The sequence below is a fragment of the Saccopteryx leptura genome, chromosome 9 (genome assembly GCF_036850995.1).
Source record: "Saccopteryx leptura isolate mSacLep1 chromosome 9, mSacLep1_pri_phased_curated, whole genome shotgun sequence".
Classification (NCBI taxonomy): domain Eukaryota; kingdom Metazoa; phylum Chordata; class Mammalia; order Chiroptera; family Emballonuridae; genus Saccopteryx; species Saccopteryx leptura.
Window position 1 is genome coordinate 72,317,154 of NC_089511.1, and position 69,807 is coordinate 72,386,960.

A 69,807-nucleotide genomic window follows, 5' to 3' on the forward strand; every position below is an offset into this window, starting at 1 on the left:
TTTTGTATTAATACCACAATATCACACGGCCTCATTCATTTCTGATGCACAGTAGGTCTGTTAATTGAAGGAAGCACACTGTTCCGTGAGCCTCACCATGAAACGGGCATGCCGCCACACCTTGCCCTGAGAGCACCGACACTGAGCCTGCCTGTGAGGGGGTGGGGAGGGGAAGGCATCACAGGGAGGGTTTTGAGAACCAGACAGATCTGTTCCCCCCCCCCAACTCCAGCTCAGCTTCCCCTAAGCCCAGCTTTCTCACAGCTGTAAAGGGGTGCAATGCTCTGCTACTCCACCCTCAGGGCATGCCATAGTTAACGAGGCTGGGTGTGAAGGGCACAACCTGAGAAAGGGTTGGATCAAAGTGACCCCCTTGGCTTGTAATTCAGACAGAAAGGTCTGACAGCTCATGGGAGGGCCTGGAGAGGTGGCGTGGTCAGAGTTCTGTGTGCAGCAGCCCAGCTGCCACCACCGTGATCACCTTCCTTCCTTCCTCCCCCCCCCCCCGACCCCCACCTCAGGGAGACGACCACAAGGAACAGCCTCAGGCCGCTGGCCTGGCACATAGAAGGCCTGGCACTATGAGCAAAAGCTGAGTGGCTGGGGCCAGCTCCGGGCTCTGGGGCAGAAAGGGGTCCCTGAGGTGACGCTGAGTGGTGGTGGGGGGAGCAGGGGGATCAAGGAGGAGTAGGGGACTGCAATCAGAGGGGGCGCTCTGCGGCAGCCCGGGGGAGAGGTGGAGGATCTGGTAGCCAGAGGTGAGGGTACGGCTGAGACCATGGGGTCCGGCTGCAAGGTAAGGAAGGGGCTCGCTCCAGCGCTGGGTGGGGGGCAACCCACTTGGCGGCCTGCACCTCATCTTCTCTATCTGTGAAACGGACGCGTGCGGTTGCCCCCACGCTGCCCCCACGCGGGAGCGCAGGGAGAAGATGAAAGAGTTGGCAAACTGGGAAGCGTCGGCGGGGGCGGGGCGGGGCGGGGCGGGGCGGGGCCGGGAGGCGGAGCCCGGCCTTGGCCCAGCCGAGCCGGAGTTGCAGTGGCCGCAGCGCCGGAGAGGCAGCGGCAGGGCAGCGGCATCGACGCGACAGTGGCGACAGTAAGTTCGGGCCGGAGGTCGGGCGTGGGCCTGGCCCCGCCGACCAACTCTTCGCGGTTCCGGTCGCCCCTAGACTTCCGTGCTTGGCGCCCCTCTACCCCCAAGGACCCTTTCGGAGACTGGTTCAGGGGAACTCAGCGCCCCCGCCCGGCCCGCCTTCTGCACACTTCCCGCTGTGTCTCCCTCCCCGGTGTCTCTCTGCTTCCTCCCTGCTGTCTTACACTCCCCTCTTCTCACTTTCCCTCTCTCTCGGTCTCTATCTTATTTCTCCCCCAGATCCTTTCTCCTCTTGCTCCTTGAGTGTTTCCTGACACTGGACTTCACCGTCTGGATGGGGGGCGGGGCGGGCACGGACAGCTCAGCTCACAGTATCCAGAAGATGGCAGAGTCTTGATCCAAACTGGGGAGCTTGAGGCTAGGAGTTTGCACAACCCCAAGGCCAGTTCTTCCCTGGCCTCTGAGTGGGCCTTGTTTCTCAGCAATGCCTCCCTGATAGGTTAGTAATATCAATAGTTTTACCAGCCCCCTATCCCCACTTCACAGTTGAGGAAAATGAGGCACAGAGGGGAGATTAATTCAGCTAGGGTCAGAAACCTTCCCAGAAGCAGCACCCAGTTCCAGATGGCAGTCTGCAGTGCCCCCAGGCCCCACAAGTTTCTGCTTCTTTGTATAGCTGCTGCCTCTTGGCCCTGTCCACCCAGTTAAGGGAGCAGGGCCCAGTGTGGCTAGCTCCTGTGGGTGCTTGAGAAACACACAACTACAGCCACCTTGTCCTGGGGACGCTGGAGCTCTTCTTTACCTTCCTTTTTCTTTCTTTTCAATCTAAAATCCAGCAGCTAGCTTTTATGAAGAGTAATGAGACTTTGCTCACTCCAATGCCCTGGCCTGTGACCCGGTTTAGAGAAAATTCCTGGCTCCTTTAGAAGCTCAGTCAAGGCTGAATGGGCCTGGACAAATAGATCCCTGGAGCTGAGAATGGGCCCACCAAGTGTGGGCCCCAATAACCCTGCAGCTGGCCCCTGCAGCCACCCTTGTCACTGGAGCATCTGGGAAGAACTACTTGCCCTTTGTCTACTGTCCTGCAGGGATCATAATTTTTAAACAATAATTTAGAAATTGTGTGTTTGTGTGCGTGTGTGCCAGCACTGTCTGGTCAGCTTGTTAGTGCTGGGTCCCCCGTGAATCAAGGCTAGGAGAAGGCTCTGCTCAACTAGGGGAGTTTAAAATAGACTTGCTGACTCGAATGCCGACATCCGGCAGTGTACTGCCTGCTTGCTCCAGGGTACATGCTGCCTCCATAGGGGAAAATACCCTCACCGCAGGAGTCCATTCATTCAATTAACATTGATGAAGGTGCCCTATAGCTGACTTCACCTCTGCTCACAGCTCACCTGAGGCCTGTCTGTACTTGGATCCTATAGACACATTGCCAACAGCCTCCTTCCAGGGAAGCCAAGGAGTACCTGGGGGCCTCAGACTGCTTGGCTGTGTGACCTCACTCTTGCCATTTGGTAGCTATGTGACCTTCCATAGATTACTCAACCTTTCTGAACCTCACTCTTCTTCTGTTAAATGGGTCTTAAAGTAGTACCAACCATGTTATTAGGCTGTTGTCAGACTCAAGTGCTAGACACAGACCTTAGCATGCATAAGTACCGGATTTAATTTTAACTATTGTGCCTGACCAGGCAGTGGTGCAGTGGGATAGAGCATCAGACTGGCATCAGATTGGGACGTAGAGGACCCAGGTTCGAAACCCTGTGGTTGCCCGGCTTGAGCACGGGCTCACCAGCTTGAGCATGGGGGTCACTGGTTTGAGCATGGGATTATAGACATGACCCCATGGTCGCTGGCTTGAGCCCAAAGGTTGCTGGCTTGAAGCCCAAGGTCGCTGGCTTGAGCAAGGGGTTACTCAGTCTGCTATAGCCCCCAGGTCAAAGCACATATGAGAAAGCAATCAATGAACAAATAAGGAGCCGCAACGAAGAAATGATGCTTCTCATCTCTCTCCCTTCCTGTCTCTCTCTCTTTCTCTCTCTCTACCTATCTATCTATCTCTATCTCTGTCACACATACAAAAAAAATTAACTATTGGGATTTCTTGCTGATTGAATGTGGGACAAATCAAATGTCTTAAATCCTCATTCTTTGAGGAAGTGATCAATCTCGTCCTTCCCAATTCCGAGGAGTGCTGTGAGGCTCTCTCGAAATAATAGATAAGGCTCTGTGCCTCTGTGACACGGCAGTCCCCTCTCACCAGGGAAGAAAGATCCCATTCTGCATGGCCTCATGCTCTGAGTTAAGGCTCAGACTCCCGTGTGAGCCAAGATACATTTATGTATTGATTTTGGGGGAGAGAAGACACGACTACAAAAGGGACTAGAGCATCCCACCCTCAGCTTTATGGAAGCATTTTCTATTTATCAAGCTGCTGCCACATTCTAGGTGCAACATTGAGCATAAAAGTAGGCATGCTATCCTGCAATCAAAGTCAGCAGCCAGCCAGCCAGCCAGGTGACAAGCTTATGATGGCAGGCAAGAGGCTGACATTTGTGCAACAGCAGCTACCGTGGGCCAGTCATTGCTAGTCAGTTAACCATTGTAAAAGGGCTTAGATTTTTTGTAAAAAAAAGAGGAAAACCTAGGTTTGCTGATGGAGGCTCAGAAGCATGGTGACTTGCCCAAGGCCATGTAGGCAATAGTTACTGGCAACCTAGAACCTTCCCTGTGTCTCAGGAGCTGCCACAGATGTCTCCTGGTGGGATGTGATTAACAGAGGTGGGAGTCCAGGCAGGAGCTGCAAACCCAGGCTTGGCCACTGACCTGTGATCTTCCACTCTATAGACCTCTGTTTTCCCACAAATGATAGGAGGGAGTAGACTGTTATTGTATGTCTCAAACTGTCTTTTGGAGGCAGCTCTGGACACTATGTGTTTTTTTAATGTTATTTAATTTGAATGCCATTATTTTTATTTATAATTTTGTTTTTGACCAGGTAATACATTTTTATAGGTCAAAATTCAAAATGCACAGAAGAGTATGAGGTAAAGTCCCCTCCTTCCCCCCACCCCCAGAGGCAGCACTATTGGAAATGGCTGTGTATCCTTCCAGAGGATATACGGACGTGTATATAGCCTCCTCCCATCCACCCAGTCTTGCTTTTGTGCACAAATAGTAGTGTAGTCTACACATCCCTGCCTCTTACTTTTCTCACATAAAATTGAAGAGTTCAGAGAGTATTCTTTGTCTGTCCAAGGGTCCTAATTCTTTCTTTTCTTTTCTTTTTTTTTTTTTTTTTTGAGAGAGAGAGAGAGAGGAAGGGAAAGAGAGAGAAGATATGAGCCAGTGCCCTCCATGCCCTTGGGGTCAAGTCCTGTCCCGGTCTTATAATGGCCCCTCTCCAGGTGGAGCTGACACCCTTGGGATCCAGCCAGTGATTTCAGGATCAAACCTGCGACCTGGGCGCTTTGAATGACACTCTATCCACTGCGCTACCAGCCAGGGCCCTGGTTCTTTTTTCATGGCTGCATAGAGATGTGAGTGCCTTGAGTACAGGTTTGCCCGTCTAGACTGATTGCCACAGGCCCCCTGTGCCACACTGTCCTACTCCCCACCTGCCACACACTTGTTTGCTACCTGTGTTGCCCTGCAGGGGGTAGGAGGTGACCCCTGGAGTCACTTACAGTTCTGACATCTTGTCTTTCTCCCTGATCCTTACACCTGGAGCTCGCTAACTATGCTTTGGTGACTCCACAGACCCCAGGCTGGGCACATGGTCAGCTTTATAGTATGAGTGAATCCTCGGCTTTAGCTTCTGATCACCTGTCCTGCCTGTTTCTTTCTCTGTTTCTATTTCAACAGTGGCCTTTGTCTCAGAGGATGACCTTCATCACAGTTCCAACTCTACCTATAGAACTGTAAGCAGCTCTCTCTGCACGGACCAGGAAGCACTGCTTGACAAACTGCTGGACCACTCAGCACCCAGACTGCAGAGGCCCGAGGACCACTTCAATGGTGCCTACCTCATCTTCTTTACCCTGGGCATTGGTGGCCTTCTGCCGTGGAACTTCTTTGTCACTGCCAAGGAGTACTGGATATTCAAACTCCACAATTGCTCCAGCCCAGACGTGGAGGAGGATCCTGAGAACTCGGACATCCTGGTAAGAGCATGTTCCTCCTGGGAGGCAGGGGGTGTACTCAGCCTGGATGGAGCGAAGGGCATCTTTACTTGGGTGCACCAGACAAGGTAGGTTGTGACATGCTGAGGAAATACGAATTAGGAAGCTCTGTGGAGTATAGGAGAAAGAATTCAATTCAGTCCTAAGACATGCTTTGTGTTGTGTATGAGGCCTTATGCTTCATGGGGCAGGAGGAGATGGAAATGCACCAGACACAGTGCCAGCTGTCACACTGCTAACTGCTTAACTTGGGAAGAAGAAGATTCTCTGCAATGTAGTATGATAAACCCAAGAATCTGGAGGCTCTGCCTCTAGGGTTTTGAGAGGGTCAATCTAATAGCATTAAGTTCAGCTGGTAGTTACAGAAAATTCCAAAAGAACAATGGCTAAACAAGATAGAAGATACTCTTTTTTTTCATGTTCAAGTTTGGAGGCAGCCTTACCCTGGTATGATGTTCCATGTTTTCAGGAACCTAGTTGTTTCACCATGTGTAGCTTCTATGTTCAAGATCCTTTCACAATCCAAGATGGCTCTTAGAACTCCAGGCATTACATCAAATTACATCAAATAGGAAGAGGAAAAGGGAGGCATAAGAAAACTCCTGGAAATAGCACTCATTGCTTTTGCTTACATAGCATTAGTCAGAACTCAGTCATGTGACCACATGAGCTGCAAAGGAGGCTGGGAAATGTAGTCCCCACACACAAAGAACCATGTACCCAGCTAAAATGGGTGATTGTATAGTTGTGGAAGACGAGGAAATGAAAACTCAGGGATAAATGGTCTCGTCACTAAGAGCGAATACTGTAAATGGGAGCAGGTGGGTTAGAAGCAGGGGGGCAGGAATTCCAGAAGGAAGAAAAAGCCTGGGCAAAGGCAGGATGGGAGAAAGTTCAGGTGTGTAGGAAGAACAGTAAAACATCTAATTTTGCTGGATGTGAGGTGCACATAAGAGAGAAATAAGGCTTGAGATGATTGGGCTTGAAGTCATTGCCTGGACCTTGAATGTCGACGTGAGGAGCCTGAACTCTGTTTGGTTGGCGGTGGCACCAAGCCCTGTCCCACCGCCACAGCTGCTCACTTTGTGGGGTGACTTCTCCCTTGGGCAGGAGGAATGTTAAAGAAAAAACTATTCTGCCACTTGAGGCTTTACTTAAGACTATTGCAATAAGGGAGAGAGATCAGGCTCAACTCTAATTACTGAAGGACAAGTGAGGATTTATAGCCAAGAAGCAGAGGGTCAGTAGATGGAAAACTACCAAGGGTCCACCAAGGGTAGGGGGATTCTTACTAAAAGCAGGCCAAGGACATACACACCAAGGTGTGGGATGAGGAACTTGATCAGATGTCAAGGGAGATGAGCTGTCAAGAGTGGGTGGGGAGATTCTCACTAAACTGACAACACTGGTTGGGCAGGCAGAAGACAGGATGGGGCCAGGGGGCCAAGGTCAGGCCTCATCAGGAAGAGGATTCAGAGGTTTGCTTAATCTTTGTCAAGAGCCCGTTTCTTTAACTGATCTAGGTCGGTGTCTCCTCTCCTTGAAAACTCATGGGTGGGAAAGCATGGACTTCTCTGAAGTCAGGCCAGGCTGGGGGTGTGCCAGCTGCCCCCCACCCCCACCCTGGGGTGCCCACGGTATGAGAAGACAGTACCCTAGCAGACCTTAGTCATACCTCTCAACTGGCCCAGGGGGCAGCTCACCTCCTGTCCTGAAAGCACCTTTGAAATCCCTGAGCTAACCCCCAGGAACTTTCCCCAGTTTGCAGGACTGAATCTGACACATGGACAGAGGTTTCCCTGCTGCCTGTTTCAAGGACTCTGCCAGGGCTTCACATCAGAACCACCCAGGGAGCTTTAAAAAATCCTAATCTGGCCTGACCAGGTGGTGGTGCAGTGGATAGAGCATCCGACTGGGATGCCGAGGACCCAGGTTCGAGACCCCGAGGTCGCCAGCTTGAGCGTGGGCTCATCTGGCTTGAGCAAAAAGCTCACCAGCTTGGACCCAGGGTTGCTGGCTTGAGCAAGGGGTTACTCAGTCTGCTGAAGGCCCGTGGTCAAGGCACATATGAGAAAGCAATCAATGAACAACTAAGGAGTCGCAACGCACAATGAAAAACTAATGAGTGATGCTTCTCATCTCTCTGTTCCTGTCTGTCTATCCCTCTCTCTGATTCTCTGTCTCTGTAAAAAAAAAAAAAAAAAAAAAAAAAAAAAAAATCCTAATCTAGGCCCCGCCTCAGAAATTATGGTTGAATTAGGTCCCCTAATTCTGACCCCTTGTGAGGGGCTGCTTCTGTTTACTGAGGAATGCATAGCTGCCTCCAGGCCCCGGAGCAGTGTCCGCTGACCCCATTTCCCTGGCTGTAGAGGTGTCCTGGGAACACAGTGTAGTTTACAGCCTCCTACGCCAGGTGTGGGCCTCGGGCCAGGCTGCCTGGAGCTTGTTAGTGAGGCAGTCTCAGGCCCCACCCCGTACTGGTTGAGTCAGGAGCAGCGTGCTGACAGCCCCCAGCTGACTGACTACAGCCGGGTTAGAGTTGGAGAAGCACTGGCGGGGTAAGGAGCCAGACAGCACGTGTTCGGACTCTGCCTCTGTCGGTTCTTGGCTCTCCAGCCTTCCTGTGCGCCTCTCCAGCCTTCCTGTGCGCCTCTCCAGCCTTCCTGTGCGCCTCGTCTTCCTAGTAGGTAACAGGAAGGTAATACAATACTAGCAGCAACTTCTTAGGGCTGTTGTGAGGATTAAGTAAATTACTCTGCACACAAAGTACTTAGAACAGGGACTGGCACTAGTGTTGTAAGTGCAGTATAAACGTTATTATCATTGGGGGAATGCAGTCCTGGTATATTTCCAGATGCCTGGCTTACTCGGGTACTTTACGATCCGCTTTTATTTACCAGTGACTCAAGCATCCCAGCTTTCAGCTGGCCTCAGTAAATTGGCCAGCCCACCTGGGCTTCTTCCAGAAGGTCCCCGTCTGTCTGGGCAGCCACCAGCCTAGGGTGGCCCCTAGGACCAGATTATTTGTGCACCTGTCCCTTCCCCCACCCAGTCCCGCCACAGCCCCTGCCCCTTGGAGCCATCTGCCTCTGGGTAGGAGGGGCTCCCCAGGTGGGTCTCTGGGAGTGGCTGTGCCCTGCCCAGTAGAGGTCTGCTGTGAGCTGTTCTCATCGTAAGGCAGTCCCTTCCCAGCTGCAGGCACTTAGCATTCCAGCCCTGCTACTGTGCTTTATGGCCTCTTCCCTGGTGCTGGCAGGTGCAGATGCAGTACCTGCGGCTGCCTGGACTCCTGGCTCTTGGCATCAGAGATGAGAGACCTGTCACCCGTCAATTCATGGGCTGGGTTAGGGAAGCTAGCATGCTGGGCGTTTCTGCATTTTGTGGACCATTTTTCTTTGCCTAATTCCCCAATCCTGCCACCCACTGCTCTCAATTCTTTCCTCCTCTCTTCCAGATTTCCCTGTGAGAGGAGGCGGGTCTGCTCTGTCACCTGAGGGCCACTTTGGGGGACTGAGGGGGGAGGCCTATGGGTCTGATTGCAGCCGCCACCTGCAACTCAATTAGCTGTGGTTCTGGATGTTGTATTTCCCAGGGATGGATACCATTGGCTGGCAAGTGTGACTCTGGGATGTGTGCACTGACTCCCTCTTCCCAAATTATGTCACTTTCAAGGTCACCTGCCATCCAGGCTCATTTCCTCCTGCCTGGAACGGTTTGGGGATGGTTTGAAAGCATCCTGCTCACCTGCCCCTTTGTCTCTCTTCTCTGGAATAAGAACTTTGGATGGACTGCCCGCAGGCCCATGGATCCAGAGCCAGAACATTAGAGCATAAACAGGGTAGAACTAACATGGAGAAACGGTGTGGGGAGCCAGGACATCCTCCACCCTCTGAGCCCTGCTCTGCCCACCGTGCTGGTAAGGGTGGTAAACATATTGTCTCTAATTAACGCTGCTTTTCAGACAAAAAGCCAGAGCTCAGAGAGATTGAGCAACCTGTCACAAGTCACATAGGAAGGGCTGTAGAGAACTTCACAGAGAATTTAGGTGGATAGATGATTACAAACTTGGTCGTGCTCAGGGGGTGGTATAGAGGGGACTGGCCTGGACACAGGGGCCCGCCCCACACCCTGGCTGCCAAACGCAGTCTTTCTTCGTATGGAGAGCCTCCTGTGACTGGCCCTCCTTTACCACTGGGAAGGAAGCCAGGTGCCTCGGCTCTGCCCCTGAATTCTGGACCCGGCATCCAAGCTTTCAGCATCCCTGACCCCTCCCCACCATCATTGCCCCTCCCCACCATCATCACCCCTCCCCCGCCCACCCCAGCTTTGTAAGCCATCCCTGATCCTGGGGTCTCTTTGCCCACCACTTGGACTCTCTCCTATCAGCCTGTATGGCCTGCCCTTGGGTAGGAACTGTGGGCTGGAATGCCTCCTTTCTGTCCCAGAGAGGAGAGTGGCTGTACCTTCTGGTCATCCCCTGTCATGAGGCCTCCATGGCCCCCTTCCAACATCCTCTTCTCGTGCACCTTGGCCTGCGAGGGCTCCTCTCTGAGGGGGCTGTGAGACATGGCCAGTCCCACTTGGTATCAGCCGGGCCAGAACCCAGGCTTGGCAATCTGCTGCTGTCCCATCCATCCCATGACGAGGGGTCCTCAACAGCCCAGTGCCACAACAGGGGGCAGATACCTCTCTTAGCCCTGGGAATCTCCATTGCAGCTATCCTCTGAGCTAGGGGCTCCCCTGGGGACCCCCAGAGCCCACTGTACTTCCCCAGTAAGGTCTCACCACACAACCCGTGGACTGAGCACTTACTATGGCGGTGCCACGGCTCTCAGAGCTTTCCCGCATTATCTCATTTAAACCCGCAGCACCCCCACGAGGCAGGAACTGTTATCCATGGTGACGGTACCCATTTCACAGTGAGGATGCCTCCTCCCCTGAACGGTTATCCCTTTGGGGATAGTGAACACAGCATTCTCACTGTACATCCCTTTGCCTCCAGAACAGCTAGCACAGTGCCCGGCACATAGGAGCACACAGTAAATATTGTTGCGTTAATTATTATATCACCCCAATCCAAGATAAGGGTGGCATGGCTCTGCAAAGGAACAGAAGAAAATCTGGGGGCCATAGTGGCTACTCTGAAAGGAATTCTGATCTTTTAGGTGGGTTGGCACAGGCATGAGGCGCAATTCCTACAATAGGGAAGGGACCCGAGTTGGGCTGGTGCAGCAAGTGGGGGCCAGGGTCCAACCCTCATTTATATATAGCACTTGGGTCCTGGTTCAACTCCTCAGCTTCCTCAGAGAAGCAGGACAGAATGACCAGGGAGCTATTATTACAAATAAGAACAGACATCCCAATTCAGGGAGGGAGGGTCAAAAGAAACCAGGATGCACTAGTTTGGAGAAGAGGAAACTGGAGGACAGATTATCAGAGGTCTTAACAATGACCTGCTGGATTTTCATAGTCCCTGCCGTGCAGCCCATGCCCACCACAGTATGTATTGAGCAGCCTACTGTGTGCCAAAGGCTTTCTTTACACAATCTCTTTTGGTCCTTACTAGGCCCCCAGAGACTGGAATTAATACTCATTTTACAGAACAGGAAACCAAAGCTCAAAAAATGTAACTCGTTCCCAGGTGCAAAGCAAGTGACAACAGGGACTCACACCAGACCACCTGCACCTTTGTTGTCCATCTCTGAATCCTGTGCTCCATGTCCGTGTTTTCACCACAGTGCACATGTCACCTAGATGAAATGTATGAGACCTACGTATCCATAATGGAAACAACAGTTTCATGAAACAGCATCTATACTTTTAAAAAATCTCTAGTTATTGCTTCTCAGCCTTTTGGCTAAGGTCAAGTGTAAAAAAATCTCTGTATTTTTCAAGAAGGAGCAAGTGATCATCTGTGCCAATCATAAGTGGCTTATAAGCCACCCAGGCTGATGATGGAGAGTCTGCCTTTGGATTTAACCTTGTGTGTTCCTTGGTGGCCTTGGGGAACAGTGCCATGGGGGGAGGGGCAGACGCCAGGCCTGTGGCTGAAGTGAGAGGGTGGGGGAGGGGACATTGGAGGCAGCAAACCCAGAAAACGGTCTCTAGAGGTTTTGCTCTAAAACTCTCCTAGAAATGAGGCAGGAGTTAACTGGGGAAGTGTGTCCAAGAAGGGTACCGATTTTCTTGTTTTGTTTTGTTAATACAAGAGAAGCAGCAGCCAGTTTGTGTGCTCACTTGACTGGTTCAGCAGAGAGGGAGAAATGGGTGCAAAGGAAGAGGAGGACAGCTGAGTGAGGTCCGTGAGCAGACAGGGCATGGGCTCAGGGCTCAGGGCTCAGGGGAGGCGCCCCAGGAAAGCGTGCAGACCGTTCATCTTCAGCAATAGGAGAGGAGGCAGCCAGAGATAAAGTGAAGTACAGTTCTCGTCCTGACCTGTTAAGTGAGTTTCATGTCCTTTCGTGGGTTGCAGTCTATAATTTGAAAAACCCTGCTCCACCTGTCTGCCTCTAACCTCACAACCAGCCATGGGGATGCATTTTGCCCTCAACTCTACAGAGCAGGAAAGTGGAAGTAACCAATAACTTGCTGGTGCCACAGAGCTATGGAGACGGGAGTTGGGGTTGCAACCCAGCGTATCCAAATCAGCATTGGATTTCCTGGGGCACGTGGCAAATACCCAGGTTCCTGGACACCTCCCTGCTGGCTGCTCCCCAGGGTAGGCCTGAGCACTGTGGCCAGCTGGCAGGAGGACAGGAATCTGGGAGGCACGTCTTCCATGCCATGTGCTGCTCCTTCAGAAGCGGGCACCATTCTGGATGTAGGTGGGTCGTGACGCTCCTAGTGTAGCTCCAAGTGGAAGAGATGCATAGACTCCATTGGGCAATCCGCTTTTTTTTTTTTTTTTTTTTGTATTTTCCTGAAGCTGGAAACGGGGAGAGACAGTCAGACAGACTCCCGCATGCGCCCGACCGGGATCCACCCGGCACGCCCACCAGGGGCGATGCTCTGCCCACCAGGGGCGATGCTCTGCCCACCAGGGGGAGATGCTCTGCCCCTCCGGGGCTTCGCTCTGCCACGACCAGAGCCACTCTAGCGCCTGGGGCAGAGGCCAAGGAGCCATCCCCAGCGCCTGGGCCATCTTTGCTCCAATGGAGCCTTGGCTGCGGGAGGGGAAGAGAGAGACAGAAAGGAAGGAAAGGGGGGGGGTGGAGAAGCAAATGGGCGCTTCTCCTGTGTGCCCTGGCCGGGAATCAAACCCGGGTCCCCCGCACGCCAGGCCTACACTCTACCGCTGAGCCAACCGGCCAGGGCGGCAATCCCCTTTTTAAGAGTGGAATTCGGAAAAATGGTGCCGAGTGAAACACCCCTCCTCCCCCACGAAAGCATGTTAAAGCAGGATTTTATCTGAGCCCTGTTGCCCACAGGGGTCCCCAAACTTTTTACACAGGGGGCCAGTTCACTGTCCCTCAGACCATTGGGGGGCCGCCACATACAGTGCTCCTCTCACTAACCACCAGTGAAAGAGGTGCCTCTTTCCGGAAGTGCGGCGGGAGCTGTATAAATGGCCTCAGGTGGCCACATGCAGCCCGCGGGCCGTAGTTTGGGGATGCCTGGTCTAGAGAATGGGGCTCCAGGCTTCCTGCACAGCGTGTAGGTGAGTGGCCACCAGGTGGGGAGGGCAGGTCCCTCCCCCCAGCTGCCCAGTGGCTTAGGCTAGTGTGGATGGCTGCTCTAAATCATTTTTAAAAATTAAAACCAAAAGCGAGTCATTGTTTTATTCCCTTGTCCACCCTCTGATTCTAAATGCAGACCCAGCCAGCATGCCATTCCCAATAAATATACCTGTGATGGCTTTTTCTTCTGTTTCTAGCTCTCACTGCGTCCTGCAGAGGGAGAGAAAAACCCAACTCGGACTGCTGTCAGTCATGCCTTTGGTGGCCTCAGACTGCTCAAATTCTTTTAATTTTCTCCCCACGTGCTCCCGGCCCAGTCTCCACCTGTGCCTCACTCCCTGGCCCTCCTGGGCTATCGATCGCTCCCTCTCTGCCTTCGATTTTATTTCTTCCCACACTTGTCCTTAGAATCCAGAGGCGATTTCCTCTACAAATTAGAACATGGCCTGGGCCTCAAGTGCTCAAGTGTCTCCTTAACATGATTGATCATTGCGATACCCAGAGAGCAGAACCAAGCTGGAGTCTGTGTCCAGCACCTTTGTTACCGGATCATTGTCTAGGAGGGGCCTGCGCACCCTTGCTGGCCTCTTGGGGGTGTTCTCTGTGTGTGTGTTTGTAGTGTGTGTGTGTGTGCATGTAAGTGTGTGCACCCAAGGCCAGTAGCAGTCAATGTGGTTTCGTGGGTTTTAACCTCCAAAGAGAAACAAAACAGGCTCCCTAAAGGGAGACGGCATGTCTGGTGAGGCTCTGTCTACACGGGACCCCAAGTTCTTGGTGGTTCTGCTGGGTTTCCTTCTGTAGAGAGCAGCTGGAGCGTCCCCAGACCACCTCGTCTCTACCCACAGGCCACAGAGTGTCGTTCCTGACCCCACGGTCAGCCTTGGGACACGGTCCACTCTCTGGGAGGCTGGACGGGTAGGTGGGGAGTTTCCTGGAAGGCCACTTCCTCCTTGCTCTGGCCTCATGGTCAGGCTGCAAAGAGGAAGGACAGGCTGGCTTGAGCGTCCGTTGTGACCGAGCCTTCGGTAGGCTTTCACTGCCCAGAGGTTGGGACCCCTGTGTGTGGGTTTAAAGGGCTCCCACTGCCTCTGACCCTTCCCTCCATCTGTTTCTGAGTCATGCTCTGCCTACTGAAGTTCCAGCCTGAGGGTGTGTAGGGGAACAGAAAGGGTAAGAACCAGAGGCCCGTTTGGCCCTTATTAGGGAGGTGGGCAAAGGTTTGATGGAGACGGGGTTGGAAGGGTGGGCAGAAATGATGTTTCTATTTTCCGTGCTCATCTGCACGGTAGAAAGAGCTGGTATTCAAGAGAGCTGGACGCTGTTTCTGACTTGGTTTCAAATTTGCTGGGTGACTGGGGGCTCCACTTCCTAATTTGAGAAACTAGATCGAGGCGGTCACACCTTTTCTGCAGTGGGTCAGATGGTAAATATTTTAGGCTTGTGGGCCACACGATCTCCTGCAGCTACCTAATTGTGCCCTTGTAGAGTGAAAGCCTCCACAGACGATTCGTGAACAAGTGGGAAGGACCATTTTCCAGGATTTACAAAGAGCAGGTGCAGATCTGGCCCCAGGGCACTGGCTGCTGATCCACGGCAGCTCTTTGCCTAGTGTTCTGAAGTCTGTGATGGAGGTACCTGTCCTGCTTCATTTCTTTTCCTAACACCTATCACGTTACCTGTTTATTTGTTTAGGCATTTGCTGACTGTCTCCTTGGCCAGAACCTCAGTTCCATGAAAGTGGGAACTTGGACTAAATCATCTGCACCTAGAATATCTTTCGAGCTCAACAGATATGTGCAGAATGGTGAGAGCATCTCTGAGTGCTTGCAGAGGGCGTGTCATGTCGGTGCTGGGCTGGCAGGGAGAGAGGGGACAGCAGGAAGACCCTCCTCCCAGGGTTGTCCGCTGTGTGTCCCATGCTCAGGGGTTTGGAATCTCACCGTGGGTCATTATTTGGCCTGGCATGCTCCGATGCCCTGGGGCAGACTTCCTCCCCTGCTCGGTCCATGGCACACCCCACTCACTCCAAGTCGGCCAGGCCTGAGTTAGGGGTTACCCGCTATAACCCTCTGTCCTCCACCCCACATTCAGCAAGTCTCGTCTATTCTGCCATGGCCCCGGCCTCAGCCTGACTGGCCACTGGCTCCCCGGGACTCCCTCCAATCAGTTTTTCATGAAGGCTGCAGAAACGATCTTTTGAGACATAAGATAGGGAGCATTTACTGTGTCAGATAAGGGCACAGGATCTGGGAACAGAGGGCTGAGTTTGAGCTGTGTGACTTTGGGTAAGTCCCTGACCTCTCTGAGCCTGTTTTCTCACCTGCAACATGAACCTTCCCTCCACGGGCTCTGTGTAGGGAGGGCTCAGCCATGTGTGCCGGTACCAAGTTTCTCAGCTGTGTAGGATCCTGCAGTGGCTTCCACCCCAGCCTGATGCCTTGGCCTGCCATGCCTGCTCCCCTATGCTCTCCCTCGCTCTCTGTATTTTGAGATCCCCTGGTTTTCCAGGTGCCTGAGCACAGCAGGCTCATTACTGCCTCAGAGGCGGTACGCTGTTTCCTCTGTCTAGACCTGCTTTCTTCTCACCCCTCACGGAGCTCATCCTGCGTCTCTGGTCGGACATCATTTCCTTTGAGAGGTCAGTCTCACTACCCTTGGCCAACGTCAGTCCCCTTAGGCTCTACTTTAACCGTTACTTGGTTTTTCTTGTTATTGCATTTATGATAAATGCAGTCCTTTCCCCGATTTGCTGTTTTTTTGCCTCAGTCCCTGGAGCACCCTGGAGCACCCTGGCTCCTCGGCCTCTAGCACAAGTTGGGCAAATACATGGTGCTCAGCTGCTACTTCTTGAATAAGTGACTGAGCTCTAGATCAGCTAGCTGCCTTTACCATTTCGTGAGTGAATCAATGTATGGATAAATGCGTAGCCCCTGCCATCTGCTTCTCCCCTCCATTCACTCCACTCTTGACAGGTGGCCCCTCTGTGCCTCTCACTGAGCTTAGTGTTTCGTCACTCAGAGGCCTTCTGTAACCCCCTTGTACTTTCTGAAGCAAATGCCCTCCTCAGCCTGCGACCTGAGGCCCTCCGTTCGTCTCCCCTCCCCATTCCCCTCACCTCCACCTGTCCTATCACTTAACCAAGCTGGAGCGCCCACGGTATCTTGAACAAGGTCTGAAAGACGGGGGACAGATGCTGAGGAGCTCCGAGGAGGGGCCAGGAGGTGAGGCTCAATGGAGAAGCGGGTGATGTAGCCGGGCCTGCAAGGCTGACAAGGACATGACGCTGGTCTTGGCTTGGAGTGGGGGGAGCAGAGGGCGGCAGCCCAGGGAGAGCCTGAGCACAGGCGTGGGGGTGGGAACCCGGCGGGGTGGCCCGCACCCAGCACAGTTGGGGGAGCCGTGGGGGGCAGCCCAGGGAGAGCCTGAGCACAGGCGTGGGGGTGGGAACCCGGCGGGGTGGCCCACACCCAGCGCAGTTGGGGGAGCAGAGGGCGGCAGCCCAGGGAGAGCCTGAGCACAGGCGTGGGGGTGGGAACCCAGCGGGGTGGCCCGCACCCAGCGCAGTTGGGGGAGCCGTGGGGGGCAGGTGGGAGCATAGGCCACAGTCAGCTGATGGGGACGTGGTCCTGCATAATTGACCTGAGTGAGGTGAAGTGTCAGCCGGAGAAACTGAGGAGCGGCACGGAGGACATGCAGCCTGGGAGGGGGTGCTCGGCGTTCTTCAAGGCCTTCGCTGTACGAGCTGGGAGCGTGGGCTCAGCAGCCACCCAGGGGGGGACAGCTGGCAGGCAGTGAGAATTGTTCAGAGCCATGAGGGTCTTTGGAGCCCTGGGAGGGGAGCCTCCCAAGACAGGACTAGCACAGGGAAGGAGGAAACTAGGGTGGGGCTCAGGACACCCCTCTGGTGGCAGAGAGAGCAGAGGTGGACTGGCTACTGAGGGAGGTGGCCTGTGAGTCCAAGTAGGGAGCCCTGGAGGAAGGATTGTCAGATTCCTGCAGCTGCCATACAGGGCACCACCGCCACCTGTCCAGAACAGCAGGGATTGTATTCTCCCAGTTCAGGACGATGGAAGTGCACACTCAAGGGGCCAGCAGGACCGTGCTGCCCACCCCCCCCGCAAAGGATCCTGGGCGTCCTTGGATGTGGCAGCGTAATCCCACCGCTGCCTCCGTGCTCAGGGCACTGTCCCTGTGCGCCTGCCTGTGCGCATCTTTCTGAGGACACGGTCATTGGATTTAGGGTCCACCCTGGTCCCGCATAGCCTCATCTTAAATGATTGTATCTGCAAAGACCCTATTTCCAAATAAGGTCACATTCTGAGGTAGATATGAATTTTGGAGGGGGACACTAGACATTCGACCCATTATAGATGGGGTGGCACGTGGTGTCAGGAGCGTGGGGACTGCGGCCAGGCCTTGGCTGTGGGCTGGCAGCAAAGAGGACGCTGTGGGGCAGCCCCCCGAGAGGGGTAAGTTGTTAGTGAGGACGGGCACTGCTTTCTCAAGGAAGGAGTCTGGAGCAAAGGAAGGGGGTGTCTGGTGGCTACAGGCAGTGAAGTCAAAGAGGGTTTTCTCAGTCCAGGAGAGACCTGGGTAAGCCTTTCAGCCAGAAGAGGAGGGGCCTGCTGTGGAGGAGAGAGAACGTGCAGACAGGGAAGGGGAGGACTCGTGGTGCGAAGCTCTAAGGAGGCAGTTTAGGCCGTTGGCCGAGCACCTTCTTGCTGAGAGGAGTGCCCCAGAAATTCTTCCACAGAGGGGAGGCTCGTTCCAGAACCCTCAGGGAATCTGCTTATCCTCTGTCGAGGATTCCAAAGGAGAGTTGAAAACAGATTGCAGCTGGGGAGGGCCTCCAGGCTATTACAGAGCAAGAGTTACAGTGGCCGAGCCTGGAGCTGGCCTGAGGGGACAAGCACTAGAGGCTGATGGGGAACCCCATCTCCAAAGGGGCTGGGTCTGTCTGGCCAGCATCTTCCCAGGTCTTACCTGTCTGGTTCTGACCCCAGCTTTGGTCTGCCCCTCAGCCTCTGGCCACTCCATCACACCTGGGTTGATCTGGATTCCTGTCCCCCTCGCCTGTCTGGCCCCTGGAACAGGCACTGCCCTCCCCCTGCCCAGCCAGCCTCTCAGCTCCTCCGTGTGCCCGGACACACATCGGGAGCTGTCCTGGGCCAGTGCCCCAAATGTGGGGCCTTGGAATGTGCCAGTAGGAAGCCACCTATACCCCTTGTGGGGATAGCCTCCATCTGCTCACTTCTTGGCCTGTCCAGGAATGAGTTTAGCCTATGCCAGGGTGGGGGTGCCTCCCTGGCAACATCCCAGGCCACAGAACTTGGCTATCAGAGGGCAGCAACTTTGCAACAGCAAACTATTCTTGGCTGTCTCCTGCTCGCTGCTGCTAATTTCATGCCCCTGTGATCCAGGTAACGCTTTGCTGCCTTGAGCTGCCACCCCCAGGCTTAAATGGCTTTTCCTCGGCCCGCAGGAGCCCAGCACCTCTGCTGCCTCGCTCTTGAGGTCAGGGCGCACAAAGCCGCCTCGCCGAAGCTGCTGGGCGCCTGGCACCATGGTTGTCTGCTGCAGCTCATGACTAATTTGCTGCACTTATTTCAAAGTGCCCAAATGGCTTTCAGGGGAGAGGAAGCTTAACCAGGGCCTGCCAGAGATAAACGGGCTCATTTCAGGGCCTCCCTGCCCGAGTGAAACCGCTTTGCCTGGACTCCAAGCCCAGAATTAAATTCTTCCAGAAGAGACATTAGCACAGAGCCTCTCAGTGTGGCGTGGTGGGGGAAATGCTCCCCGTCATAAAATGGCCCGCACATCTGGCCAGCTGGCTCCGGTGGATTTTTAAATTGTGTTTGAAGAGTGTCTCTCCCCTTTCCTGGTGTTCCTAACCTGGCCAGAGTGGAACCAGTGAAAAGCAGTTTTCTCATTTCCTTGCAAGTGATCAGTTGTCCTGTGCCCAGGACACATGTGGCTCCTCCAGGCCTCGCTGGCACCTGCCTCCCCTGGGCCGTGGTCTGTTCCCAGGCCAGGTGTTGAGTCCCCCCCGCCTCCCCACACACACTGGGGGTGGTCTGCTGGGTTTGCACAGTCAGGAGAGAGGCTGGAAGTCTGCCTGGTACTTCCCAGCTCCCATATCCTCTTTTACATGGTCTGCTTATCAGCGGACCGTGTCCGTCCATTTTAATGGCTGACAGAAGTGAGCGCTTTTCCCGTAATCTTCTTCTTTTTAACACTACTTAGATCCACAGGCCTATGGAAGTGCCGAGGAGAAGGGACAGTGGGGTTTAAGGAAGAGAGAGTTAACAGGTAGAGGGGAGAGGTTGCTGGCTTCGGCAGGCCCTCTGCACTTAAGGGCCGGACAGAGGGAAGATGCCATTCTGATGGAAACTTCAAGCTGGCCCCTGCTCCCTGCTGGGAAGACACATAGACGGTAGTCCTGGCTACTGCCAGTGACATGCAATCCCAGTGACAGCGCATGTGCTGGTGTGTCGTCTGTGAGGCAGGCAGCTCCAGCTAGAGCAGTTTGTGGAGTGACGATCACTGTCTCCCCACCCTGCCTCGGCCCTGTCCTTGTCCTGCACTAGAAGATCCTGCGCCCAGCACTCGCCACGTAGGCACCTCTGTGTGATCATTCACCTTGGTCAGCCTCAGGCTTCTTATCTGTCAAGTGGGAGCAATCTCTGCTCTGCCTTGCTCTTCTAGGCTATGTTAAGAGCAAATGTACTGGGGTTCAGGCCGTGTACGGGGCTTCTGTTTCCATGCTTGGGTTACCTGGCAGGTGCCAAGATGACCTTTGATATGCTGCCATAGCCTAGCGCCGTCCCTCCCATGCACCAGGTCATGGCTGAGTACAGGGGAGATGGTGGAGGACGGGGGATTAGACGAGCCTTTCAAGGAACAGTTTTCTCTTTGTTCCTCAGAGCAGGTGGGATCTCGCTTCACATTGCGTTGGAGAATTCAGAATGGTGACCAATGGGGCCACGCTCTCATTAGCAGCCTGGGGGAACAAGGTGGGTGACGTGGCTGTGGTCCTGCCTCTGTCCCGGGGTGTTTGGATTGAACAGACAACAGCGCAGTTTGCTCTCAGCTCAGCGGGCTCCCGTGGATGCTGAGGAAAGCCTCCGGCTTTGTTCCAACAAATAAACTTGGGTTGGAGTCTTAAGTGACAAACGTCTTTCCAGGCCTTTCCTGTGCTGTTCCCTCCTTTTGGAAGGCCATTTCTCTCTCCACTAGCAAGCCCCCCATATTTGTCTGGCAAACCGCCTCTAGGGAACTGCTGTAGGAAGCACCCAGCCTCCATTCCCACGCACCTTGTCCCACGCACCTTATGTGCATTATACCACAGCTATAGGATTACACTGGACCACGCGCTTGCTGAGGGCATCAGGCACCTTGTCTTTGCTGTTTTATGCACCAAACACTAGCACAGTGTTGGGCACACGGGGACTTGCCACATCATCAATAAACAAAGGGTGGGTTAAAACAGGAAATGATGCTGATCTGGGTGGACAGTGGCCTCCCAGCCTGACTGAGGGCACGTGGACACCAGCCTCTGGGTTCCCCACCCGCGGAGACAGAAAAAACCTGCTCAGGAAGGCCTCATCATGTCATAGTGCCCTGCCCTGTGACATCTGCCCACCTTTCAGCCCTACCTTCTTGCTGAGTCACACAGTCTTCCACCTGCAATAACACAAGACCCACTCTGACCCCTGGGGCTACAGATGATCTGTGGGCTGTATAAACAGGGCTGCCATGTTGCATAACTGAGGGCTCCACTAATATAACAGTCTCCAGAACTGGTGCCCCCTGAGGTGGTGCAAAGCGCAACCTCTGCTGTCATACGAGATAGCCCAGTGCCGTTCCTATCTACTACTCTGTGGCCACAGCTGGCCTTTGGGGTCCATGGTTCACCTCTGGAGGTAGAGGCCATGTTCATTACCCATGCAGGGTGCCTGGTGGGATACAGGACAGCAGAGCCCTCTGAGGGGCTCTCAGGAATCAGGCCCATGTGGAGGTGAACTATGGCATGACTGTCCCAAAACATTGCATTACATACAATAACCCTATGGGGTGGTGGCAGTTACAGATTGCTCTGGAGGGGCAGTACTCTCACCATTCTAAGAGCAATGAGTTCGAACCAGTATTCAAATATCTTTATCTTTCCTTGAGCAAGATGGGAGAAACTAGCCCCAGCGCCGACAGAAGCAAAGGAGGTGTGCCCAGGAAGGAAGTGCTAGCTGCAGGTTCGCAAAGAGCTGAGTCAAGAATTGAAGGTCGGGGCTCGCTGTGGGAGGTTCCTAACGGAGGGGGCTGAAGCGGCACCTCTGTGGGAGGTTCCTAACGGAGGGGGCTGCAGCGGCACCTCTGTGGGAGGTTCCTAACGGAGGGGGCTGAAGCGGCACCTCTGTGGGAGGTTCCTAACGGAGGGGGCTGCAGCGGCACCTCTGTGGGAGGTTCCTAACGGAGGGGGCTGAAGCGGCACCGCTGTGGGAGGTTCCTAACGGAGGGGGCTGCAGTGGCACCTCTGTGCAGACGCTCTGGAGTGCAGTCAGAGGGAAGTAAGAGTGCGGGAAAAGGGAAGTGAGGCCAGGACTGCGGAGCTTCTGAGCTGGCCACAGCTCTGCAGCCAACACAGCTGGGTGCTCAGGCACACGCTGTCTCCATGGATGCCGCCTAGAGCCACCACACTTCGAGCAATCTGCTGGGGGGGAGGAAGGACAGCAATTTCTGTCTCCTTCCCAGTGCCCCCGCTCATTGGTCACAGTCAACCCCATGAGTCTGCCTTCCCCACCCTTCAGAGAGTGGCACCCGGCCCATCCCCAGCCTCCAGGGAGCAGGGGTAGCCCAGGCAGTGCAGGGGCGGCGGTGGCAGTGACTTTATGACCTGAGGTGCAGGTAAAGTGAGCAGCTCTGGGGTGGCGCAAAAACGAAGTCCCGTTTCTTGAAATCAGCGCGTGCCACTTGCAAAAGTGATCTGCATTTCACTGAAGGGCTTGATGAGGAAGGCTGAGTGGAGTGATGTCAGCAAGCGTAACCCTTGTTCCCCTCATGGAGAGACATATTGGCCTTTGTGTCTGCAGGAGGTTGAATAAAGATCATGATCCGTTGTCCCTGTTTTTGTTGAGGAACTGAATTTAAATTGCAGGAGGAAGGCTGCAGTTTCAGAAAAACTCTGGTTAGTAGGAACTTAGCTAACTGAAGCCCTCGTTAATTAGGAATCCATTGCTGCTTAACAAAATACTATAATTTAGTGGCTTAAAAGAACACACATTATTTTCTCACAGCATCAGTAGGCCAGGAGTCTGGGTGTAGCTCAGCTGGGTCCTTGGCTCAGGGTCTCAAATGGCAGCCATCAAGGGGTTGGCCAAGGCTGCAGGCTCATTGGTGGCTCGACTGGAAAAGGATAGTTTCCATGCTGATTTGGTTTGTTGGCAGAAATCAATTCCTTGCGGTTGTAGGACTGAGAGCTTCAGTTGCTTGCTGGGTGTTAACCAGAAACCACTTTAGCAGCTGGGGGTCACCGGCAGTCCTTGCCATGTGAGTTTCCCCAGCATAGCCACTTGCCTCCTCTAAGCCATCAAAGGAAAAAAATAAAGGGTTGGCAAGATGGGCGCTACCATCTCATGTAACATAATCCCATGAATACCTGTCAACTTTGATGCATTCTTGTGGTTGGAATTGTTACAGGGAAGGGGACCTGGCCCAGAGCGGGTCTGCTTAGCATCCGGCCAGTAGTGTGTGGGTTCTTGACTTCATGCAGGAAAGATTTCACAACACGAGTCCAGGTGATTTTGAGAGTACTTTTATTAAAGCTGGGGACAGTGAGACAAAGGAAGGACCTAGAATAAAGGAAGCAACAGGAGAGAGCCTTGGCTCACTGGAATGTCAGAGAAAAAGGGGCCTTGGAGGGGTTAGCCCCGGACAAGCTGCTGCTCCTTATTGCTCCCCTGGTTACAAGTTTCTTGGGGTCCCTTACAACTTAGGAGAAAGAGAGAGGCAAGGAGAACTTGCCTGGGGAGAAGAGGGGTGGTGGAGGGGGTGGGTTAGGCACTGGGCTTGCTCCTAGGAGGAGGAGCGTGACTGTGCTAGGTCCTCCATTCAAAGGGCTTTTAGGGGTGGGGATCTTAGGGGCGGTCCCAGGGGAGGATCTCAATAGAACATTCATCAGCTGCCCAGGTGTGTCCTTTCAGGAGACAATGCAGCTGGTCCTGAGTTCAGTCATGGTGTTGCTTGTCTGGTTTTGCTGCTTCTCTGGGCCTGGATCTGAAACACAACTGAGGCCAAAATGTGTTTGTTGCAGGTCAAAGCCTCATTGTCCTGAGGTCTTAATATACTGCTCACAAAAATTAGGGGATATTTAAAAATGAATATGAAGCAATAAACTATCCCCTGATTTTTGTGAGCAGTGTAATTAAGGGGTATTCTCTGGCCCGCTTGTTTACTCCTTGCTGGGGGAGTCTAGCCCACATGACTAACTTGCCAAGGGAAGAAGTGTAAGGGGAAGGTCCCAGCCACTTGACCAGTGATATGAAATCAGGGAGTCTAAACCTCATGACTGGATATGCTAGTGGAGGAAAGGTTACCCTGGGGGCGAGGTCCTTGTTTTCCCAGATTTGCCTGTTACTAGGCACCTGGGGCTTCTGTCCTGGTGTCCTTCTGTCCTGGTGTCCTTCTGTCCCTGGCCTATGCTTTGCTCATGTCTGTCAAACTGTCTATCATAGAATCGAGTCACAGGTCCCACCCAAACTCAAGTGAAAGGGATCATACACGGGCATGAACACAGGAGGCTGGGATCATGAAGCCACCTTAAGAGTCTGCCCATCACACCTCATTTTGCTAGAACTCTATTTACAAACAAAAGCAGCAAATAAGTAAAAAACCATCACATGTTTATATCAGGAATAAGGTTTAAGAAAAAAGCTTCCTGAGATGTGCTGTCAACCTCCATCACCATCTGCAGCCCCACATCCGTGCCAGAAGGAGGATGGCCCAGGGTCAAGTCCACCCTGCCTGCCCACGCCACCCCACCCCTACCCCTGCATGCTTTTTATTAAGCAGAGAAATGGGTTCAGTCAACAGAAAGCAAGTCACAACCTTACTCAGTTGTCAGTATTTAAACTTTCCAACACTAAACGAACAATTTTCTGTTTAAATACCAATAAGCCAGAACATTAATTACCCAGGAAATACCCATTCCTAAAACGTCAGGGAGCCTGAGCTTGCTCAAGAAAACACAGACTGGGGTTCTGCATCCGCGTAGTGGTCGTGTAGGACTTGCCACGGAATACAGAGCCACAGGATGAAGGGCCCCTCATGGCATCTCCGAACAGGGACAGTCTTGGCCGCCATCTGCAGGCATCTGCTCCTTGGGGCCCTTTTCCATTTCTCCCGCCTGGCACCCACCTGCCTGACCTCGCGTGGGCCCAGCCACGGTGTCAAGATGTAATTGACTGAGTGCCTCAGACGACTCTCGGCTCCGCTGAGCCCATCAGGGCAGGAACAATGAGGTGGCTGCTGAAAGGGGGAAGGCTATTTCTAAGCTCATGGTCGATGGACCACATGAGCTGTGAGTATCATTTTAATTGCAAGGCTGTCCTGACCTTACAGTCAGGGTGCGGATTCCAAAGACAAAAGCACTCTGCAGGGTTAAAAAGGGACTGGAACCATCTGTGCTTCAGGCCACAGGAGCCCATGACAACATATTTCTTTCTTGGCCTCCACGTTGCAATCAAACTCCAGCAGGGAGAGAGCTGAGCCTGTTTCAGGGTGTAACTCCGATCCCACCTGCTCTGGGGCCTTTCCCCAAATCCATAACAGTTCTCTTTCTCTCAAGTACCCCCCACCCTGCCTCCGTTCCACTCCCCTGCCTGGAATCTCTTAGAACTTACTGCTCCTACTTCTGATCTGGAAAAAAAAAAAAATCACAAAATTCTAACACACACAAACGCATTTTTAAAATTCTGCGGCACACCAAAAAATATTATATATACATATTTTGCCAATCTGACAAAAAAACAAAGGTATAATTTTGATCCATTCACAGCAGATTGATCTTGTGTTGGCCGTTGTCTTTTTTTTTAATTTGACAATCTAAGGGGAAAGAGGTCAGTGTCCCTGACTAAATAGTCAGGTATTGCATGTTTTAAATATTCTTGGGGCACACCAGTTGAAAATGGCTGCTCTGTAGTTAGTGATACTTACACTTGCCGAAGATCTTGACACATTGGCAGTGTTTTATACACATAGTTCTTTGCACTTGGCACATTTGTAATTCAAAAGATTTCCTCAGGTAAGCTTAGTTTTGTAAACCTTTCAGAGTAGAATACTCACAGCTTCTTTTTTATTTTTTAGGGTAAACAGCATAATTCATATAAAGCCCTTGTATGTGACATGGAGTAAATGCTGAATATGTGTAAGCGTTAACACAGCTTCGAACCGTCATTAATGGCCTGGAGCTCATGGTGTGACTTACAATGACAAAAGCCAAGATCTGCCAGCCCTGTCCAATGTCTTAGTTTTTGTTTTCTAATTTAGACAGGTATATTGAGGGGTAATGTGCACACAGTCATATCTGCCCTAATAAGCGAACTGGTCTTCAAGTTTTGAAAAACACATACAAGTTGCTACACAGCTTCCTTAGCCATAAGTTCCAGCACATTACAATCAGGAATCTTTATCTTGTCTGTGGGCTCATGCACTCTTTGTCTATAACACCTCTGGGCTGCTTCCAGGAAAGTGACCTGTTTCCTCATCTTGGCCCGGCGAGGAACCGCTTCCCCAAATGGCTTTGACATTTGGTAGCAGCTCTATTGATTCAGCTAATCCAATGTAAGGACAGCTTCCCTACAGGGCTCAGGGCCTGGTATATTTTTAAGAGATCTCATTTGGTTGCAAGAATGTGAAAATATGGTTGAATCATAACGAAGCCCATTTGGGTAACTCTGAAATTTGACAATGGTCTAAGAAAGCTGAGTGGGCAGACATTTTCTTTGCAGACATCCACTGAGTCCTGTCCCCATTGCCCCGTCTGTGGGTAGGGCTCGTAGAACAGGTGAGAGTACAGGCTGCAGAGCACTGGGTTCCTCTCTGAGGGCAGGGATAGTGTTTTTCTTTCTTCCTTATGTCCCCAGCACTTAGCACAGCTCCTATTGGTGTCTGTATGTTGAGTGATCCAGTGAGTGGTCCTGGGTTGGGGATGGGGCAGGACCATGCCGTCTTGGGATACACTTACCCATCATTTGTAGATATCTGAAGACACCAGGGAAAAGCCCGACCAAGAGGAGCCCTGTCTCTGTGCTCTGGTGGGGCCCGTCCCCTTCTTCCCAAGTAACCTCAGCAGCCTCCTCACTTCTCTGCTTACAGAATTACTTTGAGAGCTACCTGTCCATCGCTTCCACCGTGCCCTCCGTGCTGTGCCTCGTGGCGAACTTCCTGCTTGTCAACAGGTAGGCCACTTGCCTCCCTCTCTCTAGCCCAGCCCCCCTCCCAGCCTCTTCTACATCCCATTTGTCCATAGCCGCTGCGTTTTTGCCTGCTGAAGTGGTGGCCACCACGGTCAGAGGCAGGCAGCTCAGGTCCTCCGTGATAACTGAGAAGTCAGTTCAGTTACCTGGGGCTGTGCCGACGGGATGCCCAGCTGGAATGCTCAGTCAGGACGCTGGACTTTCACTTTCCAGCCACACTCTGTGGCGCAGTGTGAGCAGCCAGCCGGGGCACATGGGGCAGTGAGTATTCACTCCTCTTCCTCTCAAAGGAGACAGTCTGTCAACAGCTACCGGGGCTGTGGGCCTTGCAGCCAAGACACCACCTGGATGGTGGGTAGAGCTGGGAAACAAGGTGTTTTGTTTGTTTGTTTTATTCAGTTTTAGAGAGAGAAAGAGAGAGAAAAAGAGAGAGAGAAGGGAGGGAGGGAGCAGTAAGCATCAACTCCCATATGTGCCCAGACCAGGCAAACCCAAGGTATTCGAACCAACGACCTCAGCGTTCCAAGTCAACGCTTTATCCACTGCGCCACCACAGGTCAGGCAGGAAACAAGTCTTGTGGAAGCTGGTCTTCCAAGCCTTTCTGAGAGCAGTTTGAAGTAAAGAGCCTGGCATCCCATAAGTCCAGCTCTGGCTGTGTGAGAATGCAAAGCTGTGAACGCCAGCTCCTGTGTGGACTGCTCACACAGGGGAACTTCCAGCGCTGTGTTAGTGAGGGCTGCGAGCGAGCCTCCGTCCGGACGCACCAGTGAAGAAGGAATGGTTTAACTCAGCCAGGAAGTAGCAGTCTTTAGACCCCAGTGGGTCTCAGTTTAGGTTTACAAGGCCAACAGCCCTAGCAGCTTTGCCTGCATTTCCCCTAAGCTGCTGCTAGGTGATCACAGTGGCTGCATCATCATTGAGAAACCTGACCTTGGGCACAGCCTCCTGAAACCTTGGATCTTTAATGGCAGATCAGTTTGACCTAACTTGGCTCAATTTGTAGTGATTGCTTGGATTTCTGGTTGATTGAACAGGAACCTACAGCACGTCTGGCCTTGCAGAGTGTGCTGTGATGTTTTAGTGATGTCTGCTCTGAGTACAGGAGAAGAGAGGGCAGCACAGGTGCTTCATGTGTGCTAAGCCTGCATAGACCAGTCTTTCCAAACTTATGCTGTGGAGCTATTCCAAGACCTGTTGTATAAAAGTTCTCAAAGCACAGTGGCTTAACACAATACCAGTATCTCTCATGTTTCTGAGAATCAGGCTCCGTGGCAGCTCTGACTTGGTTTCTCTCATGTGGTTGCAGACAGCTGGGACCAGAGCTGCTAGGCTTCCTTGGGTACACCTGTCTTCTCCTCCCTCCCTCTCCTCCCCTCCCCTCCTCTTCCTTCCCCCCTGCCCTCTCTCCTCCTGTCCTCCCCATCCCCTGTTCTCCCCTTTTGCTGGCATCAGGTAGTAAGACTTTTTATAATCATGGCTGAAGAACAAGTGCTCCAAGAGACAGGCAGAAGCTATGTGGTCTTTGTAACCTACTCTCTGCAGTCACATAGTGTCACTTCTGTAATCAACTAGTCAAGGCAGTCACAAAGGCCATTAGGTTTCAAAGGAACATAGACTCCATCTCTCAATGGAAGGAATGTTGAAGAATCTGCACCCATTTTAAAACCACAATGCAGGCTAGAAGAGCAAGGAGATGGTGTTCAGATGGCTTGAGGGTTCTCAGCCTGCTTCCTTGTGCCTCGCCTGGCACAGGAGCGACATTCAGTGCCCGAGCAGGTAAGCGTATGGCCTCCAGAGACCCCTGCCCGGAGGGGTGGAGGACTGGAGCTGGGAGCAGACCCAGGGCTCCCCTCAGCACTGCCAGCCCCTAGAGAGCAGAGCTGGGTCCCTGGCAGGGATTCAGAAGAGAAGGCATGAGGAAAGGCAGGGGGTGGAGGAAGAGGAGGACAGAAAGATGGGACAGACCCACATGGGGAGACCCTCGGCCGCTCACTGCCCTTCCACTCTCTAGGCCTCTCTCGCGATCATCTCTGTCCACTCACTCTGCCGGCCCTGGGACAGGGTTTGTCAGGCTCCCCTTCCAGCTGCTGGAGGGGAGCTGGTGGGGAAGGTCTGTTTGCAGGGGTCCCTGGGCCACCCAGGCAGCCGCTGCTCTCCCCCAGGTTGGGCAAAGCATTTCAGGCCAGGACCGCCCTTCCCTCCCTGGCTATAGGAGAGGGGCGAGGGCAGTGTGGGAAGTGCTCCCCAGCTGCCCGGGGGCGGTTGGGGGCTAAGCTGTTCTTTATTTAATGTGAGAGGTTGAAACGTCTCCTTTCCCCTCCTCCTGGAGAACCATGACTTTCTCTGGCTCATCCCTAACCGCCAAGTGTTTTATTATGTTTAATCTGCGGCATCATAAATACTTATGAGGAGGATTTACATTTGGGAGATTTGTGAAGAAATCAGTCCCCTGGGCCCTGAGCCCTCACCAACAAGGGGGTGGGGGGCACCTGGCAGCCCGAGTGCAGCTGGCAACGCCCTCCAGGAATTTCACGTCAGTGTGACTTGCCCTGGGGTCTGCAGCAGTCATCTCAGCCTTCCCCGTCCAGGAGCAGAGGACACGCATGTCAAGGCTTTCCCCATAATCCCAGCAGCGTCACCATCCCCTGAGCCACTTTCCCTGCCCGGGGTGGGGAAACAGAGTGAAGGCAGCTGCCCCCATCAATGCACGTGGGGACAGGCTTGTGCCCTGACTGGTCATAAAGCTGTGTGAGCACTGAAAATAGCCCCAGGCCAGATCCCCAGTGCCTGGGGTGGATGAGACTTGGTGGAGAATGCCGGTCATTATCAGGCCAGCAAGAGACGGTCATTATCAGGCCAGCAAGAGACGGGTGCAGGTGAGGGGCCATATGGGGACGCAGAGGCAAAGGTGGCTTGCGTTGCTTTTTTAATGCATGTGGCATTTACTTCCTCTTCCCTCACTCTTCCTCTTCTCCCCACCCTGTGGGTGCTGGGTGAGCCATCCCCCAGTTCTCTCCAAAGCACTGTCCTGTTCAAGGAACTACCTATCTTGTGACCGGCTCAGGAAAGCTCCTGTGAGGCAGCAGGATTCCTGCGGTGGACTTTTCCTGCAGGGTCTCTGAGGGGGTGGCTGAAGGCAGAGCTGTCGCCGAGGCTGGCTCGTGGCTCTCTCCCCGCCACGCTGAGGGCATCAAGAGGCAGAGGCCTGGGAGCTTCAGGCCCAGTGTGAAAGCCGTCCCTGCACTGTGACACCTTGCCTGTGGATTTGTGTGTCCAGCAGCTGGTAGACAAGCCCGGGCCGCGCTGGGGAGGACAGCTCAGACGGGCCCTGTCCTTGTGCCGCGCCTCATACCTCCTGTCTGTCCTCTTCCCTCTTTTTGCCCCAAGGAACTATTAAAACCTTTGTGCATTTGTTCCCAGCCTCTCTCTCCACTTGAATTTCTTCAGATTTAGAATCATCAGCTGGATATTATCTTATTCAGCCTCTTCTTTTTCAAGATGAGGAAACTGAGGCCCAGAAAGGGGTCACGCAGTGAGTTGGTAGCAAAGCTGGCCAGCGGTCCAGTCTCCTGACTCACGCTCTGTGCCCCTGCTGGCTCTTATTTTGGGGTGGATGGGGCAGCTCTTGCTGCTGGAGCAGGTGGGGGCACCGTGTGACAGGGGTGAGTGTGTGGGGTCATCCTGAGCATCAGAGGTGAAGGCTGACTGCCAGCCGCCAGGTCCCCCAGGGCTTCAGGGGTTCTACCTGGCTTCCCACCGGGTCTGCTCAGGCCTAGACCCTGCAGGCCCTGGGAGGATGCGTCTTAGTGCAGGTTCCCCAGAAACTGACCCTGGAACAGGATTTTATTTAGAAGTAGTTTGTTTGGGAGGTGAAGGTAAGAGAGCAGGGAAGGCAGACGGGAAGGGAGGGCAGACATATAAAGAAGGCCTGGTTGAGCCACCTCCCACAGAGGGGGACCAAGCTTGACCTGCCAGTGTGGAACACACTGACTGGAGGCAGCTGGTAGCCATCCACCCACTGCCTGGGCCTTGGTCGAAGTCTGCTCGCAGCAGGTGTTAATGACTGTCACTCGCAGCCTGTTTCCTAGTCAGAGGGAGGTACACGGGCAGGGTGCCCCGAGCAGGCAGCTCCCAGCTGGAGACCCTGATGTGCTGCTTTGGGTGAGTTGGCTCTCTGGGTAACAAACGACAGATTTAGGATTTCCTCGTTCTTTACCTGGAAAGTGAAAGTAAGGTCTGCCTCCAGGCACTGCTGGAGCTGGGACTGCTGATCTGGGTTGTGGTCCCAGCTCCCACAGACATACACCAGGGCTTGGAACCGCCCTGTCACTTCCGTGGGCTTCCTCTGCCTTACAAAGCAGAGGGCCCCATCCCTTCAGCCGGATCAGAGGAAACTCAGGTTAGCCTGGGGCCACAAAAGCACTTTGAAAAAATCCTTTCTTGCTTTTCACATTCATCATTTCACACCTATTTATGTACATATATATTTTTTCTACCTTTTAAGTCTTTCTTTTCTATCAAAGAAAAAAATTGTGTATAACTAATCTGGCTTTTCTCCCACGCCTTACCCACTGGTTAGCAGGAAAATTAATTTCCAATCCAGTTTAAAGCCTAGTCTAATCTGATGATTTAAACAACCTCTTTAGATGATGTTTTCTCTCCCTGGCATAAAAATAATCAGTTTCTCTGACAGTTGTCCTTCCCTGCTTCTCCCTGAAGGGCAGTGTCTGGGCAGCTTGGGGGCAGGGGGGAGTACAGGTTTACGTTCAGGGAGCTGGGGCAAGGGGGCTGGCCCTGAGCTGCACAAGCGTGACATCAGCTGCTGCCCATGACGACGGAGACCTCCACCGGAGAACCTTACTGCCCTGGCCACCTGTTCCGGACCACCCTGTTCCCTTCGTTCCAGGGGAGGCACTAGCGTGTCACTCTGAGAACACAGACTGCAGCCGGACCTCCTGGGCTCACAGCCAAAGGACCTTAGCTTCTCTGGCCTCACTTTCCTAATCTGTGCCAGTGGGATAGGTAAGAATACCGAGCTGTAGAGCTGGTTCGCGAATTCAACACATTAGCGCGTAGACAACGCTTAGAAGAGTCCCTGGCACACATTCAGTCCTGAGTGTTTGCTGGGTGACGATGATGGTGTTTTTCTTTTTATTTATTTATTTATTTATTTATTTTTTACAGAGACAGAGTGAGTCAGAGAGAGGGATAGATAGGGACAGACAGACAGAAACGGAGAGATGAGAAGCATCAATTATCAGTTTCTCGTGGTGCATTGCAACACCTTAGTTGTTCATTGATTGCTTTCTCATATGTGCCTTGACCGTGGGCCTTCAGCAGACTGAGTAACCCCTTGCTGGGGCCAGCGACCTTGGGTTCAAGCTGGTGGACTTTTCCTCAAACCAGATGAGCCCGCACTCAAGCTGGCGACCTCAGGGTCTCGAACCCGGGTCTTCTGCATCCCAGTCTGACGCTCTATCCACTGCGCCACCGCCTGGTCAGGCAATGGTGTTTTTCTTATTTCACCTTTCTCCCCCCCACTGCTAAGTTTTGGGGGATGGAGGCCCAGTTGGGGATTGCTCTGGTAAACACAAGACAAAGCCAGCAGGTGCTCAGCCCTGTGTTGGGAGGAGCAGGGGGCTTGCCTCTAGAGCCCTCACATTCTGTCCTGAACCTCATAGCAAGGCAGAAAGAGGTGGAGTCCACTGCCTGTTTGCCAGAGTGGACACTGCCCTCTGCACACTCCCCTCGGAGATCCCCACGCCCACTTCTACAGGGAGAGTCATTCTCCTTCCTGTGGTGCAAATGCAGGCACGGAAACCAGAGCAATCAAGTCACTTATCCACGGTCACACAGCTAGTGAGTGGGACAGGGCAGCTTCAGACCCAGGCCTCTCAACTGCAGATGGACAGCCCCATCCACTGAGCTTACCTGCTTCCCTTAAGAATGTTCACTGGCCCTGGCCAGTTGGCTTAGTGGTAGAGCATCGGGCCCAGAGTGGGAAAGTCCCAGATTCAATTCCCGGTCAGGGCACACAGGAGAAGCGACCATCTGCTTCTGTACCCCTCCCCTCTTCCTTCTCTCTCTCTCTCTCTCTTCCCCTCCTGCAGCCATGGCTCAAATGATTCAAGCAGGTTGGCCCCGGGCATTGAGGATGGCTCATGGCTTTGCCTCAGGCACTAAAATAGCTCAGGTGCCCGAGCAATGGAGCAGCAGCTCCCGACGGTCAGAGCATCACCCCGTAGGCGGCTCGCCAGTTGGATCCCCGTTGGGGTGCATGCGGGACTCAGTCTGCCTCCCTGCCTCTCACTTAAATAAAGAAAAAAGAATGTTTACCAACCCTCACCTGGTGTGGAGCCCCTAGGGGCTTCTCACCACTCTGGCCTCCTCACCCTAGGGTTCCAGTTCACGTCCGTGTGCTGGCCTCGCTGATGCTCATGCTGGCCATCTTCGTGGTAATGACCGTGCTGGTGAAGGTCGACACCTCCTCCTGGACCCACAGCTTCTTTGCTGTCACCATCGCCTGCATGGCCATCCTCAGCGGCTCCTCCACCGTCTTCAACAGCAGTGTCTTCGGCATGACAAGCTCCTTCCCTATGAGGAATTCCCAGGCGCTGATATCAGGTGAGAGCTGGGGTCCAGGCAGCCGGTCCGGTTAGTCCTCCCGGGTGACACATGAAGGAGCCAGAGGTGAGCACGGGACTGCCCTTTCAGAAAAGGAAGTGAGTGTTAGGTGTGTTTCTATTATCTTATTGAGTATCAGCACCCCAGAACGTAGTGGCTTACAGCAATAACAGTTGTTTCTTTTGCTCATAAACCTGTGTTGGCGCAGGAGTTGGTGGGGACAGCTCTCCATGCGCCACAAGGCCTCAGCTGAGACCACTCGACTGGGGCCAGGGGATCCACTTTCCAGGGAGCATGCTCACCCAGCGGGCACGGTGGTGCTGGCCGTCGGCTGGAGGTTCAGCCAGGTCTGGGTCTGGGGCCAGGTTTCCCTCCACGTGGACCCTACACAGCTGCTTGGGCTTCTCCGTGGCACAGTCTGAGTAATGAGAGTGAGGATCGCCAGGACCCAGGCAGTGTTATTTCCTGTTATGATTTCAACATTTAGGGTCACTTTCACCAGAGTCATAGCCCTTCTAGATTCAAGGGAAGAGAACACAGACCCTCATTGTCTCACAGGGAGCGTATGAAATTTTGCTGTCAGAAGAGCAGGAGGGAGGGAGGACCTGGTTGCAACCACTTCTGGAATACACAGACTGCCTACCAAGTGCACTCCTGAGACAGCATTTCTTTTTTCCTTCCCTCTTTCTCCCCTTCCCTTTTTCTGGCTCCTGTCCCCTCTTCTTTATGTTCCATTCCCTTACCTTCGCTCCTCCTTTCCTCTTCTCTCCTCCCTTCTCTCTGTCCTTTCCTCCCCTCTGATTGTGTAGAAGACCTCTCTGCGCTGGGACTCAGACGAATGAGACTCAGCCTCTCAGGAGCTGATGGCCTAGAGAATGAGCTCCGTCACTGGAACCCTGGCATTCCACAGGGAAGCTGATGTGCGACATGGCCAGCCCCTTGAGTGGAAATTTTGATGCTGATCCTAAGCCTGTTGTTTAGCCCTTAGCAGGTCGATTCACTCACCCAGATGTCCCAAAAGGAGCTGAGTCAGTAAGAATCTGTGCTGCCCCAGGAGACCTCCACCCCTTACAGCAAGGCCGGGGGCTCAGCGGCCCTGGTTGCTGCTCTTCACATGTCCCTGCTGTGTGAGGAGTGCTGTGCGCATTTGCTCACTTGAGAAGAATTTCATAAGAATCGGCTGTGTGCCTATAATGAATAATGCCAGGTAGTATGTGGCAGGGATGACAAATACCTCAACAAGTGTAAGTCCCCTTCCCATTCCCATAACAGTGCCAGACATCACTAATAGATCCATATCTTTCCTCCTGAGCCTTTAATCCTTCTCAGCACAGCACTGGAGGCAGTTACTGTCAACAGATCAGATTTAGATGTGTTCTTAAATCTATTTGCCATTTTCGATATAGGATTAGGTTTCTGGCTCTATCCTGGGAAACCCTTGGGTCTAAAGTAAAATAAGAATGGGCCCATTGCTAAGTTTCTGGAGTGCAGTCCTAGTAATGCCAAGGCTGGAGGAAATGGCCACTAAAGGTGGATTTAGTCCCTTCTGCCACCCCCATCTCAGAGAGACACTCTTGTCCCCTCAGCTCCCTTCATCCTGCTGGAAGATATATTTTTCAATATAATGTCAACCTTGCTCACTACCTCTCAGGGTCCGGTGACCAAACATACCTTTTATGTGGGTAAGGGGGCCTTCCGTTTTATCTGGCCAGCTGCAGATTTTCCAGAGAAGGGGGAAGCTCCTTGCACTTTCCAGAAAGTCCAGTTTTGCAAGAGTGTTGAAATCCAGCACTCACACTTCCATGTTAATTGCCCTGGGCCCTGAGCCATTGTCATCACTGAGTGCAGCAGCACCCCCCCATGGTCCCAGGTGTCCACATTCCCAGAGGCTCCAGTGCCACCTCACTAGCCTGTTTTTCGTCCAGAAGAGCCCATCTGTGAATTCTGTCTGTGTTGGCATCTGGAGAACAATTCATTCGTTTTGTACTGGTGTGGGTTTTTTTTTAACCTTCATTTGCATGTATTTCCATAACTGATGAGATAAAAGTAGGGAGTCATGAAGGATGAGCTCCCAGAGGGCTGGTTTGTTGTTGATGATAATATTGTAAATTCTCTACAACTTGGGAAGAGAGAGAGAGGAAAATCAATAGGCACCGATGTTAGATCTCTTCCCTGGAGCAGCTGGGGAATGACTTACTGAGTTTAACCCCCGTTCTTACAAATCACCCAGGTGGGGATTACAGCTTCTCAGAAGTTGGCAGCCTCTTGGCAAAGGGTTTTACCCTGTTGTTGCTGCTTTGATGTAGGAAGGACAGAAATAGCCAAACACCTAATTGAGAAGCTGAGAGGATTTATATGGTACTTCTCTGTGTCAGGTACTCTTCTGAGCACTTGTTTTCCTTTTTATTGAATTTATTGGGGTCTTCTGAGCACTTTACATGTAATAATCCTTTTAATCTTGATAACAGCCTAAGGGTGGGTTTTATTAACATCCCCATTTTAAAAGATAAAGAAATGGGGACAGAGAGAGGTTAAGTGACTTACTGAAGGTCACACAGCCAGAAGTGGTAGAACCAGGATAGGAACTAGTTGTTCTGATTCTTGGTCTGTGCTCTTAATCACAGTCACAGTGACAGTGAACTACTCAGAGTCCAGATGACATGCTAGGAGAGGCCAAGGGGAAGCAACAGTCCTGGTCAGCAGACCGAAGGACCGAAGCCCCTCCCCCCCTTACTCAGATATTTATTAACTAGTACAAATAAGTCAAGGAAGCAGACAGCAGAAGTTTTCAGGGGTAAAGTAAAGGAGAAGGAACATGATGACTTCTAATCTCTGTTCTGAGAGCCTAAACTTTTTTTGTTGCTGAATCTTATCCTGCTGTTTTGCTGATTCCAGCACCCACTGTTTCTAGTATGGGTCAGAGAGGCCTCTGGACTCTCGTCTGCTCAGGGCTTTGCCCTAGGGCACCTTGCTGTCTCTAATTGTTTTCCTAACTCTGCATGTCTTCATAACATATTCCTACAAATCACTATGCTAACTGTGATTTCTTTGCCTTCCTTTAAATCCCAACTCATGGCTAGTAGAGCTCATATTGAGCAGGTTGGGATCATCCATCAGTGCCATGGACTGTTCCCTGCAGAGCCACAAAGATATTGGGCAGAGTGTGGATGAGGCAGTGGTGGTGGGCATTGTAGTGGACAGGGGCCAGAACTGTCCCTCTTCTGCTTCTGCTCTGGGCAACAATAGGCAGAAAAGTGCCCGGTCAGACCTGCCTAATAACATGGCAAAGAACTTCATGCCCACACGGAGTAGTTTGCTGTTTACAGTCAGTCACTTCTTGCTTCCTTGAGAATTGAAATTCATTATTTCAATCAGTCAATCCAAGATAGTCACCAGGCACTTACTGTACTGATGCTCATGGCTGTGTCTGTGTTCAGTGTCCTTTCTATTCGTCGTCCCATTTCCCCCTCACTACAATGTCATTTGATGACAGGATGAGTATAGCCCCCTTTTCCAGGCAAATAAACAGGCAGAGAAGAGTAAATGCCCGGCTCACATGTATAACAGGTATAACCGCTGATTCTGGGCCAGCAGAAGTTGATTACCCATGGTTGGGAGGGTCAACAGAAAAGGAAGACACATTCCTTCTCCCCCAAACAACTGCAAGATCGTGGCAAAGAGGGACTGGCATTGTTGAAAGTCTACTTTGTACAAGATCTTTTCCCAACACCTCATTCAGTCCTCAAAGCAGCCAGCCATGTAAGGCAGGTGCTATTATCCCCATTTTACAGATGATCAAACTGGGGCTCCAAGATGTCACGTTAGCGCCTACGTCACAATGAGCAAGTGGCAGAGTCAGTTTGGCCCTGGACCCCTGGGCCCACTAGGTTCTGCTGCCCCTCTATTAGGTAGCAGTGAAAGATGTGATGCCACTGGTCACATGGGTTACAGGTCAAAGGCCTGGCAAGAGAGAATATTCCATGTAGTGGAGCAGTTGCAGGCGAGTAAGTGTGATAGCATATGTGTGTGAGTATACATTTGACTGTATGTGTGTTACTATGAGTGTGTGTGGGAGTACGTGTATGATAGTGTATCTGTATGTGTACATATATGACTGTGGGGGGAGTATGTGTATGATAACATGTGTGTGTGAGTATATATATGACTGGGTATATGTGTTACTATGTATGTGTGTGTGAGTATATATATGACTGGGTATATGTGTTACTATGTATGTGTGTGGGAGTACATATATGACTGGGTATTTGTATTACTATGTATGTGTGTAGGAGTATGTTTATGATAGAGTGTGTGAGTACATATATGACCATGTGTGTTACTATGTGTGTGAGTGAGAGGGAGTATGGGTATGAGTGTATTTATGTAAGTATATGTGTGTGTGTATGTGATAGAGTGCGTGTGTAAGTGTACAAGCATGTATGTGATGGTGTGTGTGCAGTGTGAGTGTATATGAGCATGTATGTTTGTGTATGTGATAGGTATGAGTGTCAGTGTGTATGTGTGCATGCCCCACGTGTTCACATGTAGTGCCACAGCTGCCTTGAGGCACGAGGTAAGTTCCGTGAGTTTCCAGGCAGATGGCATGGGGGTTTGAGGGTTGGCAAGCACTGCCCAGGTCAGGTAGCCTGTGCGAAGCCATGCCCTGAGCTCTCCCAGTTTGGTTGATGGATGGTGTAAGCTCAAGAGGAGTTCTCTGGGATGTCCTGCCTCTGAATCTAAAATTTCTGACCCCACCAGAAGGGCAATAAAGAGATGGAGAGTCAAGGGTCAGAGGTGAAACCAGAAAACAGGCAAAGCCTTGGAGACCATTTGCCGCCTCAGACAGCAGCCTCTTAACAGCCCATCAGAGAGAACCTGGGCCGAGGGCATGAAAACTGATACCTGCTTAGAGCAAGAGGGATCCGGCCGCAGGACCCCGCAAGGCTGCCAAGGATCCAGGACACTGAGAACTGCAGCATTTTTCTCCTCAGAGAGAACCTTTATTTCAGTTCTGTTAACCTTGAGCAGAGAGGGGGCAGGCCTGAGATTCCGGGAAGATGGAACTACCCTGACTTATTTCACGGTGTCCTGTGCTCCCTGCAGGAGGAGCCATGGGTGGCACCATCAGTGCCGTGGCCTCCCTGGTGGACCTGGCATTGTCCAGCGATATGACGAACAGCACCCTCACCTTCTTTCTGACTGCAGACATCTTCCTTGGGCTCTGCATTGGGCTCTACCTGCTTCTGCCCCGGCTGGAGTACGCCAGGTGAGGCCCCACCTCTCGCTCTCTTAGTTCATCCTTCTTTTATGTAATTATATCTTTTTTTTGACAGACAGAGTCAGAGAGAAGGACAGATTGGGACAGATAGACAGGAAGGGAGAGAGATGAGAAGCATCAATTCTTCGTTGCGGCATCTTAGTTGTTCGTTGATTGCTTGTTCATTGATTGCTTTCTCATATGTGCCTTGACTGGGGTGCTACAGCAGTGCGAGTGACCACTTGCTCCAGCCAGCAACCTTAGGCTCAAGCCAGCAATATTGGGCTCAAGCCAGCAACCTTGGGCTTCAAGCCAGAGACCTTTGGGCTCAAGCCAGCAACCATGTCATGTCTATGATCCTGCGTTCAAGCCAATGACCCTGCGCTCAAGCTGGTGACCTCAGAGTTTCGAACCTGGGTCCTCTGCATCCCAGTCTGACACTCTATTCACTGCACCACCACCTGGTCAGACTGTAATTATATCTTTTTATTGATTGACCTGTCATCTAATTAGGTGGTACACTTCTTTCCTGGTTTCCTGCCCATCTCTGTGCTGGATGTGAAGCTCCGTGAGGGCAGAAATTGTGTAGACTGTTCACTGCCATGTCCCAGTGCCTCGAGTTGTGCCAGGCTCATAATAGTTGCTCAATAAATTGGCTGGCCAAAGAATGCGAGAGGTCAGTTTGGTGCCGCAACCCCAAGCAGCTGGAGTTGCAAGTTTTCGGACAGGGACGGCAGGCAGTGGAAGTGGGACCTGAGGAATAAGGATGATGGAGAACAGCTCCATTCCTGAGCACCTCTGCTGGCCCTGCACTGTGCTTGGCTTAGCATGATGGCTCAGCTCTCATTTAACACTCACCCGCCTGCCTCGTAGGATGTAGCATTACGATTCATCGTGTTACCACTCACATATGAGAAAACTTGGCACAGAGAGGATGAATTACTTGCCTGAGTTGCACAGCTTGTTGGAAGCAGGATCAGAATTCGAATCAACTCCAAACCTCTGTTTCACCACTGTCTGTTGGGCCTCTCTCCACCCCACAGGACCACTTTCCTTGCCTTAGACTTTTTCCTGCTTTGTCTCTCACTTATTTTTATTTTTCTTGTTTCCTGCTGTTCTTTAGAAACAACTCGATTTTTTCTTGTATTTTTAAAATACACTTTCATATCCATTATCTTATTTGATGTATGAAGGATAGAGATTCTTTTCCTAACTGCACAGGTGAAGAAACTCAGACAGAGAAGGCCAGGGGATTGGTCTTTGGTGCCACCATGTGTGAGCAAGCAGAGCTGGGGAGAGATTGGGTTGTTTTTCTTCATTTTCTTCAGCCATTATATATGAAGACTGTGTGAAGTTGTTACTGCACTTTTCCATTTTACAGATGAGGAAACTGAGGCTTTGGAGAGTTAACAGACATGCCCAGGTTGTCACCTGGTGAGTTGCGGGCATGGATTTGAGCTCAGCTGCACTTTTTCCACCGCGTCATGTCATTGCTTTGGCTTATGACTTCAAGGGTCTGTCCTCATCATTCATTCCTTCTGTCCCTGTGGGAGAGTCACCTCGCTAATTAGCAGAACCCCCATTCTACCGGGCAGGTTGCTTTCCCCATTTGAGGACCGCTATAACCTCAGCTGGCCTCAGTGGTCTCAAGACAATAAAAGGGGCCTGAGCAACTTGACAGTGTGTGCCCCAGGTGGCTACAGACCCTAGAGCTTGCTCCTCCCACTCCCTGATCTTTCAAGGCCATTGTCAGAAACTGTCCAGTTGTGCTCACTGTCCCCCCAGTACCCTATCCACTGCCAGGCACCTTGTTACTGCAGATTAAATGATTTTGAGTCACAGACTAGACAGAAAGCAGGAGGTTTCCACCATACCTCTGTGTTTCCCATGTCCTGCTTTGAGAGTGCTTTGCATGGGTCTGTTTCCAGTGGGAGCCCCAGCCTTTCCTGTCTGCCTGTGACTAGGCATTCTAGGATGAGGGGCTTTCAGTGCTAAAACCAAGAAAGTCTCAGGCTAACCAGTACCATTGGTCACCCTGGATTTTAGTCTCACTTGAACAGGTCAAAATCCTTCCCAGCCAAGCATGTGAGCACTATGCTGTCCCATGGAAGCTTCTGTTTCTTTGCTGATTAACACTTTGGTCAAGACTTTGGTGTTTATAGAAACTCAGCTGAGGATGGAGGTTTAGAGGGAGCTGTGCTCCTGGGGCTACTCAGACTCATCTGACTCCAGAGGAAGCCCACAGGTGCTGCACCAGGACGGCTGCTGTCCTCTCCCAGCCGGTGGAACTGAGCCTCATGCAGTGTTGGAGGCTGGTGACCTGACAGGGCAAGATGACACAGTTATATTTGGAAGAACTTATGAGGAAGAGCTTCAACCAGAGGAACTTAATGGGGAGCTTCCTCAGAGCAAACTTAAGGCAAGGTCCTGACACTGAGTAGAGGGAGAAGTAAGAACATTTTTTTCCCTAAATAGTGATTGTGAAACAAGACAGGGTTCAAGACCAAAGTGCCCTGATCATCATCACATGAAAATGTGATTCTGAGGAGGCATCCTCCCACCAACCTACTTGTTATCTATAAGCTCTTAGGATGGGAGGACTGGCAGGGATCTCAAAAGCTCATAGCTGCAGAATCCCCATTTTATAGAGGAGGAAACTGAGGCCCAATGAGGGGAATATCTGGCCTAAGATCACACGAGGAGGCAGAGCAGGACTGAAACCAGAACCAGCCATCACCAAACTGCTGTTCTTCCACACCCACACCAAGCCTTCTGTTTTAGGAATCTTCAAAGAGGTCTATGTCTCCTGGTTTTCAGAAACCCAAAGCCCAGAGGGGTTGAGTAACTCAGACAAGGTCACACAGCAAGGCAAAGTGACTCATGCCTTTTCTTATCCGATAAGAGTAATAGAAATGGAAAAGATTGATAATATTCAGTATTGAGGATATGGGAGGATAGACACTTTTATAGGCTTATCAGTTCTTTCAAAAATTAGGTTTTTGGCCCTGGCCGGTTGGCTCAGCAGTAGAGTGTCGGCCTGGCGTGCGGGGGGCCCGAGTTCGATTCCCGGCCAGGGCACACAGGAGAAGCGCCCATTTGCTTCTCCACCCCCCCCTCCTTCCTCTCTGTCTCTCTCTTCCCCTCCCGCAGCCAAGGCTTCATTGGAGCAAAGATGGCCCGGGCGCTGGGGATGGCTCCTTGGCCTCTGCCCCAGGCGCTAGAGTGGCTCTGGTCGCGGCAGAGCGATGCCCCGGAGGGGCAGAGCATCACCCCCTGGTGGGCAGAGCATCGCCCCTGGTGGGCGTGCCGGGTGGATCCCGGTCGGGCGCATGCGGGAGTCTGTCTGACTGTCTCTCCCCGTTTCTAGCTTCAGAAAGATACCAAAAAAAAAAAAAAAAAAATTAGGTTTTGAAGGCTATTCTATGCCTAGATACTTAACTGGAAATAGCCAAACATGGTTCGAGCCCTAAGGAACTGTCTTCTATTGAAGGAGACAGAAGATAAACCAGTGAACTAACACAGTGATTATAAATTGTGGTCAATTTTTTTTTTATAAATAAATTTTTATTTTAATGGGGTGACATCAATAAATCAGGGTGCATATATTCAAAGAAAACATTTCCAGGTTATCTTGTCATTTAGTTCTGTTGCATACCCATCACCCAAAGAGAGATCGTCCTCCGTCACCTTCTATCCAGTTTTCTTTGTACCCCTCCCCCTCCCCCTCTCCCTCATTCCCTCCCCCCCACCCCCGTAACCACCACACTCCTGTCCATGTCTCTTAGTCTCGCTTTCATGTCCCACCAATGTATGGAATTCTGCAGTTCTTGTTTTTTTCTGATTCACTTATTTCACTCCGCATAATGTTATCAAGATTCCACCATTCTGCTGTAAGTGATCCGATGTCATCATTTCTTCTAGCTGAATATAGTATACCATGGTGTATATGTGCCCCATCTTCTTTATCCAGTCTTCTATTTTTTTACAGTGATTAAAAGCCTTTAAGCAAACTCTTCGCCAATACAGCAAGAATCCATAAAAGAGTAGTGTCCTTAACATGTTCACCAAGTCAAGTTGGCCCCATCACCATGCCAAATACCTGAAAAATGCAACCCAACCACAGTTCAGTCTGTTAGGAGCTGTCACAGGGAGCAGGAGTCCAGGAAAAGTCCACATCCAGGAAAAGTCCGCATGGCACTGGAATTGTTGTCACCATTGTATACTTTGCAGCTCATGTCCAAGTCTCAATGACCGCTGCTTCTAGCTGGTAATGATTCAGGTAGACTGGAAAAGCCATTTGCAGCATGTGTGGATATGGAGCTTCTGTTCTCCTCTGCCTGGAGAGATGAGACCAGGTTGTTTTTCCCTGAAGCTCTGCGACTGTGGCATGGTAAAGAGAACCTTGGGATACACTAAGCTGGGTGGCAAAGGTAGATTCATAATAGAAGTTGGCAAAAGGAGGAAAGAGAGCTCTAAATTAGGAGTAGGTAGGTCCCAGCCTGAAATATGAGTGGGGCATTGAGGTAAGAGGGATAAAGGAAACACTATATATTAAGCAAAGCAGCAGAAAATAGGACTATCAACACCCACAACAGAGATCTTTGAGGGAAGAATAAAAAACCTGACTATTCAGGCAAAACATAGTTAAGTGGCCCTGATTGTGGTCAATTTTTAAAAAGAAATAAATAGGTGTTCTGGTAGACATTAAAAGGGTGTGGTGGATGGGTCACAGAATAAGGATATTAGTCCTACCTGTTAGGAGAGCAGTTCATTAGCATCTATCAAAATTCTAAAGGTACAAACCTTTTGAGCCATCAGTTCCTCTCCTAGAACTCGGCCCTACTTAAATACTGGTGTACGCATGCAAGTATTTATGGATAGGGATGTTTATCACACCATTGTTTGTAGTGGAGAAAACCAGGAGCTAACCTAAATGTCCATCAGGAGAGGAGCAGTTGAATTGTATGTCCACACAGTAAAATATTACACAGCAGTGCAACAGAGACATAGAGCGCTGTGTCTCCATGTGAGAGGATGGCCAAACAGTGTTCTTCAGACAGTTATATGTGTGTATTTATGTATAATTGCTATGGGTTAAGCAGTCATATAATGTATTTATATATTTAGGAATTACACTGTTGGAGAAAGTTCTACAATATGCATGTTTGAGGCTACTTTTACTTAAGAAGCATAACTGGTCTGTGTGTGTGGGGAGAGGTACGGGGTGTTTGCCCAAGTGTAGAGCAATATACACTGGGGTTTCAATGATCAGTACCTCTGAGGAGTGATACCAGAGTTGAGAGTTCTTGTTCTAACACATCATTTCTCTTCTCTGTTATTTGGGTTCATGTATTGCGCATATATCACTTTTATAATTTAATGAATTTATACAGTGGTACCTTGAGATACGAATTTAATTAGTTCTGTAACCGAGCTCGTAAGTCAGTCAACTCGTGTATCAAACTGCCGATACTGGACCCTCGCACCAACGTGCCAACTAGTGGCAGCTTCCCGAATCACAACTCGTAATTCAGAATTTTGCTCGGATCTTGAACAAAAATACGGACCAAGTCGCAGCTTGTATCTTAAAAAATTCGTATGTTGGTCTGTTTGTATCTCAAAGTACCACTGTATTTTTAAATGCTATTTTCTCTGTACCCTGTACCCCCAGAAACAAAGCAAAACCAGTGAGCCGGTTTCCTCTCTCCCTTTTTGGGGTACAGCCCCAACCACAGAACAATGGCTGGATTGGCCCCAGCCTTCCAGGCAGTCCCAGAAGGGGCAGGTCAGGGACTGTGCTGGCTCCCCTCCGCCCATCCTGCAGCACGTCTGCCATCTGAGAGCATCCTGGGCTGCCGGCCATCAGGGGCTTCGGCTTTGCACCTCGGGCCAAAAGGCCTCCTGCCTTATTCCTGGGAGCCCCAAGTTTTCTTCCTGGGCCCTCTGACCACGTGCTCTCTCCACCTGCAGGTTCTACACGAGTCCTGCTCGGCCAGCACACGTGTTTTCTGGTGAAGAGCAGCCATCCCAGGACTCCTCGAATGCCCCTTTGGTGGCCCTCAGACCCAGTGTCTCCCCAACGCCACCCCTCCGCCCCATCCTAAAGAAGACAGCCAGTCTGGGCTTCTGTGTCATCTGCCTCCTCTTCGTCACCAGCATCATCTTCCCTGCCGTCTCCACCAACATTGAGTCCCTTGACAAAGACTCAGGCTCACTGTGGACCACCAAGTTCTTTGTCCCCTTCACGGCCTTCCTCCTGTTCAACTTTGCTGACCTGTGTGGCCGGCAGATCACGGCCTGGGTCCAGGTGCCAGGGCCCAGAAGTAAGGTGCTGCCTGTGCTGGCGCTGCTCCGGACCGGCCTTATCCCCCTCTTCATGTTCTGCAACTACCAGCCCCGTGTCCACCTGCAGACGGTGGTCTTCCAGTCTGACGTCTACCCAATGCTATTCAGCTCCCTCCTGGGGCTCAGCAACGGCTACCTCAGCACCCTAGCCCTCATCTATGGGCCTAAGATTGTGTCCAGGGAGCTGGCCGAGGCCACGGGGGTAGTGATGACCTTTTACATGTACGTGGGCTTGGTACTCGGCTCGGCCTGCTCTGTCCTGCTTGTGCACCTCATCTAGGAGGGGGCAGTGGCAAGAGGTCAGTGCTGCTCCATGCTTGGGAGTTCTGTGAGACGGGCAGGACCTGCCGGAAGGGCTCAGGGAGTTGAGCTGAGTGCAGAGAGCAGAGCACACCTGGGCCTCGTCTCTCCTGAGGGAGCTGGTGACACAGGCTGTTTCTGTGCCAGGCAGAGACATTCCAGACACTCGAACAGAACACTCCTGAGACTTCTGAAGAGGACCAAAAGACACGTGAATAAGACATGGTTACACAGGCACAGAGTGGAGTACCTGATGATGGTAACATTCCACCTAGCTGATGGTTACATTCCGCCTTCTTTATGGCCTCTTGGGGACTGTTTTGCCTGTGTTCAACTCAGTTACGTGCCAAAACCCAGCCTTGCTCCTTCCGGCTGACTGCAAGATGTGAGAGGATCTTTAGCCTTCCCTAACTGGGGGTCCCATGGAAAGAAGTCCTCATGGATGGCCAGGCTTCAGGTCCAAAACCCAAACCTATGCAGACTCCTGCTTTCTATGGGTGAGAACACGCACCAAGCAGCCTGGAACTCCAGGAAGCAGGCCTTCCAGGGACCTTCACTGCTTCAGCTCGGGCTCCAGAAATCTCCCGTGTCAGAGGCCGAGCACGTGAGGTCTGGCTTTTCATAAAATGGTCTATGGCCCGGGTCAGGGTTGGGTCTTTTAACATTGATGTTTACAACATGGTCATTGGTTCAAGGGCATAATAAATACCTGGGTATTTAAGGAAGGGTCTGTATTACTCAGGGTCATGGCAGGAAAGAACGTATTCAAAACAAGTAATTTGAAGAGTGGGTACAGGGCACTGGTAGGGGGCACATCCAACCTGCTGTGACCCACAGGAGGTAAATGTCCTCCCCCCTCCCATGTCCTTCGATCTCCTCCCAGACCCTGCGGCCTGAACCACCGCCAAGGACTAGGAGATGGGGAGCAGAAGGAGGGCTGAAGGTATTCCTCTCAGAGTGGGGCCACTAGCCCCTGCACTGCTGTAGCTTTGTTATCAACACCAGCAGAACCTGGAAGCTTGGGTCAACAGAACATTGCTTTGTCCTGGGTAGTTGTATATTTTGAAGCTGTTGTTTCAAAAGGTGATCCTCAGGTTCTGTGGCCCCGCACATTTGCAATTGCCTGACCTGAGTAGGCATGCAATTATAAATGTATAATTTTTCAGGTCCCTTGAAGGCTTCCACACAGCTGTTGATTGGGGACACAGGATGGCTTGGGAATCGGAGAGAAAGGAACTACATCAGACCAGGAGTTCTTTCTCAAGAGTTGTGCAGAAAGAAAAGAGCTTGTCCCCAAGAAGTGGCAACCCTAGAGCCATAAATCAGCCTGCCCCTCTGAAGTGCCAGCTCTGCACTGTCCTGCAGACAGCTGAGTGGACTGGGATGCGGCTGGTGATCCACCCAGTTCCTCTCCTTGCCCCAAGAATTGAAGAGGACCACCTCTTGAAATGTTTCTTGATACTTGATACCTAAAAGTATATATTAAAAAGCATTTTAAAATAAATGCTTCCCTCTTTTCCCCTTGCAGGAGCCTGAAAACTCATCTTGGTGTTTCACCAACTTTAATGTTGATCATCTGGGGCACCCCTTCTGGCTGGTGACTCATCTCAACATCAGATGTTTTACAAATGGGCAGTATGTCTGCTTTAAAGTAAAACAGGCCCTGAGCTGACAGTGGGATCACCCTGGAGCTAATGGAGGAGTGTGGGGGGATGTCTCACATGCTCCGTTAAAAGGGAATAGCTTTCAGAAGTAAAGATGTCCGTCCCTGTTAATGAAATGACTTGCAATTAGTATGCAGTACAGGGGGGAGAGGGTGGCCAGAATGATGGTGTGGTGCTGGGGGGTGGGGACAGTGGCAGGGCCAGCTGCACTGGGGAGGAGGCTGCTCTGAGGGGAGGGGCCAGCTCCTTGGCTGGTGGGGGGATTCTCTAGGCTTTTGCCCACTGTTCTTTGTTGCTCACCTTAGTGGGCTTTCACAAAAGATTCTTCCTTCCCAGGGAAGGAGGAAAGAGAATAAAAATACATCTCCAGGCAGAGGCCAGGCGGCGGAGTTCAAGTATCCCTGCCCACCCCAGTCATTGTCATAGCAGCTCATGGGGCTTAGCTGCTGTGGGTCTCAAGCCTCATGTGACCCAGGCACGCCTGTGGAACTTACTAAAGAGAAGAAGAGTTTTCAGAGAGGGAGGTGGGCGGGGAGTGGAGGATCCCTGCAAAGTTCCTTTGTCTATTAGTTCTTGGATTTAATGCAAGTAGCAGTTTGTAGCGCATGCTCTTGTATATTTCCAGACCACACACTTTCATTTTCCTCCTTTTAGTTGAGTCTTCAACTAGTGGGTGACAGGTACTTCTAAGAAAATGCTTGTTCCTATGTTCATGTGCACATGAGGGGACTTGAGGGACTTGAACTGGGGGTGGGGATTACTAGCAAAGACCCTTCATTCTGCTGTCTTCAGCCCAGTGCTCCCAGAGGAGGTTCGGGCATCTTAATCAGCTAGGACATAAGGTAGGAGGAGGTCACTGCAGGACCCCGGCTTCTGAGGCTATGTAATGCTTTTATAGAGAACTCCAAGTAGAAGAGAGATTTTATTGCAGTGGATACTAACTGAAAGCCCAGTGCTTAATCTCGGCTATGCCAGCTTTCTGAGTGAAAGCATCTAGCATCCACTACCATCATCACTTCCTTGGTGGCAGTGTTGTCAGTGCCAGTATTGCCCAGGGCAGAGCCACTGCGGCCCTCCACCCACTGGCTGAGGTTGGTCCAGCTCCACTCAAGCTGTGACCCAGCAGGATCCCAGGACCTTCAGCCCTACCAGTAGGTGAAGGCAGGGACCAGTCAGGTGGCCACAGACCCGGGGTCCAGGACAGCCTGTCCACCAGCCGTCCGGACTCCTCCCAGTGCTGCCCTATGATAGGTGCTTCTCCTATCTGTAGATGAGCGCAATGAGGCTCAGAGGTTAAATAATTTAGCCAAGGTCAGTCAGCTCCTAAGCGGCACAGACAAAAGTAAACCTGATATTCCTAAACTCAGTTTAAGTCCTCACCACACTGCTCTCTCGCTCCGCTGGCTGAGCCCTGACTCTCTGCTTGCTTCTTGCCACCTGCTGTTCCTATTGCTCACTCCATGGCCTGCCTGGAGATTTGTGCCAAGTGTATGTCTCGTCCAGACCCTGGCACTGGCCTGATCTGACCAGTGCCGCTGGCCTGAGCCTCCGTGGCTCCTGGGCCCACATCAGGCCCGCTTTTACCCCCCACAGGCAGGGGATCTCGGGCTGCTTCCTGGCCCACCCTCCTGGTCCCACATGCCTCCTTCCCCAACCACCCCCTCTGCTGAGGCCGCCCCAACGCAGCTGCTGCTGCTGGACTTGCTTTAGGACACGGGGTTGTAGAACACAGAATACAGTTTTGGGGTAAGGAAGCCTGTTCCCAGCCCTACCAGGCACTGTCTGTGAGTCACGTAGCCTTTTTGAGCCTATTTTCAAATCTGCAAAGGGATGACAAAAAGTCCTGAAGTTGTGACTGTGGCACCAATGCGCCAGCTGGCCACACCCAGTCATGCCCACTCCCGAGCCCACACAGGCAAAGCTGCACCAGGGCTCACAGCCTTTGGGCAACGTGACTCAGGGCATAGTGCACACCTGCTTCTACCCATGTGTTCGCCACTTAGGAGATGTGATGGCAGCATTAGCCACAGATGGGGACCTCAACTTCAGGCTGCAGTGGACTTGACTCCAAAGAAAAGCAATGAAAGCAGCCATACTTTCTGCCCCACAAGGCTTCAGCCAGCTGACCCACTCACTGGCCTGTGTACTCCACGGAAAAGTGCCCTTGACCGGAAGTTAGAGGGAACTTGATCTTCAGCGGGAGGTTGAGAAGTAGACCTCATAGGCTTCAGGTGCCCAGACCAAGGTTGGATTTTGGCTCTGCCACCACCTAGTTGGGTCACTTAGGCCCAGTCTTGCTGACCCTTTCTCCTTTCTAAAGTGAGAAGCCTCTCAGGCCGATTGTAAGGCTTAAGCCCCTTAAGTCTTACATAAGTCCCAATACTGTGTATTCAAGTACCTAGCATGTAGCAGATCCTTAACAAATGTTTCCCTCCCACTTTTTGCTGTTTCCTGTACAATCTATTGCGATGCCCAACTCCTCCCCTACGGCAGGTTGTACCTTGCACCCAGCACTTAGTGCCCACCCCTTTCCTGATCCCAGGTCCAATGCCTGTCTGGGCAACACCTCCAGTTGTGATACCTGTTCTTTGATGCCCAAGCCCATGCCTGCGTGCTGCCCAGACACGCCTGACTAGGGCAGAGTGCATGGGACAGAAAGCTGGACATCTGAGGCCCCAGACCAAGCTTTTCCCCTGACTTTGACCTCTGGGCAAGTGACTACTTTTTCCTAAGCCTCAGCCGGAAAAATGGACACCCCAACACTTATCCTGCCTTCATCAAGAACATGTGGTCAGGTACACAGATGCCCTCGTGTCCCTTAATGGTTTCTAGAGTCTGTCCTCTGGAGCCACACTACCTAGGCTTGACTCCTCACCACTTCTAGCTGCACGAGAGTGGGCAAATTCAACCCGACTCTGTTTTTTCATCTGACAACACCTGTCTCAGATCTGGTTGTGTACATTAAATGGTATGGTGAGGATGCATTTAAAAAATTTAGAATTGAGCCTGGTGTGTAATCAACGCTAATCACCAGCTCCAAAAGGCTGTAGATTCAGATCCCACTTTGAGGACCACTGTGCTGGACCACCAGGCGAGGAGGGTGTGTCAGGAGCTCACTTCTGGTCCAGGGAGAGAAACAAGGGCTCCGTCTACTCTGTTCCAGCTGAGGGCTCAGGACTGGGAAATCTTTTAAGTAGTTTAATGCATTGTGGACACTCATCATTCTTAAAAATGTTCACAGATTCGGGGTAGAGCCTTTGCAATTTAAGTGCCAAGCTCATCTTCTCCACCAGCCCCCAAGGTTGGCACCCAGTGCCTTCACTCCTCAGCTTCATCTTTGCCACCTGCTCCTTCCACCATCAATATTCATGAGGGGGGCAGGAGCAGGGAGAGAGGGTGGAGTGAGAAGGGTAAGGCCTGAGGGCCAAGGTTGCCAGACCAGCTTGGAGTCGACAAGTTGGAAGCTGTGGTCTCACTCCCTCCTAGGCAATTTCTGTCACTGAGGAGCAGCAGCAGGGTGTGGGTGCAGTGTCACCTACTGCCAGGTGCAGGTAACACCTACCTGTTCTCTGGAGCTCATTAGCTGCTGAGGTGGTGGTAACTGTTTTTCATTTTGCTGAGTCTTTGCTGAGACCCTGCAAGGCAAATGAGCCATTACCAACCAGCAACCCTTTTTAAAACAGAAACTGAAATTGACTGCATTTTCTAATCACATTTTGAGAGCTAAGAATGCAGAAGTCTGGTCTTGCTTGATCAAAGTTGTCTTTCAGAAGAGGGTTGTCTGTGCCTGCCCTTCTGTTCACAAAGCCTTGTGGGAAGGGAACGGGAGGACTCAAATGTCAAAATGGGCCAGCCTGTTAGTGCCGCACTAGCTGGTATTTAGTGGCCAGCCCATGGCCTCTTGTGAGAATGTCAGGAAATTTCCCTTTCCCTGTTTTTTTTTAAAATTTTTTTAATTTATTTTTTTCTGCACAAAACCCTTAGGCTCTGCCCTACTGGGTAAGAGCAGGTTATCTCAGTTCCTGAAACAGGGGTGAGCCAGCATACAGAGCTTACAATGAGGGGACTTTAGGAAAATCATTAACTTCTGAGCCTCAGTGTCCTCATCTATAAACTGCAAAAGACATAAAAAGTTATAGCTCTTCTTATTAAACTACCCGCAGACCCACTTGTACCCCATCCCGCAGGGCAAGGAGCCTGTAGAACTAAGGAGACATGACAGCCTGGAACTCAAACCCCTTCCCTCTCTGGACCGTGTGCTGGGTACTTGGGACTCCTAAGCATCTTTCCTAAATGGGCTCCCACCTGCCACCAGGGCCTGGGCAGGCTCTTTCTAGGGCCATCCCCCAAGGGTGGACTGCTCAAGGCACTTCTGGACTCATGTTTACAAGTGGTGCTACGCTGGGACATATGGTGCGGGGTATCCACATTAGTACGTAGGAACCCTCTCCAGATGTGAGCTGAGCCATCAGGTTCCAGAGCAGAACTCTAAGTCAGAAGATTCCTGATTCAAACCTGACCTGCCAGGTTGTTATAAAGGCATATGTGTCAAAGTAGAAGGAAGAACATATTTTGTTTTATAACATGTGGAAACATGAGGTATATGGGTCTCCATTTATGCGGTTGCCCTGGGCCTGCAAATGCTCCTTTTTATTACTAGAGGTTTGAGTTCCACTTCCTCTGAGTCGCAGACCTCTTATTTTCCCACCTGTGGCCCTTCTATTTCCTCTCCTTTGTCTTCCTAAATATCCAAAGCTATGCCTTATTTGGAAATGGAGCCAGGATTACAGAAATTTGGAGATTTCAGGGGCTCCCTTTCTTCTCTCCAACCATTTCTCATCCACTAGAGACACACAGGACAGATCATGGGCAGGGACTCTGGTTGATAGCTGGTCTCCTTTTTGGCTCCTAAGGCATCTTCTAGACACAGGGTGCTACTTTAGGGTTAGAAGATAATGCTCCATGTGGCTACCACCATGGTAACGTCTAAGTCTTGTGGACTAGATGATACTAAGAAAAGCCATGGGCTCTCTCCTGGGCGGCAGGGAAGGCCCCAGAGGCCTCGATTTTTGCGCAGGGAGCACTGTAGGAAGAGGAGTGCTGCCTGGTCCTCCATCCTGGAAGGGAGCAAGGGCCTCGGCTGGCAGAGGGGAACTGGGTTGGGGAGAGGTAGCAGCCCACTTCTTGCCATGAGTTGAGGCCCTTTGTGGTCTCCTAACTCTCCCTGGGCTTCCCGCTGATGGTGTCATCATCCACATTTTGCTCCATATGAAAACTTTCCTGATGTCCCCCTCCTATTCAAACACCCTTTGCCAGTGCAGACACTATGAACTGGAAGTGGGGTTGCTTACTTCCATGAGTTAGTCTCCCCTGCCCCAGAAGTAAGACAGGAATAGTTAAACTCCCACCTTTGCCTCCTGGGGTCCTGGATAAATGCAGCAGCAGAGGTTGAATAGCCTTTGCGCACATCAAATTCTGCTGCACTTTTGGTCTCACCTGTGCCTGGGGCAGCTATATAGAGAGAATAAAGGTATGGGGGGAAACATGGACCCACTAGGGGTATCTCCTTCTCCCCCCCACCCCCCGGACCCTCAGAGAATCAGAGCCAATACTGGATACTAGACAACACAGACTGTCGCAGCGACCATTTCTCTAAGTGTTGAAAGTGAACTACTGGTGCTGTGCTGGGTGAGCAGGTGTTAGGGCCAGGGAATTACATAACACAACTTCAGCATGTGGAAGGTCTTCCCTGAAAGGACAGAAAACCAAAGACCTATTGTTCACTCCTTAACCTAGTTCCCTGACATAGTTTTAAGTTTGTTTTACAGAGTTAAAGAGAAACTGAGTGTGGTAGGCAGTTAAACAGACATGAGCACAAGGACTATAAGTCAGGCACAGAAGGCCACCAGGGTGGAAAGTCCCAGGTGCCTAGCAACGGGCAGAACTGGGAAAACAAGGATGCCACCCCCAGGCTGACCTTTCTTCCTTTAGCTGGTCACACTGTCTATATCCACTGACTTCCTATTGGTAGTCATGGGATTCAGACCCTTCCTTGACTTTTCCTCCGCTGGCATGTTCCTGCTCATGTGGTTTTAGACACCCTTAGAAGAGGAACAAACAAGAAAGCCGGAGAATAGCACTTAAGCTTTAACCCTAGAGATAACATCGAGACCTCAGTTGTATTTCAGCTCCAGGCCCAGAAAAGCAATAAAACCAGACAAACGATGCCACAGCTAACCTCAGGACCAGCTGTACTGACTGATGACCCCTGCCCTGGTGTCATCCAGTCAGTGGAGACCACGCCCCTAAAAGGACACACCTGGAGAGCTAATGACTTTAAGAGAGAGGCCTCAGGTGCTCTCTCCCTTCCTAGAGCATGCCTGCACCTTTCCCTTCCCACTCATTCCTCCCAGTGTGTATTCTGCACCTCTCTCTCCCCTAAGCTAAGGGACCCCATGAGACTTGCAACCAGGGGAGCAGTGGGCCGTGGTAGCTCATCCTGGGCTAACCCCCTAAACCTGTCTCCAAGACCCCCTTTTCTTTGACTTTCTTGGCCAATAAATTCCTTTGCTTCAGCATGTTCACTCTTTGTGAATTCTTTCACAACCTGCATCACCAGGCGACCTAACATTCCCTTTTTGCCTTTCAATCCTGAGTACCCATAGAGGAAACTTTCAATTTAGTGCTTGAATGTCTTCAACACTGTTAAAACTTGCTATTCTCTCTTTTTAACAAAATGAGGACAGGCCTCAGCTCAAGGTCTTGCCTGCTAGTATTGAGATTAATGTTTTACTTTTATTTCTTTTTATGGTTTCTTGCCGTCTATTTATGACAGGTGATATTAGTTTTCCATTAATACACAGTGTGCTTGTTAAAGTAAATGTAAGTAAAGCAACTGAGTTAACGAAAATTAAAAAGATACAGGTGGCACTTGAATAGGGCAAATATCACTCAGGTTTATCATTTGAGACAGGGAAACAGACCCAGGCAGATCCCAGGTCCCAGAATATGTGTCTCTGATGTTTAATAAGAACACAGACATCTATCTGCACTGAAAACCGTAGACTGTTCTGTGTGAAGGTCATGGACTAGGTAAGGCTCCCTTTTAACTTTGGGCCCCATTAACACCATTTGTGACTGTCTTCATGATTTTTTATTTTTCTGAAGTGAGAAGCAGGGGGTGGCAGAAAGACTCCCGCATGCACTGGACCAGGATCCACCAGGCATGCCCACCAAGGGGCGATGCTCTGCCCATCTGGGTCGTTGCTCTGCTGCAACCAGAGCCATTCTAGCGCCTGAGGTGGAGGCCATGGAGCCATCCTCAGCACCTGGGGCCAACTTTACTCCAATGGAGCCTTGGCTGTGGGAGAGGAAGAGAGAGATAAAGAGAGAAAGGAGAGGGGGAAGGGTGGAGAAGCAGATGGGCGCTTCTCCTGTGTGTGCCCTGGCCGGGAATTGAACCGGGGACTTCCACAAGCCGGGGCTGACACTCTACCGCTGAGCCAACTGGCCAGGGCCAGTGTTTTCATTATTTTTATTTTAGCCAATAAAAGCGAGAACTTCTGAAGTTACTGATTGTCTCCTTTAAACCTGGGGCACAAACCTGGCCGTTATCAGAGGCAAAGGGCTTCAGCCCTGCAGCTAGCAAGAACTAGCAGAGGAGAGGAAGGGGTAAATAGAAGGAGAGAGGAAGCAGAAGACACAGCAGTGTCAACATTTTTAAGGACTTGGAACTCTGGAGTGGGCAGTTAGGTCTCTGAGTGTCCCTATCCAAAGTGGACAAAGTTACCTATTTCTGGCAAAGTCACTCTATACTGTGGATATTACTATTACTTGTTACCACTGACTCTGATGATTTCTTACTAACCTTGCCTTAGCACTTAGTAGGTGTCTGGCCCTGGGATAAGGCTGGACATCCTCTCATCAATCCTCACAGGAAGGCTCCTAGATAAAATCTTGGGTTCTGGAGTTGTACTACCTCGGGTTGAAAGCTGGCCTGTGGAGATGTGTGGCTTAAGTAAAATTAAATCCCTCTCTGAGCCTCAGTTTCTTCATCTCTACAAAATGGGTAGAATCTTTCAGGATCAGAAAACTGTAATAGAATGCTTATCAAGGATAAAAAGTAAACAGTAATAATGTCACTTAGTATTAATCACTATTGAAATGAACAGTACCAGGAAAGCAGAGAAGCTTCTGAAGGTCATTCTACACAAAGTTACAGAATGGCTAGACCGGTGGGATAGATGCAAGAGTAGTGGGACCTCCGGGCCTCGGGACCCAGAGCTAGCGTGGCGAGGCACGGGCTGCTGGAGAGGTCCAGGCCGCCTGGCAGATGCTCCAACCTCCGTCCAGGACTCAGCCACGCCTCCCTGGGGCTCCAGACTGACCGGAGACTCACACTGCTGTGACAAGGCTGGCGGGATGAGGCGGATCCTCAGCCCCGCGAGGCTGTCCAGTCCAGTGACATGCGGCGATACTGGGACCGCGGCGCTCAACTCCGCCAGGAACTGCTGCGGGCACCGCGTCAGGCTGTCCACAGCGGACTCTCTGAAGCAGCATCCACCACCCACCAAGAAACTAATGGCCGCTGGCGGCTTCCGGAGCTGCGGGGCATGCTGGGAGACTGGCCTGACAGCCAATCCCCGTACGGGGGCGGGCAGTGGTTGACCGGCAACGGACGGGCGGCCAGTGAGCGAGTTGACCCAGTAGAACAGGGTGAGAGGGTGTGAAAGCTGGATAGAAAGCTGACCTGCCAATCCCAAGAAAGTTGCCTTTTCTTATCTCCAGTTCCTTCACTCTTACCCAGACTTGAGGGAAAGGGAAGATCTTAAAGCAAATGATAAGAAACAAGAATAAGCCATGGGAACTAATAATATTAATAAGATAACCAATCATCCTCCTTTAGGGAAGACAGTCCTTCTGTAAGTTCTGTCCTCCCTCGAACAGCATCCTCCTACATGTCCTCCTTTTTGATATTGAAAGACTAATCTGGAAATGTTCGTGTTCGGTTGATGCAGAGTAGATCCATTGCGTGTGATGTGACGTGTTTGTATCTAAATGAGTACTTTTTTTCTTACAATTATTAAAGATTAATAGGCATGTAAGCATAGTTATGAAATATTACAAATGTTTTTATTATGCATTTATCCTATTATAATGTATTATTGCAATGAATAAAATGTTTCTTTTATTTACGATATTGTTTCCTTCAATTTATTTTTGTCCTCCTTTTCATTGTAAAAAAGTTGGTCACTTTAATAATAAAGATATTCGTATTATTGAGCACTACTGTGGGCCTGACTCTTTACAGGGGTTATTTCATTTTATCCTTATTTGATCTTCTAGGGAAAGGATGATTACTGTCTCGATTTTGTAAATTAATAAACGGAGGTTTAGCTAGATGAAACACCTTGTCCAAAGTAACTCAGCCAGAGAATAGCAGAGCTGGAATTTGAATTTAAGTGGTCTAAAACCCAGATGGTCTGTGTGCTTAATGAGTCAAGCAGTGGACACTCGTTTCAAGTCAACAAACAAATCTGTGTTCCTACTAGACCTAACCTGCAGGGGCCAATTCAGTTTTTATGGGGAATGAAGCTTAAACAAGTTGCGAGGGCTGGGGGAGGGGTTCTCTTTAGGGAAAAGAATAACAAATTGCAAATATAAAACTAGGCCCAAAAAGAATACTTATGTATAATGTAAAAAGGAATAACAAAATACTTTTTCTAAGTTTAGAAAATATATTACGATATGAACACAGGGCTAGGACCTGCTCAAAGTCATCTTTGACTCTTAGTTTCCATTAAAGTCCCTCAATCAGGCATCAAATTACCTTGTCGGCTTCTCTGTGTTCCTGCCCCCACCTTGCATTCCAACCACAGGCCCTCCTCTGGGAGGGCTCTAACACTGGGCTTGGTAGGGCTTATGGCAGTGGTGCAAGCTTGGGCTGCCAAGTGAATGAACTAAAGTGCCAGACAGTTAATGCCCTTGGAAGCAGTCTTCAACACTGATGGACTCAAGTTGGTGGCCATTAACAACCTTACCCCCTCAACCCTGTTATCCAGGAACGATAGCTGTGCTAACAGATTTGGGGGCGGGGCACTGACGAGAGCACAGGCTTCAATCTTTGACTCTGCTGCTGACTTTGGGCCATTCTTTTCTTTCCTTTCTTTTTCCTTCCTTCCTTCCTTCCTTCCTTCCTTCCTTCCTTCCTTCCTTCCTTCCTTCCTTCCTTCCTTCCTTCCTTCCTCCCTCCCTCCCTCCCTCCCTCCCTCCCTCTCTCCCTCCCTCCTCTTTCTTTCTTTCTTTCTTTCTTTCTTTCTTTCTTTCTTTCTTTCTTTCTTTCTTTCCTTCCTTCCTTCCTTCCTTCCTTCCTTCCTTCCTTCCTTCCTTCCTTCCTTCCTTCCTTCCTCCCTCCCTCCCTCCCTCCCTCCCTCCCTCTCTCCCTCCCTCCTCTTTCTTTCCTTCTTTCTTTCTTTCTTTCTTTCTTTCTTTCTTTCTTTCCTTCCTTCCTTCCTTCCTTCCTTCCTTCCTTCCTTCCTTCCTTCCTTCCTTCCTTCCTTCCTCCCTCCCTCCCTCCCTCCCTCCCTCCCTCTCTCCCTCCCTCCTCTTTCTTTCCTTCTTTCTTTCTTTCTTTCTTTCTTTCTTTCTTTCTTTCTTTCTTTCTTTCTTTCTTTCTTTCTTTCCTTCCTTCCTTCCTTCCTTCCTTCCTTCCTTCCTTCCTTCCTTCCTTCCTTCCTTCCTTCTCTTTCTCTTTCCCTGTCAGAATCTTGTTTTTCTCATCTGTAAAGTGGGGAGGCTTACTCCACTCCCCCGAGATCCTAATAATGTAGTGCTCATGGCAGACAGGATATATAAACACATGACACAGCCATGAGCAGTGATGGTGCAGGTTTGCAATTGGGGCCTCCCTCCCTTCCATCCATCACAATGATGAGAAATCATGGGGCTGGTCTTGGTTCCTCAGAACCCTGGTCTGCCAGAAGGTAGTTGGTGAAGCCCAAAAAGTAGTGCCCTCTCTCTAGGATACTACCAGCCTACCCTGCAAGGTAGGAAAGACAGAAAGCATTATTTGAGAAATCACAAGGTTTAAGGGTGCCCCAATGCCTTGTCCTGCCAAAAACTGACTTCCTGATTCCCCAGTTGAAACTGGGGTGATTTGAACCCTGATATTCTGTGTTTTAATGAAAAGTGGACACTCATTTTAATTTTTTCCTTCTTTTCCAAGTGAGAGGACAGGAGATAGAGAAACAGACTCCCTCATGTGCCCCAACTGGGATCTACCCAGTAACCCCCATCTGGGACCGATGATCTGCCCATCTGGGGCCATGTTCACAACCGACTATTTTTAGCACCTGAGGTGGAGGCTCCGCAAAGCCATCCTCAGTGTTAGAGGCTGATGCACTTGAACCAATCGAGCCATGGCTGCTGGAGGAGGAGGAGGAGAGAAAGAGAAGTGGGAGGGCTGAAGAAGCAGATGGTTGCTTCTCCTATGTTCCCTGATTGGGAATGGAATCTGGGATATCCACATGGGAGGCCAACACTCCACCACTGAGCCAACCGGCCAGGGCCTGGACACTCATTTTAATATAATAATTTCTCACTACATTATTTGCCTTTCCTGTGTGGAACTTGTCATGAGTTGTAATTATTTACTTGCCTGTATGTTTTTGAAACACTTTTAAATGGAAAAATTGGAAACATTTATTAAAAAATACATAGTACATGGCCCTCACGTACCTACCACTCAGCTTCAGCAATGACGGACGGACCCAGGGCCAATCTTCACCTTTACTCCCTCTCACTGCCCTCTTCCTGTATTAATTTGAGGCATCAAATTATAAATAAGTTTTATCTATAAATAAGTTTTGGTGTGTATCTCTAAATAATTAAGGCTCTTTAATAAAATATAACCACAATATCATTATTACACTTAAGGAAATTAACAACTCCTTGATATGTGATTATTATTAAATGTTAGTCTCCCTCCATTAAGCTGAGAGGTTCATAAGAGCTTTCCCTTGTCCTTGGCTATAGCCACAGTGCCTGAGACCTAGCATGTGGTTGGTAAGTATTTGTTGGTAGATGAATGAATGAATGAATGAATGGGAGAAATGCAGAGGGTGCTAGGGCCCACCCTGCTTTCTGTGACTGCTGACCCCTCTGTCCTTTGGACACTGGGGTATGATTGCTGCTTTGCAGGCTCGCAGTCACTTACCCTCTCTGATGGGAGCGGCACCATGGAGCCATAAACTTCTCAGTTTTTTCTCCTCCCAGCCTGCCTTGGGCTTAATTGGGCAGCAAGTCACTAATCCTCTCCCAGTGATGCAGCCTGCTCCCCCTGTGCAGCTAATTCCACATTCTGACTTAATCATCATACTTAGCACTTTCAATAAGAGCTTTTCATCTTCAGAGCTCTGCTCAGGCATTAGCTGATTACTGTAATCTGTCTGACTCCCAAGGCATCACTCAGGATGGCAGGGGAAGGACCGGGCTGCCTTTGTCCTCTTGGAGCCTCAGTTTCCTCATCTGTAAAATTTGATGAATATACCTAACTGTTATGGGTGGTATAGGGATTAGTAAAATGAAGTTCACAGTGCTCATCCCATGACACAGAAGAAGCACTCAGGAGTGACTGCCTTTTCCTAGTATAATTCAAGGATTAACTCATAAGAGAACCAAACAGATCTCAACTTGAATCCAGCCTTCACTTAAAGTGAAAATTTCTGAAACTCGATTTCCTCATCTCTAAAATGGGGATAATGGTGCTTATCTCTCAGAGTTTGCTGAAAGGATCAAACTACATGATATATGTATTTACAGTGCCAAGCAGAATGCAGGACACCTAGTAAGTACTAAAGAAGTACCTGTGGTTATTGCTATTGCCAGGAGGAGATGGAGGCAGGGAAAGGAAGGAGGTTCTGGTGCTTTCTGGAAGGTGCCAGTTACATCTTTGCTCCTCAAGGCGTACAAGTCAATGGAAGAGATCTATTGTGCTCACTTTATGTCCCCAGCCCTGTGCCTAGCTGTGTGCTCAATAAGTGAATGAATTTGGGCCTGACCTGTGGTGGTGCAGTGGATAAAGCATCGACCTGGAAATGCTGAGGTCGCCGGTTTGAAACCCTGGGCTTGCCTGGTCAAGGCACATATGGGAGTTGATGCTTCCTGCTCCTCCCCCTTCTCTCTCTCTGTTTCTCTCTCTCTCTCTCCCTCTCTCTCTCCTTTCTAAAATGAATAAATAAAATAAAAAAAAAAATAAAAAAAAAGTGAATGAATTTGGTTAGATGGGGACAGGAATAAGGTATAGGCATATCTCATGTTACTGCACTTTGCTTTATTGCACTTCACAGGTATTGTGTTTTTTATGAATTGAAGGTAAGACCCCCCCCCCCACCAGTGATAAGATTATGGCTCACTTTATTGAGAAACTCACTGGAACAGACCTGCAGTATCTCCCAGGTATGCTTGTATCTGAACAGGACTGAACAGTTTACAAGGACTTTCAAGATCTTTCTTTATCTCACAACCAGAGAAAGTAAACAAGCCAGGGATTATACTCCACGTGTTACAGATAAGCAAACTGAGGCTCAGGAAGAGAAACACTAGTCTTGTAAGTGTTAAGAGCTAGAGCCCACCCCACCCCAATCTGGATGTGTCAGGGGGAGAGAGCTTAGTGTTGTCCTTCAGAAGAGTTGGGTCTCTGTCTCAGCTGGAGTTATAGGGCTTATCAAGGCCTTCTAGAGTTGCAGTAGGATCACGTCTACTACTCCTGCCTCCCATTGTGCCTGCTATGGGGCTGTATCCCATTGTGCTTGTTTTTAATTAACAAGAATTTCAATATCAGAGCTGCCATGAACAGCCACTGAGGTTGTGCACAGTGCAACTCCAGGGGACAGACACCATTCACCGTGACAGCAAAAAATCACCAAGAGCTAAGTCCCACTGTGAAGCTGGAGGTGACTGTAGGAGGAGGTGGGGGCCTCACCATGCAACAGCTGGACTGGGGTCAGGAGCACTGCCCCAGGAAGCAGGGCTTCTGGGCACCCCCTCATCTGGTGCAAGCGGGCAAGTCCGTGTTCACGGGGTGGCTTCTGGAGGCTGATTGCCACCCTTCTTAGGGAAAAGGGTAGGCAGGCCCTGGAAACTGAACCTTAGTTTTAAAACCTGAGAAAATTGAGATTAGGAGCAAGACTCTGAGCCAGGTCCTTTATATACTCTATTACATATCTAAGTAATGCTTTAGTCTTGATAGTAAAGCTCTTTAGAGAGACATAATTAACCCACTCTACAGATGAGTTAACTGGGGCACCTGGAAGTTAAGTAATGTGCCCAAATATTTGCACAGCAAGGAAGTGGCACAGTTTGGATTTAACTCAGGCCTGTTTTACTCCAGGCCGTACTCTGTTACCTCTCATTGTAAATTGCATATTACAAGGGAGGTAGCTGAGACTCAGAGAGGGGCAGTGCCTTTCCCAGGGTCACATAGCCAGCTAGTAGTGGAGCAGATAATGAATCCATGAATCTAGGCTCTCAGTCCCAAAATGAGCCCATAAGGGTACCTGGCCCATCAGTTAATATTTATTATAGAAACAAATCTAGGAAGAGAGACCTAGGATGGCTATGGATAAGGGTCCTGGGGGAGGTGGAGCAGGTAGTGAAGGGCAGGCACCAATCCTCCATATTTTTGCACTCAGATCTCTGTAAGAGGAGTCCCTGTTACCTTCATAGCAGGTCTGGCAGTGCTGGCAGTGACCAGAAGAGTGAAAGGTGCCACGCAGCTCTTGGCCTCTAGGTGGCACCCGCACTGCAGATCTAGACTCCCTAAGGAAGCCAAGCCATTAATTCCCTGGGAATTAATCTGTCCCCAGGTGCTGGTCTGTCTCTAGAGTTTTCAGGATGTCCTCAGACAACAATTCCTCTTTTCCCAAAGCTTTGGTTTTGGCGGTAAAGGGTTGGCAGGCCCACACTGGGAGCTCACATGTCAACCCCCAGCCTCTTTTGCAAGCCCTCTGCAGCACCTGGGTGACTCTGGAGGATTTGGGGGTCATCCAGCTGCTTGACCTTGGCAAGTTTGCTCAACCCCTTCGAGCCTCACTCACTCCACTTGCAGAGTGGAAGTGGGTTTTATTTCCAGGACACTGAGAAGATTAGATGGAACATTTTGTGGCCTGTTGCCGGTGCTCAACAGATGGGAGCTACAACAAGTCCTCACTTAATGTCATCGATGAGTTCTGAGACTTGAAGTGGAACAACATGTAATGAAACCAATTTACCATGGCATAGGCTAATTGATATAAACAAGAGTTAAGTTTCTATGGCATCTCATCAATGTTATTTATAATGAAACATTATTGGAGGACCTGGTGCTAATAGGATTGTTCCTGTGGACAGTGCCTATTTTTTCTTAGTCTTTTGCACTGTTCCATGCTAGTCCATAGCAACACGCCTTCCCCATCACCACCAACCTCTATTACCCATCCCCTGTGGCTTGGTACCTCCTTGGAGACAACATAAGATAGTGATTAAGCAGAAGGCTCTGGAGTTTCACTGTCTGGGTTCAAATCCTCACCTCTATCACTTCTTGTGTGGCCTTCGTCAAGTCCTTACCTCCTGCACTGCAGATTTGTAGTGCTCACCACTATATATTCCAGTTCCTCCACCCCCCATAGTTAGGTGGGAACCATGTGACTAACTAGTTCTGGCCACATAAATGGAGCAGAGTGATGTGTGTGTCATTCCAGACCAAGGCAGTTAAGAATGTATGGACCTCATCCATCCCTTTCTTGCCCTACTATAGTGACCAGTGCGTCACCACAGAGACTCATGTTTCAAATAGTACATCTATAAGGTGGAAGCACCCTGAGTCCCCAAGTCACCCTTGGAGGAAGGCCAAGCCACCAGCACTGCACCAGGTGTGAGCTAGTGAGATTTCAGGTTTTGTCCATGCTGCACTATACAACCCAGGACTTTAACTTCCCCGATACAGTTTTCTCAATTTTCTCATGAGTGAAATGGGAACAATAATGGGAACAACTCTCACAGAACTGTTGTGAGGATTGAGATAATAAATGCAACCCTTTTAAGATGGAAAATCTTAGTTTTTATTACTCTATAGGAAGATACAGAAAAGCATGAACTAACAGACTCTCAGAGCAGGAAGGATCCTGGGAGGACTTTGACCTCACTCCTCATGGTTAGATGAGACGGCAGAGGCTCAGAGGGAGAAGTGCCTTGTTCAAGGTCATTCAGGCAGAGAGGGCAGAGACAGGGCTGAATCCTGGGTCTTCTGACCTCCATCTGAAGCTTATTCAGATATACTTCAGTCCCTGCTCTCTAGGAGCTTATGATTTGACTGGAAACAAGACAGACAGACATACTATAAATGGATCACTGAAAACTGCCTGCCATTTACACTTGTGGGGTGTCACCAAAATAGTGAGGATTCTGAGGGTCAGAGGAGGACCTGGGGGACTGGAATGTAGGCAGGGAAGGCTTCCTGGAGGTGGTGGGACTTGAAGAATGGGTTTCAGCAAAGAGCAAGAGAGGGCAGTGGGCAATGACAGGACACAGGACAGTGTAGCCTAGGCCAGGGAATAGGGAGGTCCAAAGAGCAGACTGGCTCATAGAACAGAGTGGTCAAGGAGTGGTCTCTTTAACCGGTCCCCTGTTGAGGGACATGAAGGTCCGTTCCCGCCCCATTATAAAGAGCACTACACTGAACATCCTTGCACTGACCTCTGTGTATTTTTCCAGCTGAGATAGAGGCTTTGTAGGGGAGAGAGTTTGGGATGAGGCTTGAGAGGTATGTTGGGCCTGATTTCTTAGGGTGAGAGGGTTGGGCCTTTAAATGCTACACTAATGCTTCCACTTTATTCTTCAGGTCAGGACCTCCAATTTCAGCCATTTGCCTCACACATTTATCAACTTTGGCCTATCCATGTGCCAACTATACTGTTATTGACTCAGTTTAAATTTTAAGCCCTTATTTTTCAATTCTTATTAAAAAAAACTTACCACCATAAATAAAAAGAAAAAAAAAACAGTACTAATTGCAACAGATGAAAGAGAACTATACAATTGAATAAAACAATAATAATACTATACTATTAAATATAGCCAGACAACATTGCCTGCAAGAGGCTGAGAAAAGGCCCGATCCCTCTGGTTCAAGAACGAGGGATTATCATGTGTTAAAGGCATAATCGCATAAACTGAGACGTTCTTCTCTGCTTGGCTGTATAAACAGCAACGGAATTGGAAACGGAATAGCTTTCTCACTACTTATTCAAATTGATGACCGAAGAAGGTTTGCATCTAGCAGGAAGTAACTTGCAGCCTAATCAAATGGGAGCCACCATTTTCTGAAGACTGTTGCCAAAATTGGAACAGCTCTTTTCTGTGGCAGTTTGACTGCAGTAGGGTCCAGTGCTGGGAGAGCAAACAGGCTGATCACAAGTCTGCTTCTCCCTTTCCTGAACATTAGGTTTCCTGGTGCATGGCTAATGGGGCCAGGGCGGGGGTTCGGAGCCTGGAGGGAGAGGTCTTGCTTCCTGCCCCCTGGTCCAGGCTTCAGACACACCCATGGGCACCAGCTTCTCTCTGCAGTCAGGGCTGCCTCTGTAGGCACGTGACCTGTGCGGTCACACAGGACCCTACGTTTGGAAGGGCCCAACATCTAGTTTCATGCTGTTGTCACACCATTCTGTGGCATGCATGCTGGCAGGTTAAAAGAAATCGCAAGCCCTATATGCAGCAATGTGAAAAGAGTTCCAAGGGCGTATTTTAAGAGAAAAAGTCAAATTATAGAACAATATGTGAAATATGACTCTATTTATAAACAAGGAATAATTCTTTTAAATACATACACACAACTTTATTATTCCATTTTCCTCTCTGTTGGCTGGTTCGTTAGACATCCATTTACCATTCTTCTAGGGTTAGCCTAAAGATAAAGCAGGCATCCTTGATTTATTAATGTTTACATACATTCTCAGTTTTACCCATTTCCAGGACAATGCAAGGACTTTAGACTATTCTAACTCCATTTACCCCCTTCCTGACTCACGTGCTATTGCATCGTGAATTTTAATTCTCCCTCTGTATTTTAAATGTTACTTTCATTGTTTTATGCAACCAAGATTCATTTGTATTTACCCGCATTTTCCTTTCTATTTCTCTTGTTTCCTTCCTGAAATCCAAGCCTCCATCTGGGACCACTTTCTTTCTGCCTGAAGCATACCCTTTATATTTATTTTTATATTTGAGCCATTCATAAGGTTCAGAATTCAAAAAGTACAGAAGTGTGCCATAATAGATGTCTCTCTCTACCCCTTCCCCCAGGCCAAAATGATAAATTTCCATATGTACATAGAACATTACTCGGAAGGATACACACCAAATTGACGACAACGGTTTGTCTCTTTGGTCTGAAATATTTGAGATGATAACATGTTCCTGTCTCCTGTATGTAAAGAAACATCGTCAGGGCCCAGGACAGGCAGCCAGGAGGCCCAGTCTTTCTTGACTGACCCTGTCATGGTGTCACTCAGCACACACAGCTTCTCTGTAATTATCCTTGTCCTCATTTGAGCCTGGCCACAGCCCTGAAGACCAAGAGGAGCAAGGTCCCTGTTCCCAGGAGGGCTAAGGACCATGCTTCCGGGATACCATTTTATGTTCATCAACCTATTAAATCCTCACAGCAACTGTATTAGTGTTGTCACCATTTTACAGATGAGCTAACTGAGGCAAAGAGAAGTTAGAGAACCTGTCCAAGAGGCAGAGCCAAGATTCACACCAAACCCAACAGCCTAACTTCAGAGTCCAAGCTTTTAATAACCCTATTCTACAGATAAGGAAATTGAGGCCCAAAAGGATTTAGCCATACATTCAAACTGATACAATTAGGAGTGGCAGAGCAAGGACCCACATCCATGACTTTGGGAGTCAGAATCTACCCCCTGTCCATCCTCAGACCAGGGGTTTTGTTCTGCTCATTAGAATCATACAGGGAGCTTTCAAAAATGCTGTGTCCAGAAGTCAGCCCAGACCAATCAAACCTGAATGTCTGATCCTATTTTTGTACCCCCCCCCCACCTTCCAGGAGCTTAAGACCCACTGCCCTAGAGCCCAGGTGGGCAGGGCCTGGAGGCTGACCACTGGGTTTGGTTTAATTCAGACTTTGCCCCAGAGACCTTGAGCAAACTGTTTTTTCATTTCTGTGCTGCCCCAGTTTCCTCACCTGTCAGATTAGGTCATTATAGTGTCTTCTTCGTGTGAGGATTGAAAGATAATCCATGCAAAGCGCTTGAATGAGTGGCACAAAATCACTTGTAAATACATGCTAAAAATATTACTATTATTACTATTTGCTGTGTAGCTCTGTAGCAGCCTGGCCTTCTGGCCCTCAGGTGTTCCATCTGGGAAGACATGCTGTGGTGCGGGTGGCGTGGTCTTGATGGGTGTCTTCCAGCTCTGCTCTGCTGGGGTCAGTGAGAAGCCGCTGGACCCAAGGCCTTCTTCTCCACCCATACCTTCTCAGGAGCCCTGCTCTGCCCATGTGTGCGGAGGCTGCGGCAGGCATGTGCTTGGAGAAGGAGATACATGCTTCTGTGGGATGAGCCCAGCCCCTGATCATGGTGCTGACACCTCTCCCAGCTGGGATGTGTTGAGCAGGGCAGAGAGAAATTTCTCATTGTAAAGTGGTGGCTGACGAGGCTCCAGTTGCCCCCAGAGAAAGACAGAAGGCCCTGGAGGGAGGGCCTATTGGAGGGGCAGGGTGGGGGGAGACCCTAGCAGAGCTCGGGGCCCCCATGCCAGCTTCCTACCAGTGCTCAGGGCACTTAGTGCCAGTCCTTGCTACCAAGCGCCATTCTGCGCCAATGCATAATTCATGCCCCCGTGTGCCAATCTGTGCCAGCTTTAATTAGCTTCTAACTTTTTGTCATTCATTTTGCTATGAACATCTTATAAATAAATAATGTGAGGGGAGCAGGGGGAGCAGGGCAGGACCACGAGGGGAGGAGCCTGGCTCCTCAGGCCTCACGGGGGAGGGTTCAGCTCCTTCGGCCTTGTGGGGGAGGGGTGAGCTTCTAAGGCAGGGGTCCAGGGAAACCACGTTCCCTGGGTTTCTTGGGGCCCTGACTCTGCAGCTGGGTGGCCCAGTCTACCGTGTCCTCCTTCCCAGCCCTGTTCTTTCACAAGCTGCGTTGAGCCGCCACAGCTGTGCCAGGCTCCAAGGGCCCACAAACCAAACTTAGGAGCACACATGTTTGGTTTATGGTGGCAGGCTCTGCCCCGGAGAGGGCCACCAGGCTGGGATGCCGGCAGGCTGGGGACACCGGCAGGAAGCAACAAACAGCTTTTTACCAGCGCAGGGATGGGAATACAGGAGGAGTAGGCAACTGTGCTCCATTGCAAGGCGAGAAAGAGACTTGATTACGGAGGACACCCAGAGGAGAGGTGTGTATGTGCTTTAAAATAATAATCGACCTTCGTGGGGATGAGGGACTTGTTTGGAAGTGTTGTTCTGTTTTCAGTTTATAAAGCACTTGAATTTGTGTGTTTTCTCTTTCACCCTCAATGGCAACCTTGGAAGGTGTTCAGGGAGCCGAGGGCTATCATGCCTGTGCACAGTGAGAAAACCGAGGCTCAGACAAGTTAGTTAAGACCCTGGTCCATTGCCTTCTAGCCTCAGGAGCTCTGCATTACACTATGCTGCCTCGCCTCCGCTCTCAGGGAAGGAAGTGGGACAGAAAGTTCCCCAGAGGGGCTGGGGTGCTGAGGGGGGGGTCCAGTCTGAGCCTAGGTGGTTTAATGGGCTGAACAGATTTAAAATAGCAGATTTGGATTCTCTCCCTCTCTTCTTCTCTCACTCCCTCCTTTCCTTCCCCAATCATTGAGAGTACCACTGAGCCAGCTGATCACTTACAGTGAAGGGGAGATGCCCTTTCCTCATAGATGCCAGCCCAGGACCACTCTGAACATCATACTTCCTCTTCCTCTTTATCCTTTAGCTCATCATGCTTTGCCATTATTGTGTGTCTTAACCTCCAAGTCCACCGTACCCACCTCTACTTTCAATGTTGCTTGCTGAGTGACCCCCAGGACCTGGCATGACACACAAGGTTCTTCATGGCCTAGCCCTTGCTCATCTGCTGAGACATGCCCCTCACCTCTTCCCACTGTGCCTTGGTCCATCCCAACTGCTGCTCTACCTGAAGTCTCTAAAGTGTTTGAGACCCCTGTGACTTCACACACATCCAGCCCCGTGAACCTCAGATGTTCCTGCTGGCCTTATCTCGTCAGGTACACACATTCTTCAAGGCTCTGCGTAAGCATTCTGTCCCCTTGGAAGTTGTCCCCAGACTCCTTGGTTAGGGTAAACTGTACCCTTTTGGGGGTCCCACAGTCACTGCTGACTGAACCTGGTCCTGGCCTCAAGAATGGCATCATCCTATGCTTGCTATTTATTTCTATGTTTCCAACTGGACTATAGCTTCCTGAGGACCACAATGATGCCACGTGTTTCTCTGTGTTGTCAGCACTCAGCCCAGAGCCTAGCTCATGGTGGATCCTTCAGGAATAATTGTTAGGTGAATGAACAAAGACAAAATCCCTGCCTTTGAGCATCCTAAAATTGAATGTGTCTCTGAGCTAAGGATGAGCTTGAACCACTGCAGAGGTATGGCCACTTGTGGAAATAACTGGACATGTTCTGATATGGAAGGAGCCACTGTATCAATTTATCTATCTTCCTTTCCTTTCCTTTCCTTTCCTTTCCTTTCCTTTCCTTTCCTTTCCTTTCCTTTCCTTTCCTTTCCTTTCCTTTCCTTTCCTTTCCTTTCCTTTCTTTCCTTCCCTTTTCCTTTCATCCTTCCTTCTTTCCTTTCTCCCTTCTTTCCTTCCTTCCTTCCTTCCTTCCTTCCTTCCTTCCTTCCTTCCTTCCTTCCATCCTTCCTTTCTCCCTTCTTTCCTTCCTTCTTTCCTTCCTCCCTCCCTTCCATCCTTCCTTTCTCCCTTCTTTCCTTCTTTCCTTCCTTCTTTCCTTCCTTCCTTCCTTCCTTCCTTCCTTCCTTCCTTCCTTCCTCCCTCCCTCCCTCCCTTTCATCCTTCCTTTCTACCTTCTTTCCTTCTTTCCTTCTTTCCTTCCTTCCTTCCTTCCTTCCTTCCTTCCTTCCTTCCTTCCATCCATCCATTCTCACTCTCTTTTTTAGATTTTGGAAAGGGGAGGTAGAGGTACTCTTTAATGCTGACCCCATGTCATACTGTGACCCCCTACAATCACCAGGAGATCCCTCAGATGATCCGTTCCAGACACGGTTCTCATGGCTGCAGCTCCCCCTGGTAGGAGAGGGGTTAGCATGAGCTGGGCCCTGGGAAGTTAACACCTCAATGGTTCCTGGAGGTTGTCAAAGTGCTTTCACACTCCACCCCAGGATCCATGATCTCAATTACAGGAGTGGAGACCAAAGCTCAGAGAGGTTAAGAAATTTGTGCAAAACCATATAAGGTGGGAAGAGGTGCCTCTTTATCACACTGGTTTCCTTCCCCAGGCCCCGGGTGCTTGGGGGAAGGGTACATTGTTTTTCAGGAAAGAGAGGCAGGAAGAACTCAGAGCTGTTGGTGGACAGTCCTGAAATGCTTGAAGGAATAGAAATCCAAGCCAGAAAGAAAGGCTAGAATCCGGGGATTATCATCTGGAAATGAGAAAGGCACTGGTTCAGAGGATAGAGGCTAGGTTCTTTCCCCCAGCTCTGAGTGGCCTGCAAATGTCGTCATCCTGACTTTTGCTGCTTTACGTGCAGGACAGCAGGACTGCTACTCACCTCCAGGATCAACAAACTGCCCTGGCTCCCACACAGAGTCCGTGCGCATGCTTCCAGACCTGTGCTCATGCTGGTCCCTCCACCTGGAGTGCCTTCTGCTTTTGCTGCCAGTGGAACTACTGATCACCTCAGTGACACCCAGCTCTGAGGTCCCCATATCCAGGCAGTCTTTCTGGACTCGACTTTTGTGAGAATCCATTATCCAGTCTCTTATGGGCTACCTCTCTCTGGCACACTTACCATGTTAGATTATAATTGATTTGTCTGTCTGTCTCCCTCTTGGATGGGGCCTCAAAGACAGAGGCTGCAAGTTACTCACACCTGCATCCCACTGTGCACTGCAGGCTTCTTCCTCCCAAATCTATTCCTCATTATTC

At 50.5% G+C, this 69,807-nt stretch overlaps 1 protein-coding gene across 4 annotated transcripts; it reads left to right on the forward strand.

Annotated features, from left to right (window-relative positions):
• The first annotated feature begins 1,031 nt into the window (after positions 1 to 1,031).
• On the forward strand, positions 1,032 to 46,765 carry SLC29A3 (solute carrier family 29 member 3). Of its 4 annotated transcripts, none has more exons than XR_010746972.1 (7): positions 1,032 to 1,096; positions 4,958 to 5,256; positions 26,316 to 26,398; positions 32,815 to 33,041; positions 38,145 to 38,307; positions 44,269 to 45,552; positions 46,472 to 46,765. XR_010746972.1 is itself a non-coding variant. In XM_066348575.1 (6 exons), coding segments are annotated over exons 1-6 (1,428 nt in total). In that variant the 5' UTR covers positions 1,032 to 1,095; the 3' UTR covers positions 44,924 to 46,448. The 4 variants fall into 4 exon arrangements, 1 of the variants encoding a protein (XP_066204672.1); XR_010746974.1 differs by having other exon boundaries at positions 44,269 to 45,202; positions 46,472 to 46,764; XR_010746973.1 differs by lacking the exon at positions 46,472 to 46,765 and adding an exon at positions 46,110 to 46,445.
• Positions 46,766 to 69,807: the final 23,042 nt, after the last annotated feature.

Bases quoted from the DNA above. Each gene is read 5' to 3' on its own strand.
- SLC29A3 (XM_066348575.1), top strand. The intron at 5,257-26,315 runs GTAAGAGCATGT...CTCTGCTTACAG, and splicing joins CTGAGAACTCGGACATCCTG to AATTACTTTGAGAGCTACCT. The intron at 26,399-32,814 runs GTAGGCCACTTG...TCCTCACCCTAG, and splicing joins AACTTCCTGCTTGTCAACAG to GGTTCCAGTTCACGTCCGTG.